At 43.2% G+C, this 71519-nt stretch overlaps 1 protein-coding gene, 1 long non-coding RNA gene and 1 pseudogene across 8 annotated transcripts; 2 read left to right on the top strand and 1 right to left on the bottom strand.

The window, feature by feature from the left end:
• Positions 1-10873: 10873 nt before the first annotated feature.
• On the top strand, positions 10874-12190 carry LOC101044017 (proliferation marker protein Ki-67 pseudogene; annotated as a pseudogene).
• Positions 12191-32840: 20650 nt separating this feature from the next.
• Positions 32841-36956, bottom strand: LOC104653111 (uncharacterized). The gene is made up of 2 exons (XR_746382.3): positions 36818-36956; positions 32841-35944 (listed from the first exon to the last, which is right to left on the bottom strand). It is a non-coding gene; the product is annotated as an uncharacterized LOC104653111 (long non-coding RNA).
• A 14-nt stretch (positions 36957-36970) lies between these two features.
• ZNF674 (zinc finger protein 674) lies at positions 36971-69568 on the top strand. Of its 7 annotated transcripts, none has more exons than XM_074391782.1 (7): positions 36971-37070; positions 37816-37926; positions 40261-40304; positions 45672-50465; positions 52162-52288; positions 52627-52722; positions 67886-69568. In XM_074391782.1, the coding sequence occupies exons 4-7, from the start codon at positions 50106-50108 to the stop codon at positions 69376-69378; spliced, it is 2076 nt and encodes a 691-aa protein (XP_074247883.1). In that variant the 5' UTR covers positions 36971-37070; positions 37816-37926; positions 40261-40304; positions 45672-50105; the 3' UTR covers positions 69379-69568. The 7 variants fall into 7 exon arrangements, with proteins under 7 accessions (XP_074247883.1, XP_074247882.1, XP_074247887.1 ...); XM_074391781.1 differs by having other exon boundaries at positions 45668-50465; XM_074391786.1 differs by lacking the exon at positions 45672-50465 and adding an exon at positions 41900-41962.
• Positions 69569-71519: the final 1951 nt, after the last annotated feature.

Here is a 71519-nt window from a genome sequence, read left to right as displayed (position 1 = left end):
CGCCAGACAGGCGAGAAAGGATATCCTCAACCACTGCTTCTCAAACTTCGACACTTGAAGGCTTTTGGCAAAATTCGGAAACTGGGCCAGGCCGAGTGTCTCATGCCTGTAATCTCAATACTTTGGGCAGCTGAGGCGGGTGGATATCCTAAGCCCAGGACTTCGAGACCAGGCTGGGCAACATGGTGAAACCCCCTCTCAACCAAACATACAAAAGAAATTAACCGAGCATGGTGGTGTGCGCCTGTAATTCCAACTACTTGGAAGGCTGAGTTCGGAGGATAGCTTGAGTCCAGGAGGTGGAAGTTGTAGTGAGCCTAGATCACGCCACTACACTCCAACTTGAGTGACAGTGAGACCCCATCTCAAAAAAAAAAAAAAAAATGCAGAAAATGATTCATCACACCTAGGGTGGGGCCAGAGAGACTACATTTCTTTTCCCCTTCCTCCTTCTTCTCTTCCCCCTCCTCCTCCCTCCCCCTCCCCCTTTCTTCTTCTTTCTTTTTTTGACAGACAGGGTCTCCCTCTGTCACCCAGGTTGGAGTGCAGTGGTGTGATCATAGCTCACTGCAGCTTCAACATCCTGGGCTCAAGCAATCCTCCTCATACCTGGCTAATTAAAAAAAATTTTTTAGGCCGGGTGTAGTGGCTCAGGCCTGTAATTCCAGTACTTCGGGAGGCTGAGGTGGGCGGATCATGAGGTCAGGTGTTCAAGACCAGCCTGGCCAATATGGTGAAACCCCGTCTCTACTAAAAATACAAAAATCAGCTGGGCGTGGTTGTGGGTGCCTATAGTCCCAGAACTTGGGAGGCTGAGGCAGAAGAATCACTTGAACCTGGGAGGCAGAGGTTGCAGTGAACCGAGATCACACCACTACACTCCAGCCTGGGTGACAGAGCGAGGCTCCGTCTCAAAAAAAAAATGCTGTAGGGTCTTGCTATGTTTCCCAGGCTGGTCTTGGACTCCTGGCCTCAGGCGATCCTCTTGCCTCAGTCTCTGAAATTGCTGGGATTACAGGCATGAACCACTGCACCAGGTACTGAGACTACATTTCCAATAAGCTCCTGGGTGCTTCTGATGCTCCCGATCCGAGGACCACACTTCGAGTAAAAAGATGCTGCACCTTCCAGCCCTAACTGAGCTGACCCACCAAATTGTGAGAAATGACAGATGTAAGTTTTGGGGGTTTGTTATGTAGCAAAAGCTAGCTGATATAAAGAAGGTGTGAGGGCCTAGACGAAATGTTTTGGAGAAGCAGAGGAAGGAGCAGCAGCACTCTCGTGCCCCCAACCTCACTGAGGCATTTTCCGTAGGCTAGGAGGGGTGGGCGAAGGGAGAGAGAAATCTATAGATCCTGCAGCCCAGAGCCCCTGAGCTCTTCTTCCTGGCAATGTGTCAGGGCAGAGCAGGAGTCAAAGAGAAGGGGCCACGTGGTTCAGCTTGACAGAGGTGATCGGGGCACTGTCCCAAACCTTCCGGGGACCCCGGCACAGCTTGGAAACAACAGAAGGGTCACAGTGACAGTGATGGAGACATCTCAGAGCAACTATGTGAAGCAAAACACATTGATTCTAAGACCCCAGATCAAGAGTACAATCTTTTTTTTTTTTTTTTTAAGATAGAGTAGTACAGTAGAGTAGGCCCTGTCCCTCTTATCAATCACCGTTTCTCCTCCCTATTCAACCACACTATCTCAACCAGATTATTCCCACTGATAGGAAAATTAAACAGTTTGGTCTCTTCCTCTCTCTCTTTAAATTCCCATTGATTCACATCTTCCTTTAGCATAGCTGCTGCTAACATATACAGTACCCTTGTGGGAATCGGAACGTGCCTCCTCCAAACAGATAAATTGCAAAGCGGCTGACTCCATTAAAATAAGTGCTCCTTTAGGCCCCAGCCCCAGCCCAAGGTTCACAGCTTGAAGGCAGAACCTGGCTAGATTCCAGCCTGCTGTTGCATCTTTCTGCCAGGTACCCTCACTCTGCCCTTCTCCTACCCTTGTCCTGTTGCTACTGTTTCTCTGTCCATTCCGCACAGCCCAGCTTCTTAGTAGAGCTGTCTACTTGTTCTCTCCACGCTCTCATCTCCTACTCATTCTGTGGCAGGCCAGGTCTCCCTGAGGGCTGAACAGGCAGGCCTTCCTAACAACTGTTTCAGCACTGACTGAGTGGTTAACTATTAAAAGCTGAGAGAGGCCGGGTGCGGTGGCTCACGCCTGTAATCCCAACACTTTGGGAGGCCAAGGTAGGTAGATCATGAGGTCAGGAGTTCAAGACCAGCCTGGCCAACATGGTGAAACCCCGTCTCTACTAAAAAATACAAAAATCAGCTGGGCGTGGTGGCTCATGACTGTAATCTCAGCTACTTGGGAGACTGAGGTAGGAGAATTGCTTGAACCAGGACCTGGGAGGCAGGAGGTTGCGGTGAGCCGAGATCATGCCACTGCACTCCAGCCTGGGCTACAGAGCTAGACTCCATCTCAAAAAAAGAAAAAAATGCTGAGAGAGACAGTGCCCTACAAAGGCTGGGAGATAACAAAAGCACACCAAGAGTTTTGCTGAGGTCTTTCCTGGACCTTGAAGCGTGACAAGAGAAAGAAGGAGTTCTTAACAGGATCCATTTAAGATTAAACAAGTTTCACTGGGCGTGGTAGTTCATGCCTGTAATCCCAACACTTTGGGAGGCCAAGGCGGGCAAATCACTTGAGGTCAGGAGTTTGAGACCAGCTTGGCCAATATGGTGAAACCCCATCTTTACTAAAAATACAAAAATTAGCCAGGCGTGTTGGTGGGTGCCTGTAATCCCAGCTACTCAGGAGGCTTGAGGCAGGAGAATCGCTTGAACCCAGGAGGTGGAGGTTGCAGTGAGTCAAGATCCCACCACTGCACTCCAGCCTGGGTGACAGAGCGAGACTCTGACTCAAAAAAATAAAATTAGGCAGGCACGGTGGCTCATGCCTGTAATCCCAGTGCTTTGGGAGGCCAAGGCAGGCAGATCACCTGAGGTCAGGAGTTTGAGACCAGCCTGACCACCATGGAGAAACCCCGACCCCACTAAAAATACAAAATGAGCCAGGTGTGTTGGCACACACCTGTAGTCCCAGCTGCTCAGGAGGTTGAGGCAGGAGAATCGCTTGAACCTGAAAGGCAGAGGTTGCCATGAGCTGATAGTGTGCCATTGCACTCCATCTTGAGCAACAAGAGTGAAACTCTGTCTCAAAAAAAATTTTAATTTAATTTAAAAAGATTAAACAGGTTTTATTAGGGATCTGAAGGAACTCCCCAAACCTCCATGATTTAGCAGGAGATAAGATAAGGGTAATCACCCCAGCACCTGGACCCATTTAGATTAAGTAAATTTACTGAGGCTCCTGAAGAAGGTCTTTGTCGGCAACCGGTCCGGGTAGGCACGTCTGTACCTGGTTACGGAAATAAACTCTCTTCTTTCCCAGTTCATCTGCATCTCGTTATTGGGCTGAGAGAATAAACAGCCTGACCCTCAGTTTGGTCCAGGAACAATTCCTCAGCACACTTCAATCTGAGTTCTGCCCCCATACTGCTAGTCAGCTCTTCCTAAGCTTATCAGTGGCTTCCGTGGTTTTGTTCGTGGTTTTGTTTTGTTTTATTTTTGTTTTTTTTTAGTTTAGCTAAGATCACAGATGCACACCACCACTCCCAGCTAACTTTGTAATTTGTAATTTGTGTAGATACGGGGTCTCCCTATGGATCCCAGGCTGGTTTCCAACTCCCGGGCTCAAGCAATCCTACCTTGGCCTCTCAAAGTGCTGGGATAACAAACGTGAGCCACCATGCCTGGTGCCATGTTACTGAATCCAGAAAACACGTTCATGGCTCACCTTATTTGGCCTTTCAATAACATTGTTAACTGACACATTGTAAGTATACATATGTATCAATGACTGTTGACAGCTCCCACCTTCAAACCCTCTCCTCTGCCAACTTCTATGACATCACATGTGCCCTGTTCCCCTCCTATCTCATAGCTGCACCTTCAAAGCACAGCATTTGGGAGACTGAGCTTTGGAGTGAGCCCACCCAAGTCCATAGGCCAGCTCTTCCGCTTCCAGCTCTATGGCCTGGGGCAAGTGAGTTAAATTCTCTGTGCCTCATTTATCAAACATTAGTTATTTTTTTTATTTTTTTGAGACAGAGTTTTGCTCTTGTTGCCCAGGCTGGAGTGCAATGGCATGATCTCGGCTCACTGCAACCTCTGCCTCCCAGGTTCAAGTGATTCTCCTGCCTCAGCCTCCCAGATAGCTGGGATTACAGGCATGCACCACCAAGCCCTGCTAATTTTGTTTTTAAGTAGAGACGGGGTTTCTCCATTTTGGTCAGGCTGGTCTCGAACTCCCGACCTCAGGTGATCCGCCTGCCTCGGCCTCCCAAAGTGCTGGGATTACAGGTGTGAGCCACTGCGCCTGGCCCAAACGTTAGTTCTAATAGTACCTATCCTGCCCTATCCTGCAGGGTTGTTGTAAGAATTAAATTTTATATATATATGCAGTCATGTGCCACCTGATATTATGTCAATGATAAGCTGCATGTACAAGGGCAGTCCCTTAAGATTCTAATACCTTATTTATTTATTTATTTATTTATTTATTTTTGTAAAGCAAAATGTTTATTTCTCTGGGTTCATCTTTTTCCTCCAGTAGAAGAAATATTTGCAAAGATTCAAAACATTAGAAATGTATTTGGTTCCTATCTCTGTCTTCATCTGAAATCCTGCAAGGAGAAAACCATTTAGGCCCTAGCATGCAGCAGACAGTCAATAAATATTTGCTGATAGAATAAATAAAAAGTAGTTTATTAATCTTTTAACTTTTTTCTTATGAAAATAATCATATGATGTAAAAACAGTAAGACATTTGTCGCTTTCTATAAGTCTCTGCATGTCTTCATGGCCCACAAAGGTGGGATAATTCTGACAAGAGACCATCAAAATCAGAGCTCCAAAAGGCCCATTACCTCACCTTAACTTACCTTGAGGTAAGGGTGAATGAGAAAAAAATCTTGTCCTGCAAAAGGCAGAAAAGAAATTTGCCCATCTTGACCTTGGAGAAGAATTAGAGTGGCCAGTGAGCAGAGGGAGGCTTTCTCCTAAAAATTATTATTATTTTTGTTAATTGTACTTTAGGTTCCGGGGTACACGTGCAGTTCATGCGGGGTTGTTGCATAGGTGCATACATAAGCCAGTGGTTTGCTACCTCCATTCCCCCTTCATCTATATCCCGCATTTCTCCCCACATTATCCCTCCCCACCCTCCCCACCCCCTGCTGTCCCTCCCCTAGCCCCCCACCAACTGACCACAGTGTGTGATGCTCCTCTCCCTGAGTCCACGTGTTCTCATTGTTCAACATCTGCCTATAAGTGAGAACATGCGGTGTTTGGTTTTCTGTTCCTGTGTCAGTTTGCTGAGAATGATGGATTCCAGATTTATCCATGTCCCTACAAAGGACATGAACTCTTCGTTTTTTATGGCTGCATAGTATTCCATGGTGTATATGTGCCACATTTTCTTTGTCCAGTCTATCATGGATGGGCATTTGGGTTGGTTACAGGTCTTTGCTATTGTAAACAGTGCCACAATGAACATACGTGTGCATGTGTCTTTATAATAGAACGATTTATAATCCTTTGGGTATATAGCCAGTAATGGGATTGCTGGGTCAAGTGGAATTTCTATTTCTAGATCCTTGAGGAATCGCCACACTGTCTTCCACAATGGTTGAACTAATTTACACTCCTACCAACAGTGTAAAAGTGTTCCTATTTCTCCACATCCTCTCCAGCATCTGTTGTCTCCAGATTTTTTCATGATCACCATTTTAACTGGCGTGAGTGAGATGATACCTCAATGTGGTTTTGATTTACATTTCTCTAATGACCAGTGATGATGAGCACTTTTTTAATATGTTTTTGGGCCTCATATATGTCTTCTTTTGAGAAGTGTCTGTTCATGTCCTTTGCCCACTTTTGAATGGGTTTGTTTGTTTTTTTCTTGTATGTCTGTTTTAGTTCTTTGTAGATTGTGGATATTAGCCCTTTGTCAGATGGGTAGATTGCAACAATTTTTTCCCATTCTGTTGGTTGCCAGTTCACTCTAATGATTGTTTCTTTTGCTGTGCAGAAGCTATGAATTTTAATTAGATCCCATTTGTCTATCTTGGCTTTTGTTGCCAATGCTTTTGGGGTTTTAGTCATGAAGTCCTTGCCTATGCCTATGTCCTGGATAGTTTTGCCTAGGTTTTCTTCTAGGGTTTTTATGGTGTTAGGTCTTATGTTTAAATCTTTCATCCATCTGGAGTTAATTTTAGTGTAAGGTGACAGGAAGGGGTCCAGTTTCTGCTTTCTGCACATTGCTAGCCAGTTTTCCCAACACCATTTATTAAACAGAGACTCCTTTTCCCATTGCTTGTTTTTGTCAGGTTTGTCAAAGATTAGATGGTTGTAGATGTGTGGTGTTGCTTCCAAGGCCTCTGTTCTGTTCCATTGGTCCATGTTTCTGTTTTGGTACCAGTACCATGCTGTTTTGCTTACTGTAGCCTTGTAGTATAGTTTGAAGTTGGGCAGTGTGATGCCTCTGGCTTTGTTCTTTTTGCTTAGGATTGTCTTGGCTATGTTGGATCTCTTTTGTTTCCACATGAAGTTTAAAGTGTTTTTTTCCAGTTCTGTGAAGAAGGTCATTGGTAGCTTGATGGAGATAGCATTGAATCTATAAATTACTTTGGTCAGTATGGCCATTTTCACAATGTTGATTCTTCCTAACCATGAGCATGGAGTGTTTTTCCCTCTGTTTGTGTCCTCTCTTATTTTGTTAAGCAGTGGTTTGTAGTTCTCCTTGAAGAGATCCTTTATATCCTTTGTTAGTTGTATTCCTAGGTATTTTATTCTCTTTGTAGCAATTGTGAATGGGAGTTCACTCTTGATTTGGTTCTCTGTTTATGTGTTATTGGTATATAGGAATGCTTGTGATTTCTGCACATTGATTTTGTATCCTGAGACTTTGCTGAACTTGCTTATCAGTTTCAGGAGATTTGGGGCTGAGACGATGGGGTCTTCTAGATGTACAATCATGTCATCTGCAAATAGAGACTATTTGACTTCCTCCTTTCCTATTTGAATACTCTTTATTTCTTTTTCTTGCCTGATTGCTCTGGCTAGAACTTCCAATACTATATTGAATAGGAGTGGTGAGATAGGGCACCCTTGTCTAGTGCCTGATTTCAAAGGGAATGCTTCCAGCTTTTGCCAGTTCAGTATGATATTGGCTGTGGGTTTGTCATAAATAGCTTTTATTATTTTTTGATATGTTCTGCTGATACCTAGTTTATAGAGAGTTTTTAGCATGAAGGGCTGTTGAATTTTGTCGCAGACCTTCTCTGCATCTATTCAGATAATCGTGTGGTTCTTGTCTTTGGTTCTGTTTGTGTGGTGGATTACGTTTATGGACTTGCATATGTTGAACCAGCCTTGCATCCTAGGATCAAGCCCACTTGATCGTGATGAATAAGCTTTTTGATGTACTGTTGCGGTCAGTTTGCCAGTATATTATTGAAGATTTTTGATATTTATCATGGATATTGGCCTGAAGTTTTCTTTTTTAGTTGAGTCTCTGCCAGGTTTTGGTATCAGGATGATGTTGATTTCATAAAATGAGTTAGGGAGGATTCCCTCTTTTTGTATTGTTTCGAATAGTTTCAGAAGGAATGCTACCAACTCCTCTTTGTACATCTGGTAGAATTCGGCTGTGAACCTGTCTGGACCTGGACTTTTTTTCATGATGTTTCCAACGTTATAAACAGGGGTGCTAAAATCACATCTTTACTGCTTTCAAAACACTGGACCTAGAGACCAAACTTTTTCTTATGTATTCAAATACTTTTTCAAAAGTATTTATCAAGTGCCAATCGTGTACCTGGGGTTGTGCTGGGCAGAAGAGGTACACAATGAGCAAAACAGTCCCTAACCCCGTTTTCCTTTCCAGCCTGAGAGGAGACCAACTTTAACCAAATCAATCTCCTAATGTGTGAATAACCCCAAATTGAACCAAGTGCTTGAAGGAGAGAAACACAGTTCTGTGAGAGTGTATAACAAAAAGGTCTGCCCCAGGGCCGGGCACAGTGGCTCACACCTGTAATCCCAGCACTCAGGAGGCTGAGGTGGGCAGCTCACTTGAAGTCAGGAGTTCAAGACCAGCCTGACCAACATGGTGAAACCCTGTCTCTACTAAAAAAATACAAATTAGCCAGGCTTGGTGGCGGGCACCTGTAGTCCCAGCTACTCAGGAGGCTGAAGCAGGAGAATTGATTTAACCTGGGAGGCAGAGGTTGCAGTGAGCCGAGATTGTGCCACTGCACTCCAGCTGGGCAACAGAGTGGAACTCCGTCTCAAAAAAAAATCTGCCCCAGATCTCTCTCTCTCTCTCTCTCTCTCTCTCTCTCTCTCTCTCTCTCTCCCCCTCCCTCTCCCTCTCTCTCTCTCTCTCTCTCTCTCTCTCTCTGTATGTGTGTGTGTGTGTGTGTGTGTGTGTGTGTGTGTGTAGTAAAGACTTCACATAGGGATGCTTGAGCAGACATTTGAAGGAGGACCTGATTAAATGAGGTGGAAATGGAACATAATGGGTTCAAGAAACTTAGACCATGTAGCTATTCTTGCATATTTATTTTTTCATATGAACTTTACTATTAACTTTTTTAGGTCCCGGATAAAAGCTTATTGGTATTCTTATTGAGAGTGTGGTAAGTTTATAACATAACACAGGAAGTAGAACTGACATCTTCATGATATTGCCTTGACCTAACTGATGGCCACCATTCAGCCCAGTACATCATGTAAGAACATAAACAGAGGTTCCAAGAATCAGGACATGGATATCTTTAGGGGTCGTTATTCTTCTCACCACAAGTCCTATTTAAAATAATACCAAAGAAGGCCAGGTGCGGTGGCTCATGCCTGTAATCCCAGCACTTTGGGAGGCCAAGGTGGGTGGATCACTTGTGGTCAGGAGTTTGAGACCAGGCTAGGCAACATGGTGAAACCCTGTCCCTACTAAAAATACAAAATTAGCCGGGTGTGGTGGTGGTGCGCACCTGTAATCCCAGCTACTCGGGAGGCTGAGGCAGGAGAATCCCTTAAACCTGGGAGGCAGAGGTTACAGTGAGCTGAGGTCGCACCACTGCACTCCAGCCTGGGTGATAGAGCGTAAGTCAATCTCAATAAAATAAAATTAAAAACAATACCAAAGAAATGAAATACTTAGGTGTAAGTTTAACAAATATGTCCTAGATCTATGTGCTGAAAACTACAAAACAATGATGAAGGAAGTAAAAGAGAGCTAAATATGTAGAGAGTTACAAATGTATGGAGAACTGTGTTTACGGATTGGAAGACTCAATATTGTTAAGATGTCAATACTCTGAACATTTATCTATAGATTCAAGACAATTCCAGTCCAAATCCTAGCAGGATTCTTTATAGATATCAGCATGGTGATTCTAAAATTTACATGGAGAGGCAAAGAAATGAGAATATTCCAAACATTTTTAAAAAATAAGAATAAAATTGGAAGATTCATGTTACTTAATTTTGAGACTTACTATAAAGCCACAGTAATCTATCTAGACAGTGTGGTATTGGTGCAAGGCTGGATACCTAGGTCAATGTAATAGAATAGGCAGTCCAGAAATTTACCCATACTTTTTACAAAAATTCACTTAAAATCAATAATAGACCTTGATGGGCATGGTGGCTTATACCTGTAATCCTAGCACTTTGGGAGGCCAAGGCAGGTGGATCGTTTGAGTTCAGGAGTTTGAGACCAGTCTGGTCTTTCAACATGGTGAAACTCCATCTCTACAAAAAACACATATCCACACAAAATTAGCCAGGCATGGTGTCATATGCCTGTGGTCCCAGCTACTTGGGAGGCGGAGGTTGCAGTGAGCAGCGATCGCACCACTACACTCCAGCCTGGGCGACAGAGCGACACCCTGCCTGAAAAAAAAAAAAAAATCAATGATAGACCTAAATGTAAGATGTATAACTCTTAGAAGAAAACAAAGAAGAAAATCTTTGTTTTCTGGGGTTAGGCCAATAATTCTTAGGTATGACATCAAAAGCACTATTCACAACAGAAAAATGTGGTAAGTTGGACTTCATGAAAATTATGAGCTGTTGCTCTGCAAAAGATGTTGTTAAAAGCTGGGCATGGTGGCTAACACCTGTAATCCCAGCGCTTTGGGAGGCCGAGGTGGGCAGATCACCTGAGGTTGAGGGTTCGAGACCAGCCTGATCAACATAGAGAAACCTAGTCTCTACTAAAAATACAAAATTAGCCCGGCATGGTGGTACATGCCTGTAATCCCAGCTACTTGGGAGGCTAAGACAGGGGAATCATTTGAACCCAGGAGGCAGAGATTGCGGTGAGCAAAGATTAAGCCATTGCACTCCAGCCTGGGCAACAAGAGCGAAACTCTATCTCAATAAAAAAAAAAGAAAAAAGATGCTGTTAAGAGGATGAAAATATGATATACCGATATACTGGGAGAAAATATTTGTAAATAACATGAATAACAAAGGACTTGTATCCAGAATATACAAAGAACTCTCCAAACAACAAGGAAACAATCCAATATAAAAATGGGCAAGAAACCGCAGAAGCGACAAAGAACCAGTAGGTGAAGATAAACGCATCAAAGCATTTAAGGAATCTGCAAAGCAGACACTGGCTCCAGCAGCAAGTGTAACCGGCAGCAGGAGATGGCCAAGAATACCCAGGGAAAAGGCCCAAGCCCTACAAGACCTGGCTGGTTTCAAAGATCCAGCTCCAAGTCACACTGAATAATCATAACCGATGACAAAACCACCAAAATACCCTGCAAATCACCACCAGAACTAGTGTACATGGGAACAAGCTCAAAGAGACGGCCCAGGACATGTGGCCAGAAAGTAGAAGTGAAAGAAGAGCGGATAGCAGTCAGCAAGCTCGCACAAACATCATGCACACTGACAAAATGCCAGTGGGTGAGGGCAAAGGCATGAAAGCATTTAAGCCACCTGCAAAGCGGAAGCTGGACCCAGAAAATGTAATTGGCAGCAGGAGATGGCCAAGAGCACCTAAGGAAAAGGCCCAACCTCTGGAAGATCAGGCTGGCTTCCAAGATCTCTCTCAAACACCAGGCCACGCTGAGAAACTGGTAAATGGTGTTGATAGCTTTACAAGCGCTCCAAAGCAAGCACCCGACGGTGGAAAACCTCTAAAAATATCCTGAAGAGTTCTTCGGGCCCCTAAAGTAGAACCCGTGGGAGACTTGGTAGGCACCAGAGACCCTGTAAAATCACAAAGCAAAAGCAACACTTCCCTGCCCCCCACTGCCCTCCAAGAGGGGATGTGGAAAAGATCGAAGTGTCACTGGAACCCAGAGGCCACGCTGCATGCCTGCACCAGAGTAAATCATAGAGGAGCTGCCAGCCAGCAAGAAGCAGATGGTTGCTCCCAGGGTGAGAGGCAGATCACCTGAACCTTTGGTCATCAAGAAGAGAAGTCTGAGGACTTCTGCAAGAAGAATTGAGCCTGTGGAAGATCTGAACAGCAACAACATGAAAACCAACAAAGAGGAACACAAATTACAAGACTCAGTCCCTGAAAATAAGGGAATGTCCCTGCACTCCAGATGCCAAAATAAGACTGATGTAGAACAGCAAATAACTGAGGTTCTTGTATTAGCAGAAAGAATTGAAATAAACAGAAATGAAAAGAAGCCCATGAAGACCTCCCAAGACATGGACATTCAAAATCCAGAGGATGAAGCCCAGAAACCCATACCTAGGGGCAAAGTCAGTGAAAACAAAAGGTGCTTGAAGTCTGTTAGACAGAATAAGAGCTCCCAGCCTAAGGTGGCAGAGGAGAGCAGAGGGCAGAAGGGTACCGGAGTTCTCATGCAGAATCAGGAAGGGAAAGGAGAAGCAGGAAATTCAGACTCCATGTGTTTGAGATCCACAAAGATGAAAAGCCAGTCTGCAACAAGCACTTTGGAGAGTGAATCTGCACAGAGAGTAACACAGAGTGTCAAGAGGCATGCAGAAAATCCAAAGAAGGCTGAGGACGCTGTGTGCATCAAGAAAATAAGAACCAGAAGTCACTGGGACAGTGAAGACATTTAACAAAGAAATCCAACTGGGAAAAATATAGTAAAGTTCGTTTTGTGAGAAACAAACAAAAAATGGGCAAAAGATTTAAACAGCCATTGCACCAAAGAAGATATGCAGATGTCTATAAAGAAATGAACAAGCTGCTCAATATCACCAGTAAAATGCAGATTAAAGCCACAATGAAATACCACTGATGCACCTATTACAATGGCTTAAAAAATGTGACAATCCCAACTGCTGGGTAGGCTGTAGAACCACTGGAACATTCATACATTGCTAGTGGGAATGCAAAAATGGTTCAGCCACTTTGGAAAAACAGTTTGGCAGGCTTTTAAAATAAAGTTAAAAATATACTTACCACATGTTCCACCAATTTCATGCCTACATATTTCCTTAAAAGAAATGAAAACTTATGTTCACACAAAATCCTATATGCAAATGTTGATAGCAGCTTTAGTTATAATTGCTAAAAATTGGAAGCAACTGGTGAATGGAGAAACAAATTGTGATGAACCATACAATGGAACGCTACTCAGCAATAAAAAGGAACAGACTATTGATACACACAATGACATGGCTGAATCTCAAATACGTTATTCTGTGCGAAAGAAGCCGGCTCAAAAGTCTACGTTCTGTATTATTCCATTTATATGACATTCTGGAAAATGCATAAGTATATTGACAGAGAACAGATTAGTTCTTGCCAGGGATTAAGCACAGAGTAGAGGAATTAACCACAAAGGGACAGCATTAGGTAGTTTTTCTGGGGAAATTGGAATTCTTCTGCATCTTGACTATGGTAGTAGTTACGTGACTTGGTGAGCTTGTCAAAACTCATAGAACTATACACCAAAATGAAATTTACTCAAGATAAATTTTAAAATAAAATAAAATACACCCCAGGTATTCATGGCTCTACTTCCAATGCTCAAACTGCCTTGAGATTCTGAGCTCTAATGGATGAAAAGGTGGATATAGGGTTTGCCTGCAAGCCATGTCCAAGCGTTGTGATTTCACCCTCATTATAGACTGAGTTCTCTGGGAAGCAGACTCTGAGATGGAGATTAGCACCCAGGAGATTTTTTTGTTTTGTTTTTTTGAGATGAAGTCTCACTCTGTCACCCAGGCTGGAGTGCAATGGCGCAGTCTCGGCTCACTGCAACCTCTGCCTCCTGGGCTCAAGCAATTCTCCTGCCTCAGTCTCCTAAGTATCTGGGATTACAGGCACCCACCACCACACCGGGCTAATTTTTGTATTTTTAGTACAGATGGGGTTTCACCATGTTGGCCAGGCTGGTTACGAACTCTGCACCCAGGAGATTTATTAAACAGGGCCCTTGGGATCCACATCTACTGAAAGGAAGGGAAGGATGTAGGATTGGGCAGAGCGGGGAGTCAGGTGGCAGCACAAGCCCAGCATCTCTCTTGGACTACCACATGGTGATCTTTGAAGATGAGGTGGTTATTCGGAGTTGTGTCTTGTTGAGGGGAGAGGGCTGGGTCCCCTGTTTTTCAGCTATTAGATGCAGGCTGACCCTTAGAAGGATGCAACTTTGGGTGAGGCAGCTCTTTTTAGCCAAGGCAATCATTGAAGTTGCTGACAGCTGAGGGTTTTCTGTGGGCACTGCTCCCAGCAGCTGGAGAAAACTTCCTTTATTCCAGAAGGAGAATCTGGACAGCATCCACCACACTTCCTGACCTCTTCAAAGGAGGAGGTATTCCAATCTTTTTACTGCCTCCCAGAGGGCAGAAATGGTGATTTCCTGTTGAAATCCAAACGGCAGAACACTTAGCAGATCCTTTTGAGTTTTCCAATAAAAACATACATCAATAAACAAACATATTTTCTGGGCAAAGAGTGGCTTCTCACAGGAATTTTTCCTCATTTTACACATTCTTCTTCCTTATGGTAATATGTATAATTTATCTTATGAGAAGGAAAACATAAATTGTAATAGAACTTAGTTTTAGTATTTTTTCTTTTTAGAGATGGGTACTAATTCTGATGCCCAGATTGGAGTGCAGTGGCGGCAATCACAGCTCACTGCAGCCCCAACCTCTGGGGCTCAAGCAAACCTCCCACTTCAGGCTCCCAAGTAGCTGGGACCACAGGCATGCGCCACCACACCCAGCTAATTTTGTTTATTTTTGCAGAGATGGCAGTCTCACTATGTTGCCCAGGCTGGTCTTGAACTCCTGGGCTCAAGCGATCCTCCTGTTTTAGCTTCCCAAAGTGCTAGGATTACAGGGATGAGCCATTGCAACTGGCCACGTTTGTTAATTTTAACTTTTTCTGAATAAAAAAGGAAAAATCAATTACATGGTGTAGGTCACGCATCTTTTATAACACGCATATTTCTTCACATTTTAAAAATGTTGACTTTCTGATGTGAAGACTGGACAGGCTTCTAAGCTCTGGTCAAAGTGGGGCAAGGATTATTCTAGAGAGATTTTTAGGATATCACTGTATACCACACCATTTTCCGTGAGTATATAGGTTTTGCTGTAAGAGGAGTTTCTCACCATCTTTCCTACTTAAACGTGGCTTCATTTCTTGCTCCTCCTTAATCCTCTTCATGGCTTCCACCTAACCTAATATATTGGGAATCCAAGTTTCCATGCTGGGCCCCCTCTTCTCGTTCTCAACCACTTGAGATTTTCAATTCCCATGGCTTGTGCCAATAAGTTTACATTATTCGCTCTTAAATATCATCTCCAGGCCGGGTGCGGTGGCTCGTAATCCCAGCACTTTGGGAGGCCAAGGTGGCTGGATCACCTGAGGTCAGGAATTTGAGACCAGCCTGGCTAACATGCTGAACCCCCGTTTCTACTAAAAATACAAAAATTAGCTGGGTGTGGTGATGCCCACCTGTAATCCCAGCTATTCAGAAGGCTGAGGCAGGAGAATCACTTGAACCCAGGAGGCAGAGGTTACAGTGAGCTGAGATCACACCATTGTACTCCACCCTGGGTGACAAGACTGAAATTCCATCCTTCCACTGCCCAAAGAAAAATAATTTCCAGATATTGTCTCCTGAACTCCACTTGGTCTCATGTTTCCAATTCTGTCTCAGTACCTCTACCTGATGTCTCCCCAACTCAAGTACCTGACATTCATCTTGTCCCCAAGCAAATCCTCTACAAATCCGCTATTCCTCATGAATTTTCTGTTTTGAGTGTTATTCTTACGCACCAAGATGCCAGAATTAGAAACCCTGCAGTCATCCTTGTGCCAGCCTCTCCATTTCTCAGGCACCACATCCAGTCAGTCACCCTAGCCTCATAAGTCTACCATGCAAATATCTTTTTATTTTTATTTTTATTTTTTTGAGATGGAATTTCACTCTTGTTGCCCAGGTTGGAGTACAATGGTGTGATCTTGGCTCACCACAACCTCCACCTCCCAGGTTCAAGCGATTCTCCTGCCTCAGCCTCCCAAGTAGCTGGGATTACAGGCATGCACCATGCCTGGCTAATTTTGTATTTTTAGTAGAGACGGGGTTTCTTCATGTTGATCAGGTTGTTCTTGAACTCCCGACCTCAGGTGATCCACTTGCCTTGGCCTCCCAAAGTGCTGGGATTACAGACAGGCATGAGCCACCATGCCCAGCCAAATATCTCTTAAATATGCCTCCATCATTAACTCTCCTCCAACAAGATGCCACCATTCATCAATCCACATTGTGCTTTTCCTCTCTAGCTTTGTGTGATCCATCAGCTCTTTTTTTTTTTTTTTTGAGATGGGGTCTTGCTCTGTCGCCCAAGCTGGAGTACAGTGGCATGATCTCTGCTCACTGCAACCTCTGCCTCCCAGGTTCAAGCAATTCTCCTGCCTCAGCCTCCCAAGTAGCTGGGATTACAGGCATGCACCACCACGCCTGGCTAATTTTTTTGTATTTTTAGTAGAGACGGGGTTTCACCATGTTGGCCAGCCTGGTCTTGAACTCCTGACCTTAGGCAATCCACCTGCCTCAGCCCCTCGAAGTGCTGAGATTATAGGCATGAGCCACTGTGCCTGGTTTCCATCAGCTCTTAATTAGTCTTTCTGCTTCTATCCTCTACCATCTCCACACCTTCTTAAGAAGGCTCTCTGGGGTGAGCAGAATCAAGTCCACACTCCTTAGGATACCTCATAAGGGTTTTTACAGTGCTGTTCTTATTCCTTGGCATGCCTTCTGAGGATTTTCCCAGTCTGGCTCTCATCTACCTCTGCAGTCACTTTCCACTGCTTCCTCTCTCTTCCTCCTCCATCCTGTATCCCAATTCTGTTGGCACGCTGACTGTTTAATACTGTTTAATACTCATGCCTGTAATGTCAGCACTTTGGGAGGCCAAAGTGGGTGGATCACTTGAGGTCAAGAGTTCGAAACCAGCCTGGTCAACATGGTGAAATCCCCTCTCTACTAAAAGTAAAAATTAGCTGCGTATGGTGGTACCCCTCTGTAACCTCAGCTACTCAGGAGGCTGAGGCAGGAGAATCACTTGAACCCAGGAGGCAGAAGTTGTAGTGAGCTGAGATTGCACCACTGCACTCCAGCTTGGGTGACAGAGCAAGATCTTTTCTCAAAAAACAAACCAAAAAAAAAAAAAAAAAAAAAAAAAAAAAAAAAAAAAGGCCAAGCGCAGTGACTCAGGCCTGCAATCCCAGCACTTTGGGATGCCGAGGTGGGCGGATCACTTATGGTCAGAAGTTTGAGACCAGCCTGGCCAATATGGCGAAACCCCATCTCCATTAGAAATACAAAAAATTAGCTGCGTGCGGTGGTGGGCACCTGTAATCTCAGCTACGTGGAGAGTGAGGCAGGAGAATCACTTGAACCTGGGAGGCGGAGGTTGCAGTAGCCGAGATCACACCATTGCACTCCAGCCTGGGTGACAGAATGAGACTCTGTCTCAAAAAAAAAAAATTAAACCTCTAACATTAGTGTTAGGAATTTGTTTCCCTTTCTGGATGGACTGTGAGCTCGTCAAGAATATCTGAAAGATGAGAGATGTCCAACTGATGTTCCGTTTGAACTAGTGAATGAAATATCCCTGGTATAATTGGCACATTAAGCTGGGAATACTAAGGAAGGAAGAAATAATACTAGAGAATGAATTTGAGAAATAAAGAGGAGTGAAGGCCCGGCATGGAAAAGAGGAGTGAAGAGAAACCAAAGGTGGACATTTTCTTAGAGACAGGGTCTCACTATGCTGTCCAGGATGGTCTTGAACTCCTGGGCTCAAGCTACTTTCCTACCTCAGCCTCCCAAAGTGCTGGGATTACAGGTGTAAGCCACCACACCTGGCCTGAGGTGGACATTAATTAAAGACAGATTTGCCCACTTTAGCATTTTGTCCTTACCGTTCTATTTTTGTAAATAGGTAGGCTTATGTGACCTGATGAGAAAATATCTAGTAAAAACACTGCGCAAACTAAGAATTGAAGACGTTGAAAAATTATTATTATTATTTTTTTTTGAGACAGAGTCTTGCTCTGTTGCCCAGGCTGGAGTGCAGTGGTGCGATCTCAGCTCACTGCAACGTGTGCCTCCCAGGTTCAAGTGATTCTCCTGCCTCAGCCTCCCAAGTAGCTGGGATTACAGGTGCCTGCCACCATGCCTCGCTAATTTTTTTTTTTGTTTTTTAGTAGATATAAGATTTCACCATGTTGGCCAGGCTGACCTCGAACTCCTGACCTCAAGTGATTTGCCCACCTAGACCTCTAAAGTGCTGGGATTACAGGCATACAGTGCTGGGATTACATGCCTAGCCTGAAAAAATTCTACTTTCTATATTAGTTATCTAGTCTTCTTTTGATAAATGTTACTTTTTTAAAAACATGCTCTACATGTTCAGAGAAACTTCCCTAGGAAGGAACTATAGAAATGATCCCTTACTGGGTATGAGGACCCACACCTGTAATCCCAGCACTTTGGGAAGCTGAGGCAGGAGGACTGCTTGAGCCCAGGAGTTCGAGAACAGCCTGGGCAAGACAGTGAGATCCTATCTTTAAAAAATTTTTAAACATTAGCCAAGTGTGATGCTGCGTGCCTGTAGTCTCAGCTACTCAGGAGGCTGAGGTGGGAAGATTGCCTGAACCTGGGATGTTAAGGCTGCAGTGAGCCATGATGGCACCACTGCACTCCAGCCTGGATGACAGAGTGAGGCCCTGTCTAAAAAAGAAGAAAAAAGAAAAGAAATGACCCCTAAAAGCATAGTCTTTAAATGTTACTTCCTGATGAATGCCTTTTTGTAAATGAATTCAAGATGTAGATAAATGAGAAATGAAATAGAGACAATTATGTTTTAGTTATTATAGCTCACTCATCCATTTGGATAATTTTTCCATATTCTATAAAATGTCACCATCTGCTGGGGGAAGAAAAGATGTACAATTCAACTCTGTTGCAAAAGTGGTATTTCGAATCGACATGATTACTTAGAACTATAGAACTTCTCTTTAGCAAGATGATTATACTAGCTCAACTGGTAAAATATGACCAGAACACTTGGGAAATACCATTCACCACTGTGCTTTGTTTGAGGTTATTCTTTCTCTGACAGGAAATTCAGATCAATTATCCTTTAAAATGTTTGTTGCTATTGTCGTTTTGACGGAGTTTCACTCTTGTTGCCCAGGCTGGAGGGCAGTGGCACGATCTCGGCTCACTACAACCTCTGTCTCCCAGGTTAAAGCAATTCTCCTGCCTCAGCCTCCTGAGTAGCTGGGATTACAGGAGCCCTCCACCACCTTTGGTTAATTTTTTGTATTTTTAGTAGAGACACAGTTTTACCATGTTGACCATGGCTGGTCTTGAACTCCCAACCTTAGGGGATCCACCTGCCTCAGACTCCCAAGGTGTTGAGATTACGGGCATGAGCTACAGCGCCCAGCCTAATTTTTTTTTTTTTTTTTTTTTTTTTTTTTTTTTTAGGCTGAGTTTTGCTCTTGTCACCCAGGCTGGAGTACAATGGTGCAATCTCAGCTCACTGCAACATCCGCCTCCCAGGTTCAAGCGATTCTCCTGACTCAGCCTCTTGAGTAGCTGGGATTACAGGTGTGAGCTACCACACCCAGCTAATTTTTTTGTATTATTAGTAGAGACAGGATTTCACCATGTTGGCCAGGCTAGTCTCGAATTCCTGACCTCAGGTGATTCACCCATTTCAGCCTCCCAAAGTGCTGGGACCGCGCCTGGACTTAAAATGTTTTAACAAGTTGCTTTTTTTTTTTTTTTTTTTTTTTTTTGAGATGGAGTTTCACTCTTGTCGCCCAGGCTAAAGTGCAATGTTGCATTCTCGGCTTACTGCAACCTCCACCTCTCAGGTTCAAGCGATTCTCCTGCCTCAGCCTCCTAAGTAGCTGGGATTACAGGCACCTGCCATCACACCCGGCTGTTTTGCATTTTTAGTAGAGACGGGATTTCACATGTTGGCTAGGCTGGTCTCAAACTCCTGTCCTTAGGTGCTCTGCCTACCTTGGCCTCCTAAAGTGTTGGGATTATAGGCGTGAGCCACCTCGCCTGGCTACAAGTAGCTATTTCTCAGGACCATTCATCCTCTGTTTTCAGCCCTCTGCAGTTAGCATTTGATATGGAAGTATTAGATATTAAAATTGACTACAGTGGAGATGGGACTGAGTTAGTGAGGAGAATGGAATGGCTTAGTGAGAAGCTCAACGAATCTCTTCCTGAAAAAGCACTGATTAAACTGACAAGATTGCAAAAACAACCACTTTAGGACTCTGGAAACTGACCAGAAGGAGAGGAAAGAAAGGGGCAGAAAAAAACATTTCAGCAATAACAGGTGAAAACATCCCAAATTTGATGAAATACCTTAATCCATACATACACTTCTTTAACTTCTCATAATGTTTTCAAGGTTCATCCATGTTGTAGTATGCATTATTTTATTTTGTTGTTGTTGTTGTTGTTTTCCAGACAGAGTCTCACTCTGTCGCCCAGGCTGGAGTGCAGTGGTGCAATCTCAACTCACTGCAACCTCTACCTCCCAGGTTCAAGCAATTCTCCTGTGTCAGCCTCCTGAGAAGCTGGGACTACAGGAACACGCCACCACACCTGGCTAAATTTTGTATTTTTAGTAGAGATGGGTTTCACCATATTGGTCAGGCTAGTCTCGAACTCCTGACCTCAGGTGATCCACCCACCTTGGCCTCCCAAAGTGCTGTGATTACAGGCGTGAGCCACTGCACTTGGCCGCATGCATCATTTTATTCCTTTTGGTTAAGTGATGTTCTGTTACACAGACTGAGAAAATAAAAATAGCTCAGAGCAGTCTGAGCTCTGTGAAGTATGCAGACTCAGAGACATAAGTACAGGACTTCGGTCATCCCCCAACACCCAGGGGTGGTGGCAATTGTTTAAAGTCATTTTTTTCCTGACTAGCTGCTTCACCCATGAACTCCCTTTTCCTGGAGGAAGAACAATGTATAGCCAATCAATAGCTTGTATTATTTTAATGTAAATCTTGGTAAACAATTTAGGAACCGTCTCTTCCTTTAAAAATGTACTTATAACTGCTGCTAATTGAAGTGTATATTCAGGGCAGCTTGAATCTATGCTCCCGGGTGGCTACCCTCGAGCTTGGCCCAAATAAACTCATTCATCAGTTAATAGATGTTTGGTTTGTTCTACTCTTGGGCTATTAGAAATAATGCTACTATGAGGGCTTATGTATAAGTTTTTGTGTGAACATATGTTTTCAATTCTCTTGGTTATTCAGAGAAAGGAAAACTCCAAGTGTTTTTTTCTTCTCTCTCTTACACAGTCACTCAACACAATACTTCTGACACTAGATGTGTAGGGGTTTTGTAACCAACTCAAGATCAATTGCTTGCTGCTTGGAGACCAGAACATAAGCGAGGTGTGGTGAAAGGAAAGCAGCTTTATTGATCAATGCCAGCAAGTGAGGAAATGGTTGGGCTAGTGCTTCTAAGAAACTATTTCAAATTTTCAGCAAGGTAAGGGGAAATTTGGTATGAGAAACATGCTGGAGTTGTGCAGGTAGAGGCTCTATACGTGTCTTGTCTCCATGGCTATATTGAGTTATTTTCTACCAGGAGAGTGGACTGGCATCATGTTGACCTTGGCTGGGCTAAAGATTAACTACTTTGGGATAATCTCTAAGTGGGGAAAGGATTCTGCATTTGGGTCTTCTTGCCTGGTCATTTTCAAGATTAGCCCCTGGAATTTCTAAACAAGCACATATATAAGCCGGCACAGTGCAAGGGCTGTCTGGTGGGAAAGGAGACAAACAAAGAGTTTCAGAGTACATTTCAAGGCTAAGGTTAGAGAAAAGAAAAAAAAAAAAAACTTAAAATACATTTTGAAGCTGATATACCCAGTTATGGCTTCTCCCCACATACCAAGCAATGAGTTTTCCAGTAGATACTCTAGTGGATACCAGCCAGGTGTCTTCTAATTCAATTCAATTCAATTCAATTCAATTCAATTCAATGTTGACACTACCTACATGAAGATAGCATCAGACCCCGAGCCTACAGGTTGAGCTGTCAGTCCTACCAGACTGTCTTCCACTTCAGATGCTAGTCTCAGGCACAGGTTGTGACCTGTGCTTCTGACCTACTGTAGGCTATAAGTTGGGGTTTCCCACAACTCCTTCCTTGAAACTGTCTTCACAGGGTTAACCAGCGTTCTGGACAGAAATATAGTTAGAATTAAGCATTCATCAGGCTGCACTTTGACCCATTTCCTTGTAACCAAAAGTCAAGTAGCACTAGATATTAACCATTGGCATCCCCATTGTTCCTATAGATAGGATCTCTGACATGAGAATCATAAGGCTTTTTAAAAAATTGTTTGATTTGTTTTTCAGCTTCCGAATTCCAGCAAAACAGCTGATGCCAACCAGTTTGAAGATTCCCACAGAGGAATAGAATCAGCATGAGAATACAGTTTCTTCATCTCCCTGTAACATGACTTAACCCTGCCCTTTTCAACTGACAATCTCCATACTTCGGTCCTCCCAAAAACCCTTAAAAACTCTAGCCCCAATCTCCTCAGAGAGACGGATTTGAGATTTCTTCCCATCTCCTTGTTCTGAGAAGGGAGACCCAGGCATTTGGAATTCTCTCCCCCTCTGTCATCCACTGTGTATCTCAATAGAAGAGAGAGCAGGTCAGCTGGCACCTCCTGAATCTCCTTCCTGAAAACAGCAGGCTAGGCCTTGGGAGAACTCTCCAGAAGGCACTATGGAGAAGGCACTATTTTTACTTAAAACAAGATCAAACCAGAAACCTTTTCACATGTGAGTCCTAAAACTGTAAACCGGAACCCTTTCATATGTGATTCCTGAGACTGTAAACAGAAACCTTTTCACATGTGAGTCCTAAAACTATGAACCTAAGATTCTTCCATGTGTAACATCTAAAGTACAAGCCTATATAAAGGCTGAACCTCCCTTTGTTAGACGAGCTTGGCTGTTAGGCACCTATGCCACCTGGGTCCCAGCTGAAATAAATTCCTTCCTCCTGTATTCAGTGTCCGAGGGATCCTTTCCCTCAGCCGCTCCTGCTACAGTTCAGCAGCCCTCTTTTTCAGCTGCAACCTGGTGTCTTGGCATATTGACTTGCTGTGTGTATCAGCAATGAACATATTTCAGTTATATCCTCAGGTTCAACTAGTTTGCTGGTGTGGCTTACAGAACTCGGGGGACTTTTACTTATGTTTACCATTTATTATAATGGCTATTACAAAGGACACAGTTGAACAATCAGATGGAAGAATTGAATAGGGCAAGGTATGGGAGAAGGGGTATAGAACTTCCATGCTCTCTCCAGGTGCCTCCATGTGTTCAGCTATCTGGAAGCACTGTGAACCCTGTCCTTTTGGGTTTTTATGGAGGCTTCATTACATAGGCATAATTGATTAATTATTGGCCACTGGGGATCAACTCAACCTAGAGCCCCTCTACCTTCTCTGTAAGTTGTGGAGTGGGGATGAAAGTTCCAACCTACTAATCAAGCCTTGGTCTTTGCACTGACCAGCCTCATCGTGGAGTTACTAAGGAGTCCCCAGCCACCAGTCATTTCATTAGCATACAAAAGACACTCTTATCACTCTAGAAGAGATTCCAAGGGTGTTGGGAGCTTTTTGTCAGGAAAGAGGGAGGGTGGATGAAAAAGCCCAAATACATATCTCACAATATCACCCAGTGTTTACCTAGGAGTGGAATTTCTGGGTCAAATGGTAACTCTATATTTAACTCTTTGAGAAACTTACAAACTGTTTTCCTAAGCTGCTGTACCACTTTATATTCCTAACAGCAAAGTAGAAGAGTTTTAGTTTCTCCTCATTTTAATACAATGATTGTGTGTTACTGTGTGATTAAAAATGTCATTGTTAGGTGTGCTCTGAAGGAAGAGAACACCTAAACAGGCTTTGTGTGAGCAACAAGGCTGTTTATTCACCTGGGTGCAGGTGGGCTGAGTCCAAAAAGAGAGTCAGCAGAAGGTGGTGGGGCAGGAGTTGGTTTTACAGGTTTGGGGTAGGCAGTAGAAAGTTACAGAAGTTACAGTTCAGGGTGGTTTTTGCAAGCAGTGAGGGGTGTTTCTGGGGTGGTCACAAGGTCCAAGGTCCAGAGTCACAACATTCGCTTATCAGTTGAGGCAGGCACAGTTGAGGCAGGAACAATGGCAGAATGTTGCAAGGTTGGTTAATTAGGCCACAGGGTCGGTCCAGTATCACAAGGTTGACTCTAACTTTCTGGCTCCAGGTGTCCATCTGGAGGTGTATGTGTAGGTGACAGGGGTCACCATGGCTTGACTTATGCAGTCAGTTCAAAGGACCTTGCATTCCTGTCTTTTTATATTAATCATATAAAAGAAATAAAAAAGTGGGGGGCAGTGAAATTTTGGGGGCAGTACAGAGGGGTGATGGGTGACGTTTCTCAGGGCTTCTTCAAGCAGAATTGCAGGCAGAGTGGAAACCTAAAAATGGGAAAGAATTTAGACTGCCAAGAGTCTAATGGGGCTAAGGGATGATATTGTGGGGTTGTTAGAAGGAGCATTTGCCGTATTGACTGGCTATAGCTTAGATGTGATTTTGTAGGAATTGAGAGATTAGTCAGAAAAGGCAAGGTCCAAATAAGAGAAGGAGAAAAATGGGTATAAAGGGTCCTGCTAATGGGAGGAGCCATGATACCCAGTTAGAGAGTGGCCAGCTAGGTCCAGAATAATTATTTGCCCAATTAGTGAGCTTTTGTGCCCTGTCTTGAAGTCTTTTGATTGTGTTATATACAAGGCCGGATTGGTTTAGATAAAAGCAGCATTCTTCATTTAGGAATAGGCAGTGTTCTCCTTTTTCCACAGTAGGTAGATCAAGGCATCAGCGATTTTGGAAGACAACTGTCGCCAAGGAATTAACTTGGGCTTGAAGGACAGGTAGTGTTTGAGTTATGTCTGTAATGCTGGTGGATAAATCATTAGCGAGACTACAGAATGTGGTGATGGAAGTAGTAAGGCCTGCTATACCTATCTCAATTGTAGCAGTGGAGACTCCTAATCCTAAAAGCAAGGGGATTAATGAAGTGACTCTTTTTTGTAGTATAGGAGTTACAAGGGGGATGGAGAGGGGTTCATTTCTGTTGGCAAACTGGATTTTGGGAGTAAGGAAAATTAAGGTATAGGTGCCTGTCCAGCTGGTAGGAAGGCAGAGGTAGATGGAAGAGCCACCGAGGAAGAAAAGTCCTTAGCTGAGGCAGAACTGGAAGTGTAGACTGAAGAGATGAGAGAGTGTTCTATGGGGGGGCTGGGGTCTTGTGCCCGGCTATCAAGGGAACCAGCAAGGGCCGTGGCTGCTAAATGTTGTAGTGGGGTTGGATAGGGTAATTGTGTGGAAGGAGAGGTCTTGTTTTCATGGTGTATGAGGAAGCGTTTGGTATCTATGAGTAACATTCACTTACGTTAACAAGGTTAGGTATGAGCGGGCAGGAAGAGGGGGCTGGAGGAGAGTCTGATGAACAAGGGGAGGAGTGGTAAATGCCCACCTAGGCAAAACTTGCTATTGACATGAGGGAGGACCTTTCTTGGTTAATGTGGGTGACAGGGCCTTGGAGGTGAAGTGTAAGGGGACACAAAGAGGTTGGGAGGTTTCCTAGGGGAATTCCATTAGGTGGTTGCCAGGAAAGGCATAAGGGAGTGGCAATAGACGTAGTTGTTTGTGTGGTTAGTGGTCCAAAACTAGGGGGTGTGGAGTTGCCGAAAAGGGAAAGATTACGTAGGTAGGTGCAAAGAGCAGCAGCCTATTAGTATGAGATATCTGGGTGTTCTTGTTGAATCTTCCTAGGAAGTAGAGGAGTTCTTCCGGGGCTTAGAGGTGGGAGTTGCTGAAGGAAGCCTGGAGGTATAAAGAGATGGGAGAGTTTGCCCAGTCCGCTGGTAGGGCGGGGACGGCTGTGTAGGAGGAAGAGGAGAGGGATATGCGTAGCCAACGATCGCTGGCTAAGGAAGGGTTTGAAATAGGAGAGAATGGGTTATGTTGATGGGTTGGGTGGTATGTTAGGTAGGGGTAGAGAGTAGCAGGAGAACGGGAGTAAGGTTAAGAGTGAGTATAAAAGAAAAAAAAGAACTTCATTGGGGTGGAAGAGTTAGGGAGTTCCCTGACACTGAAGGTTATCTATCCACTGTAAGAGAGAGTCGAGGGTGGCAGCTTGAGGGTAAAACCATGAAATATTAGCTGTAATTGCCCGGAGGAAAAGTGTAAACTGGCAATGTAAACAAGAGCAGGGCATGTAAAAGTAAATTAGAGTGAATTTGAGCACAGTTAGACAGAAAATAATAGAAACAGAGACTTTCTGAGGTGTGCTTTAAGCAGTGGGGGCAACTGTGTAAAGGCCTTTTGCAAATAGTAGTGTTAGGAAAAAGATGATTCCACTTTGGGGATGTGGATGAGTTTAAGTGGGAACTGTGTTACAATGGGTCCAGGGATGAATAGTCATGCAAGGGGTATGTCTGCCAACACAAAACACGGATTGTTAAGCAAAGACGTGGTACTGACTTTTTGGGGTCCTGTAAAGCAGACAGGTCAGCTAAATGAAATGGTTGGGGTGACTAGAAAGTTTTGACAGTCGGTTGGGCCTTGGAGTTATAAAGTTGCATTGATGGGGCAGTTGGTGGCCAAGAGGTAGGCTGGAGGATAGATTGCGTTGGAAGCATAAAGAGGCCTGAAAAGTTACAACAGTATTTATGGTTACAGAATCATGTATGGGTTTGTTATTACCTGTATGTGGAGTGAAGTTGGAAATGTAGGAGTGCACGTCCTGTTAGGGTATGTTTGATCATGGTCGTAACGGATGACTGCATATTTAAGAGTTGGAAGGGGCTTTTTCCTTCTGAGCGAGGGTGATAGGTGAGTAAGAATCCACGTTTTTGCAGAAACGGGAGTGGCAGTGTAAGTTGTAGCTGACAGGGAGATGCAAAGCCAGCAACCTTTCGTTAGAGTTGGGTTGGATTGGTTTAGCAAAGAATGAATTAAATTAATGGTTTTGTAGAGGTCACTGGGAATAATAGGAAGGGGAGGTGCAATTATGTGGGGCAGCCAAGGGAGCAGGAGGAATAGATAAGACTAAGAATGAGAAGGAAAGTAAACAGTTGTACTTTATTGGGGGAGAAGTCACAAAGGGTACCTTGGAAAAGAAGGTCATTTATTCTTTCTAGAAGAGAGTTAAGGGTGGCAGCCAAGGGGTGGAACCAGGAAATGTCTTGGCAAACAGAATGGAGGAAGAGGGTAAAGCAGCAAGATAGACAAGAGCAGGGCATTTAAGTTTCCTCAGGAATTCGGGGGAGTTTCAGAAAAGTTGCTGAGGGTATAGGGGTTTGGCAATACAGGACGGATGGGGAGCACTATCTGATTAATAAGGCAAAGGTTTTGGACTAACCTGTAGGACTTGCCCGGTTTTTGGACAGGTAGGATGGGGGTGTTGTAGGGAGAGTTAGTGGGAACTAAAAGGCCATGGTGTAGTGAGTAATAACAGGCTTTAGGCCCTTTAAGGCTTGTGCTGGGATGGGGTGCTGGGAAGGGGTGCTGGTGCTGGGCAGGATAAGGGTGGTTAGGTTTTAAGGTGATGACGAGGGGTGAATGAGCAAGGGATGGGGAGGTGGTGTCCCATACCCTAGGGTTAAGGTAGGGGTCATAAGGGGAGCTATTGAGGGAGGTACGGGTTTGGGGAAGGAGGGCAGCAATGAGGTGTGGCTGTATCCCAGGAATAGTTAAGGAGGCAGACAATTTTGTTAGGATATCTCGGCCTCAGAGGCCAACTGGACAAGTGGGGATGATTAGGAAACAGTGTGGAAAGGAGTGCTGGCCTAATTGACACCAGACTTGTGGAGTTTTGAGAGGCCTGAAGGCCTTGCGGTCAATTCCCACAATGGTTATGGAGGCAGAGACAGGTCCTTGCAAAGAAGGCAGCCAGGAGTGGGTGGCCCCCATGTTGATTAAGAAGGGGATGGACTTACCCTCCACCATAATAGCTACCTGAAGCTCAGTGTCTGTGATGGTCCAGGGGGCCTCTGAGATGCTCAGGCAGCATCAGTCTTCAGCCACCGAGCCGAGGAGGTTTGGGAAGGAGCAGCCACATGAGTCAGACGGTCCAACTTCCAGTGGGGGCCCGCACAGATGGGGCCGGGCTTAGGAGGAATCCCGGACTGCGGGCAATCCTTGGCCCAGTGGCCAGGCTTCTGACACTTGGAGCAAGGTCCAGGAGGGGCAGCTGGACGCTGCAGTCTGGGCGCTTTGAAGTCTTTGTGAGCCAGTGGGGTTTTTGCAGCCACAGGCTTTGCGCCTGGGGGTTGTCTCATGGCAGAGACAAGCATCTGTTCTGAGACGTGCTGCCAGTGGGCAGCTTCTTCCCCATTACTGAACACCTTGAAGGTGAGGTTGATTAATTCCTGTTGTGGGGTTTAAGGGCCAGATTCTAATTTCTGTAGCTTTTTTGTAATGTCAGGAGCAGACTGGGTGATAAAATGCAGATTAAGCATTTTTTTAGGGGTGAGAATAGAAGTAAGGGTAACACTGAAGTTACTCAGGTGAGATTATAAGACTGGGTTAAGTACTGACATTTTTGTATATATTTGGTGGGGTCTGATGGGAAAGAGCCTAGATGCTGACTGATTTGGGAGAGGTCAGACAGAGAAAAAGGAATGTGTACCCAGACTATTCCTTCAGCTCCAGCCACTTCACGAAGGGGAATTTGTTGGACAAGGGTGGGAGAGGTAGCCGTGGGACTAAACTGTAAGCCAGACTGGGTATGAGGTAGGGAGGTGTTATGAGGGGCATAAGGAGGTGGGTTGTGTTTTGAGTAGAGGCAAGGTTTCACCATGTTGGCCAGGCTGGTCTCCAACTCCTGACCTCAAGTGATCTGCCCACCTCTGCCTCCCAAAGTGCTGGGATTACAGGTGTGAGCCACCATGCCCAGCCCTGTTTGAATCTTAAGATTTGAAGTGTGAATCAGATTTCTAAACATTAAAGTGCAGTAGTCCATTGGAAATGTAGGATTCGAGCTTAGAAGAAACTCAAGGTTGGAGATGTGGGTACGGGATTCATCACACTTTCCCCTCACAGAAATGGACTTTCTACTGCTTTGAAATGATAGTCTCATGTTATACCACTATTCAAAAGAAAAAGTTAATTTAAAAAGTTACAACTTTTTCCTTGTTCTATGACTTGCCTTTTGACATTCCTTCTTTTTTTTGAAATGGAGTCTCACTTTGTCGCCCAGGCAAAGTGCAATGGTGCGATCTCGGCTCACTGCAACCTCCAGCTCAGCCTCCTGAGTACCTGGGTTTACAGGCACCCACCATCACGCCCAGCTAATTTTTGTATTTTTGTAGAGAGGAGGTTTCACCATGTTGGCCAGGCTGATCTGGAACTCCTGACCTCAAGTGATCCTCCTGCCTAGGCCTCCCAAAGTGCTGGAATTACAGACATGAGCCACCGCGCCCAACCTCCTTCTCCATTTTCTATTCATATGTTCACTTTTACATATGTACACCTTTACATATTTTACAAATAAATTATGGGTAATTTTTTTTTCTTTTTTTTTGAGATGAAGTCTTGCTCTGTTGCCCAGACCAGAGTGCAGTGGCATCATCTTGGCTCACTGCAACTTCTGCCTCCAGGGTTTGAGCCATTCTTTTGTCTTAGCCTCCCAAGTAGGTGGGACTACAGGTGCACACCACCACGCCCGGCTATTTTTTATAATTTTAGTAGAAACCGGGTTTCACCATATTGGTCACACTGGTCTTGAACTCCTGACCTCAGGTGATTCACCCACCTTGGCCTCCCAGAGTGCTGGGATTACAGGTGTGAGCCACTGCCCTGGCCTCATTAGTTTTACAAAGGTCGTTTAGTTTTGGGGAAGGGCTATTATCATTTAAACTGTAAACCACATTTCTCCCAAAGTTAGCTTGGCCCATGCCCAGGGATGACCAAGGGCAGGTTAGATTTTAAAGGCAAGATGGGGGTTGGTTAGATCAGATCTCTTTCATTGTCATAATTTTCTCACTGTCACAATTTTTCCACAGGGATTTTCAATATTACCTTTCTTCTTAAGTGTTGCAAATATTTTTCCCAGTCTATAACTTGTCTTTTTATTTCCTATGGCATATGAAGACTAAACTCTGATCCTGAAATTCCTATCTAAGGGGTCTGGGGAGTCATGCCCTACAAACCATAAAAATCTAATTAGATTTTAAAAACTAACATGACACAATGTGGCTTACTTTCCAACCTGACTCTGGTGTAGCATCACATGATAGATAGCGGGCACTGAAGGAAACCAAATTATTTTATCCCAAAATATATTTCTTTGACATATTTTGAGATGGCTGCCACAGGGCCAACACATTGAAATGGCTCTACAAAGCTGCCTTTTGCAGGGAAATTTTGCATCAGTAGAGAATCTCCACTAATGCACCCAGGCCTTCCCTTTCTAGGCCTTTCTCAGATCTAGGAGAAATTAACTGTGAGTCTGACATCTTTAAGGTCCGAGACGTTTACCATCTATTCTCTCTGAGGGTTGCTACCTATGAGCCTTCATCTACATAACCAGGTCCTCAGCCCCCATAACCCCCTTATCTTAACTCAAGCATTCCTTTCTACTGACTTCAGATCTCCAGACAACAGCTTAACTCTCTCAACCAACTGTCATCTAAAAAATACCTAAAACCAGCACAGTGGCTCACGCTTGTAATCTCAGCACTTTGGGAGGCCAAGCGTTGTGGGGGGATCACCTGAGGTCAGGAGTTTGAGACCAGCCTGACCAACATGGAGAAACCCTGCCTCTACTAAAAATACAAAAGTAGCCAGGTGTGATGGCGGATGCCTGTAATCCCAGCTACTCGGGGGGCTGAAGCAGGAGAATCGCTTGAACCCCAGAGATGAAGGATGCAGTGAGCCAAGATTGGGCCATTGCACTCCAGCCTGGGCAAAAAAACAAAACTCCAACTCAAAAAAAAAAAAAACAAAACCTAAAACCCACCTATGGCTTCCAAACTCCCCCTTCAAGATGTTCCACCTTTTCAGACTGAACAAATGTATACCTTCCATGCACTGATTTATTATTTTACCTGCAATTCCTACGTTCTTGAAATTCATAAAACCAAACTGTAACCTGACTGCTGGGGCACACTTTCTCATCACCTCTGAGATTCATATTGGCTCAGAATAAACATCTTCAAATATATTTTGGCAGAATTTGTTTTTTCCATTGTCACATATATTATCTTGTGGATTCAAAAAATTTTCTAATGGGCCGGGTGCAGTGGCTCATGCCTGTAATCCTAGCACTTTGAGAGGCCGAGGTGGGTGAATTGCCTGAGCTCAGGAGTTCAAAACAAGCCTGGGCAACATGGTAAAATCCCGTCTCTACAAAAAAAAAAAAAAAATAGCTGGGTGTGGTGGCACGCACCTGTGGTCCCAGCTACTCTGGAGGCTGAGGCACGAGAATTGCTTGAACCTGGGAGGTGGAGGTTGCAGTGAGCTGAGTTCATGCCACTGCAATCCAACCTGGGTGACAGAGTGACACTCTGTCTCCAAAAAGAAAATACATAGTACACACACACACACACACACACACACACATCCACCTTTTTTTAAAATGAGGTCTAGGATTTACTTTATGGCTTCAGGGTTGTCCTTTTGGTTTATGCTCCACTATGATGTTATATAATATTCATGTGTGTGTGTGTGTATATATAATACATATATATGTATATGTATATATATATGTGTGTATATATATATATATATATATATATATATAAATTTTTTTTTTTTTTTTTTGAGACGGAGTCTTGTCTTGCTCTGTTGCCAGGCTGGAATGCAGTGGCATGATCTTAGCTCATTGAAAACTCCACCTCCCAAGTTCAAGCGATTCTCTTGCCTCAGCCTCCTGAGTAGCTGGGACTACAGGTGCATGCCACCATGGTCAGCTAATTTTTGTATTTTTAGTAGAGACAGGGTTTCACCATATTGGTGAGGATGGTCTTGATCTCCTGACCTCGTGATCCACCTGCCTCAGCCTTCCAAAATGCTGGGATTACAGGCATGAGCCACCATGCCCAGCCCCTGTATTTTTTATTTTATTCTCCTATTTAATTTTAATCCACTTGGAGTTTGTCATTATACATAATATGTAGGTGTCCAGGATTTTTTTCCTTATATCACATCAACCCTATCAGTTTTCACAAACTTAAAACAACAGTTTTATATTATTTTCCATATATACATGGAAATACATTGGAACTTAGCCTTCTACTGACATTTTTGTCAACCATTATAACTTAGCATTAAGTAGGTTTATAATTTTTTTTTTGCAGCAGGGTCTCACCCTATTTCCCAGGCTGGAGTGCAATGGCATGATCATGCCTCACTGCAGCCTCAACTTCTGGGGCTCAAGTGACTCTCCCACCTCAGCTTCCCAAGTAGCTGGGACTACAGGCACACACCAAGATGCCCAGATTTTTTTTTTTTTTTTTTTTTTTTTGATTGAGATGAGGTCTTCGTATGTTGCCCAGGCTGGTCTTAAATTCCTAGGTTCAAGCCATCCTCCCACCTCAGCCTCCCAAAGTGTTGGGATTATAGGCGTGAACCACCGTGCCTGGCCCCTCTCAACTTATTTTTTCACACTTTTTAAGCTAAACTTCAGACCTTTAGTCTTCCATGTCCTGGGTGCGACTGGGTGGGGATGGTGTGGACAGTAAAGGAATTTTACCAAAACAGTCATAGGTGAAGAAAGGCAGATTTATCAGGGAAAGTATGAAGATACATTGCAAGGGTTCAATGGGTAGCACAGCAGAGAAAGGGCTATCTGCACAGAGGCAGGGACTGGTGGGAAGTTTTATAAGGTTGTCCTGGAGAGGCTACTGCAGAAGGAGGTATTCAGGAACAGGATATTTGCCAGCAGGTTTGCGATTAGCCATCTGTAGAACAATTGTTCTCTCTCACCTGGGACCCCTTCCTTCTGGTTGCTTGATTATCGGGACTCCACATTCCATATATTCCGATTCTGGATTTTTTTTAGTTTCAGTGATCTCTTTAATTCTGCTCTATGCCACAGGATTTACTTTAGTTTATAATGCCCTCTAGTATCTTGTAAGATGAGTTTTCCCATGTTACCTCTATCCACCAAATACTCTTCATGGTTCATGTATTTTTTTTTTTTTTTTTTTTTTTTGCCAATTAAAATGAATCATTGTACTATAGGCCCCTGATCCCATTTAGCATACTGGTTAAATTGCCTTAAATCTATGGATTAGGTTTAGGGACAATCTGGGTTTTACAGTATTAAGTCTTCACTAAGGAGTACAGTTTATTTTCCTTTATATAGATGATGTCCAACTTTCTTAGGCTTATTTGTAGTTGTGTTATTGCTTTTTGAAGTGCATCAATTTTCCTACTATATATATTTCAGTAGTCATCATTCACATGTACATTACAGCTAATCCAGATACTATAAAGCCCATAGTTGGTATCTAGCTAGGATATTCATACATAGTAGCCACAATACCATTTTCATTTCAGAAAATAAAGTGATAATGCAAAGGTGGACTCGAGACACTGAGGGAAAAAGGAACGTGGAAGATAGTATGCTAAATGAAATAAACTAGACACAGAATGACAAATACTGCATGAGCTCACTTAAAGGTGAAATCTAAAGAAGTTGAACTCATAGAAACAGAGAGTAGAACAGTGGTTACCAAGAAATGGGGATGCAGGGGTGTGAGGCAGGAAATGGGAAGATGTTGGTCAAAAAGTAAAAACATTCTTTTTTGTTGTTCTTGTTAGAGACAGAGTCTTGCTCTGTTGCCCAGGCTGGAGGGCAGTGGTGCAATCTCAGCTCACTGCAACCTCTGCCTCTTGGGTTCAAATGATTCTTGTGCCTCAGCCTCCCAAGTAGCTGGGACTACAGGTATGTGCCAGCACGCCCAGCTAATTTTTTGTATTTTTAGTGGAGACAGGGTTTCACCATGTTGCCCAGGCTGGTCTTGAACTCCTGAGCTCTGCCAATCCACTGGCCTTGGCCTCCCAAAGTGCTAGGATTACAGGCGTGAGCCACTATGTCCGACCTAAAAGGTAAAAACACCTCTAAGACTAACAAGTTCTGCAGATCTAAGGTACGGTATGGGTGGTGACGGATGTATTAGTCAATTGCGGTAATCATTACACAATGCATACACATATCACATTTTTAAAACCCACTGTTTTAGGTATAAAAAAATAAAGACATGTTTTTTAAAAAATGAAAGAAAAACATGGAGAAAAGAGGAGGCACATTTAGCAAACCTAATGGCTTTCATTTGAAGGCAGTGGTTTTTAAACAAGAGCATTTTCACAAAAGGAATTAGAACATCTCAGTATTATATATATGATAAAATTCCCAAATAAATTTAGTCACAATAAAACAAGGTTGCTTATGCAGAATAAAAACCCTTGAAATACAATGTACGTAAAAATATTTTTGCTATAGAGATTTTGAGGATAATTCCTACATATTTAAGAAAAAGGGAAAACTTTGGTTAATATTCAGACTTTCTTCAACATCAGAAAATACACAATGAAGAGAAAATCTACAATTTAAATCAGCTTGCAGATACATTTACTTCTGGATCACAACTTACTCAGCATTAGAAAATTCACACTGGCTGGGTGTGTGGGTCACCCTGTAATCCTGACACTGGAAGGCTGAAGACAGGAAGAGGACTTGAGTCCAGGAATTCTAGACCAGCATGGGCAACATAGCCAGACTCTATCGCTACAAAAAATTTAAAAATTAGCCAGGCATGGTGGTGCACACTTGTCCCAGCTACTCAGGAGGTGAAGGCGGCAGGGTTCTCTGAGCCCAGGCTATGGTATGCTATGATCACACCTGTAAATAGCCACCGCATTCCAGTCTGGGCAACAAAATGGCATCCTGTCTCTAAAATAAATAAATAAAGACAATATTTGGCTGGGCACGGTGGCTCACACCTGTAATCCCAGCACTTTGGGAGGCTGAGGCAGGCGGATCACCTGAGGTCAGGAGTTCGAGACCAGCCTGGCCAACACATAGTAAAACCCTGTCTCTACCAAAAATACAAACAAATTAGACTGGCGTGGTGGTGTGTGCCTGTAATTCCAGCCACTTGGGAGGCTGAGGCAGGAGAATCACTTGAACCCGGGAGGCAGAGGTTGCAGTGAGCCAAGATCACACCACTGCACTCCAGCCTGGGCAACAAGAGAAAAAACTCCTCAAAAAATTATATATTTGGCTACGTGCAATGTTCTTATCACATTAACTGGTATTATGGTAACATTACCTTTTGAAAAGTCATCTGGCAAAAACAACTGTTAACATTAGATAACAGTGACTTTGACAAAGCACTATACTACTAAGATAAAAATGACTGAAGAGATTGGCACAAAATGAGGAAAGGGGCTTTGTTTCTGAGGATACCAGCTCCACTCAACACTGGATACTCTCCTGCCTGTGGAAATCCACAAGGGCAGTAGCAGAGAGTGCTGCACGTTTCAGTGTTAGGAGAGGACAGTGAAAACCAACATTTACCAGGTGCCTGCCATGGGCTATTCCTGGGCTGAGGCTCTAAAGACGTTTCTTTGAACAATAACAGCAGCCATCTAGGATAGGTGGTCCTCAGCTATGGCAGAAAAGAGGGGACTGAGACCTAAGAAGCTAGTAAATGGTGGATTCCAGTCGTCTCTTCCAATGGATTAGTAGACACCAATGGCCCAGGCAGAGTGTTTCTTGATTTTTGAATACTAACATCATGAATAGCAAATGCTGGCATGGCAATAAGAGTGTGCCCTACATCTGGTCACATCTAAAACACCAGTCCCTTCTCTTTCTGCAGAAACACTTGGGTCTTACAGAATCAGGATATGGAGAGATGCTGGCCAGGGCCACCGACCAGGTGCTTCTGCAGTTTGCAGTTTCTCTGCTGTCCTCAGGACACTGTCATACCATTAACCCTTTCCTGCCTAGTGATAGTGATGTCTCAAGAGGTTATCAGATCACCTCTCCTCTAGAAATAAATAGGTTGGTATCTCTAAACCTGGCCTTGAGTAACAGATGCACATGAAATTCTGAATGAGTGGTAATTCACTGCTCACATGTCCAAGGGACAACAAGCTCTTTTCCTGGGACTTGTACAGGATGCTTGGACAGGGTTACTTCCCAGGATTTGGCTGTATTGAGTTTGCAGATTTGGGCTGTAACTCATCCAAACTTATCTGGGGAATGCGAGTTAACCTGAGAAGACAAAGAGGAAAAAGACCCATGTTTAAATGGAAATTAAGTATGTATCTGACAGATTCCACAAACGTCTTGGACACATCTATGAACAGTGTCTGGCACCAGCTGGCTCCAGCACAGAAAGGCCTGCTGTGTACCTGAGGGAGACTCGGCCATACTTGACCCAAGGAGGCCTGCTTGGTGACCAGGCAGGCATAGTAAGCATGGAGAACACACTTGGTCTCTTTCTCCCAGACCCAGACAGGGAACAGAACTTTCCTCAAGGCCACTACAGGCCTTTTCAGCAGACCATGTTGCCACTGACTGGCATTCCCAGAGAAAGCACCTCTCCGCTAAAAAGTAAAAAACAGGTGTCTAAGATCCTAGGAATCGGACCCACTCCACTGGGTAGATTCTCCCAGGGTGTCTAAGATCCTAGCAACCGGATCCCCTCCACTGGGTAGAGAACAATCAAAATGAGGCTTTCTTCCCTCACTCCGGGAGGTTGCTGGCTCTGAAGCCCGGCTCCAATTCCCTTCTTCCAGGTCACTTCCCCGACTGTGCCAGACCCCTTGTTCTTAGGACACTGTGAGCCAGGCCGAGGGCCCCGCTCCGTGTGGCCTGCCTGGACCCTACAGGGCCGCGCTCAGGAGACGCCACTGATGCCAGAGGCGCAACTCTTTTTCCTATTCCCAGGAGCGGAAGGCAGAAACAGTGGCCTTGGGGACAGAGGGGTGGGAACACCCCGCGTCCACCGCAAGAGATTGAAGTGGAAGAAGGGATTGCGGCTTCCGAGCCACCAGGAGCCTGGCCACTGAAACGCCCGCGAGGAGTTCGCTCGCCTCTCGCCGCCCTGTCTCCCAGGTACGCCGCCCCTTTTGTACGACTCACCGCTGGAAATGGTCACACGCTCCTTCTCCCCTTAGAGCGCACACTGTCATAAATACTGAAGCTCGGGCCCTGAGGAGCGCCCTATTGGCCAAAGGCCGTGTTGTCCCGCCTCCAAGCCACTGCGCCTGCGCATTGTTTTGAGATTCCCAGGGAGCGGTGGGAAGCGGAAGTGCTCGGCTGACCCGGAGACCGGCGCTTCGTTGACACTGGCTGCTGTCGTCTGTCTCTGAGGTGTCAACCTCTTGGCGGTGAAGTAAGCGGGACGGGGAGATAGTGATGGTTTTGATCGCCGGGCGGAAGCAATGACGGGTTTACGGGGCCGCGGGGTTATGGGGCCACGGGTGAGCGCCCTTGTGGGGGTTGAGTGACACTGGCGGTGGGCGTGAGTGTTGGGGGCGAGGTTCAGGGCCAGCGACTAATTGACTGAGTCACTCAGCGCTTGTATTCTCACCGCCTAGTAACTGCCAGGCGCTCCTGCAGATGTTTCACATTAACCTTCACAGGAACCCTGTGAGGTGTTACGATGATTATTTTAATGTTATAGAGAGAAAACGACACGGTGTAGCTCGGCAACCTGTCCGAAGTCACGTAGGTAGCAAACACTAGGGATCCTTTCTCTTTTTCTTTTCCTGTACTTTGTTTATCATGTTTATTGTTTCCTGTGTGTCTCTTCTGCCAGACTAGAAATCTGGAGCTGGGATTTTGAGATTTTGTTCATTGATGGATTTCCAACACGGAGAACAGGCAAATGGAAGGCACTCATTTCTTCAATGAATAAAAGTGGCACAGCAGGCAATCAGTTGGTTGCAAAGCCCGGACTCAGGAAGGCAGGGTTTCGCTCACTGAGGATAATTGAGCTGTGCATGAATATTAACCCTTAAAGCTAGAATGAGACATTGTCCCTCCGTTGCGTAAAAATCTGTGTTTTACCCAACTTCACTGCATGAAGGGAGCATAAGTGTTGCTAATTGAATCTCCTGTGGTCATTGTGTTTTCAGGGTCAGAGTGCAGACCTGAAACTACTGCTCACGGACTTCAAACTCCAGTTTATCTGTGCTCCGGCTTCCTGACTTAGTCTCAGAAGACTTAAGCTGAGGCCCCAGGAGGAGGTGAGTTCGCTGGGTCACAGGCAGAGATCCAGTGCTACAGTGATGGTCCCAGCTGGGACGGGTTTGTCTCTGAATCCCTTGGTCCTGAGAGGTATGCTGAGCTGAGGCAAGTTGGAGGAGAAGCCTCAGTCAGAGCCCAGACCTAGATCCTCAGGGCAGAGAAAGGAGGCTCACAATACAGCAGGTCCTAGAAGAGCAGGACCCATAGCAGCCTTGTCCCTCCCTTCAGCTGAGACAGAGCAAAGCTGGCTCAGGTTCCAGGTGCCATTGAGGACCATGTGACCATGCAGTTTGATTCCTGCTGGAGGAGGGACAGGTGAAAATCACAGGTGGATGGAGGCATGGATGCCCTCCATGGGGCAGGTGCCCTGCTGTGGTACCTGCAAAGGCAGGATGAGGCTGGGAAGGATCACAGCCAGCCACAGAGGACTTGGCCTCTCCTAGCACACCCATTCTCTTGCCATTGGCTGTTTCTCAATTTGAGTTGGCCCCACACCATCAACCAGGCACCTGCTTCCACCTGCTTGCTGAGTCTCCCTCCATCCTGACCAAAGTGCAGAAAATATATTTTTAGTTTATAGAATTTCAGAGTAGTCTCTAGGTATGCTGTCATCCAGCTCTGCTGCCTTATTTCGATCCTTAATGAAACTGGATCTGAAGACATGACCTGTTAACCTACACGGATGAACCCTGTTGTCCTGATGCTGTCACAGTGATTGCTGCAGAATGAAACGGTTACTCTGCACAGAAGCTCCTTCCTGGAACTTTCTTTTGAAAAACTGCCAAAGAAGGGGCCTGGCAATCAAAACGCAGATTATGAGAAAGGAGGAAGTGGTGGGGTGGGAACAGAGTAGGTGGCCAGTTAGAGAGGCGGATGCAGGGGAGCAGGCACAGTGGTTTTCAGCCCCTCACAGAACTGACGCTGCTGGGCTGCTACCCACCCACCTGCACACCGCACCTCCCTTGCAGCCCTCTGAGCCGTGGTTGGGCTCCTTTCTCCAAACCACATCCAGAGATCCTACTCATACATACTTGCAGAGGGTCTTTTCACCTCTAGGGTTCTGTTTGATAAGAGGTGATTTTTAATACTTTTTAATTTTTGTTTCATTAGTAATTGATATTTGTTATCAAAAATGCAAATAAGCAAGAAAATTGAAATCGATCAAGGTAACCAATGTCATCAGTATTTGAGTAAATGCTGTTTTGAGGCCAGATGAGGTGGCTCTGGCCTGAAATCCCAGCACTTTGGGAGGCTGAGGTTGGTGGATCACCTGAGGTCAGGAGTTCGAGACCAGCCTGACCAACATGGTAAAACCCCATTTCTACTAAAAGTACAAAAAAATTAGTTGGGCGCAGCGGTGCATGCCTGTAATCCCAGCTACTTGGGAGGCTGAGGTAGGAGAATTGCTTGAACCTGGGAGGCGGAGGTTGTAGTGAACGGAGATCCTGCCACTGTACTCCAGCCTGGGCAACAAGAGCAAAACTGCATCTCCAAAAAAAAAAAAAAGAATAAATCTGTTTGAAACATCGTATTTGTACATATTGCTTAACAAAAATGAGATCCCAATGCTGCTGCTTTCTTGGAACCTCCTGTTAAACACCTAGGAACTGAAAACAGAGTTCAGAAAGCATCTTTAAAGCCCGTGTAGTATGCTTGTTGGCATGTGTCATATTTTATACTGAGTCCCCTTTGTTGCACATTTAGTTGCTTCCAAGTGTTTTTTTACTTTTTGTTTATTTTTGAGCTGGGCTTTGACATCATCACACAGGGTGGAGTGCAGGGATGTGATCATGGCTCACTGTAACCTCGCACTCCTGGGCTCAAGAGACCCTCCTACCTCAGCCTTCTGAGTAGCTGGGACTACAGGCATGCACCACCATGCCAGCTAATATTTTAATTTAATTTTTAGTTTTGTAACGACAAGGCCTTGCTGTGTTGCCCAGGCTGGTCTTGAACTCCTGGTCTCAATCAGTCCTCCTTCAGCCTCCCAGTATGCAGGGATTATAGGTGGATTTTTCATAGTGGAAATGACAACAGTGAACATTTGGCATCTTTGTGCTAGGAATGGAATTCTTGAGATAAAGGAGATGTTAAGTTGTTACTGGTTTCCGACATGGCTTTGGATACAAGTCATACATCTGTCCAGTAAGGGAGACAAAATTTTATGTGCAAAACCCACATGATCTTAGTAGCATCCCATGGGAATAGGTGGAAGCTACCAGGCCTTATTTTTAGATCATTCTTCCCAGGGTGCAAAGGTAATTATTAGGGTGGTGGTGATGGTCTTAAGTCTATACCCACTGAACTCAACACTTTGAATTCTGCCTTTGTAGATCTCCATCCTTTGGAGGAGCACAACAGAATGGCCACATCCCAGGTGAGTTCTAATGTACCCCTAGTTTTTTTCCAGTGAAATTGAGGCAGGGTTTGGAATCTGTATAATAAACTTGAAAATACCAATTATCCCCTCTTCTCTGGCTGTTTTCTGTTCAGCTTCTCCTCAGCCTCTGGTTTCTCTAATCCTTCCCCTTACCAGGAGAGAGGAAAAACAGAAAAAGATACCTCTCTCTACTTGTTCTTCCGGGAACTGTACCTCATCTTTTCTTCTTCCCCTCAGAGAAGATTGTTTAAATACATAGATTCATCTTGCTTTTTCCCCTTTCTTCACTTCTAGATCACTTGGTCTTTTTTTTACTATGTTTAAGAGAGTAAGTTTATGTATAATGTTTTAATGTGCATAGAAGAAGCTAGTAGCCAATAAAGTTTCTATTTCTTCTCCCCGCAATGCCATGTTCCTCCTGAGAGATGCCCACTATTAACAGTTGGGTGAAACTGTGGGGGTAGATGTATTTATGTCAGTTTAATGAACTAAAAATATACACATATGCATTATTTTTTATGCTTTTACACAAATGGCATCGTACTCGCATACTCATCTTGCTTTTTGCACCTGATTATATCCTTGGTGGTGTTCCTCGTCAATATATAAAGACTGTTTTAATTCCTATTTCATGATATGGATGTTAACCATGTAACTTTCTTTCTTTCTTTCTTTCTTTCTTTCTTTCTTTCTTTCTTTCTTTCTTTCTTTCCTTCTTTCCTTCTTTCCTTCTTTCCTTCTTTCCTTCTTTCCTTCTTTCTTTCTTTCTTTCTTTCTTTCTTTCTTTCTTTCTTCTTTCTTTCTTTCTTCTTTTTTTCTTTTTTTTTTTTTGAGACAGAGTTTTGCTCTTGTTGCCCAGGCTGGAGTGCAGTGGTGTGATCTCGGCTCACTGCAACCTCTGCCTCCCGGGTTCAAATGATTCTCCTTCTCAGCCTCCCAAGTAGCTGAGATTACAGGCAGATGCCACCACACCCGGCTAATTTTTGTATTTTTAGTAGAGACAGGATTTCACCATGTTGGCCAGGTTGGTCTCAAATTTCTGACCTCAGGTGATCCACCCACCTCGGCCTCCCAAACTGCTGGGATTACAGGTGTGAGCCACCACACCCGGCCTAATTTCTTTTTACTATTGTAAACCATGCCTCATGAACAACTTTCTCTGTATCTGCTTGCTCTGTAGTACCAGTGTTTATGGAGGTTATACCTGGAAGTCAGATTTTGACTAAAAGGTACTGACACTTAAATTTGCCCTCTGAAATCCTTCATAATTACTCCTTTCACTAAACGTAAAGACCAGATAATTTCTATGTTCCACTTTTCCAGTCTATTAAAGATGAAAAGGCACCTAATTCATTTTGGGAAGCCACTTAACCTGAAGTTTGAGGAAGATACTACAAAAAAGAAAATTATAGACCAGTTTCCCTTAAGAATATGGATGTCAAAAATTAAAAAATAGTCTGAATAGAGCACTAATAAATTGAACATTTAAAAGTAATGCATACACATGGTAAAAAATCAAATGAAAGCTTTGTTCAAGAAAAGACAAAAAATAATTCTCCCATCCTCAAGACACCTTCATTTTTTTGGTACAGTTTTTCAGAGAATATATATGCTTATCTGTCTGGATGTATGAATCTCTTTTTCTGCTCACTCCGGTAAGTGCTAGCTCTCACTCTCACACTCCTTCTCTAACAAATTCGAGCTCATTCTGGTCCTTTTGGTCTTGTCTTCATGATCATTCCACTTTACTTGTATTTAGTTGTCCCTCGGGTTTCTCAGTGCGGCACTATTGTCATTGTGATTCCGACCATAACTTGTTGTTGCTGCTTTTCTGTGCATTGTATGTGTAGTAGGGTCCCTCGCCTCTATCTCTACTAGGTGCTGGTAGAATCCCTCCCTCAGTTTTGGCAACCAAAGTGTTTCTAGTCATTGGCAAATATCCCCTAGGGGACAGAATTATCCAGTGTTTAAACCAGTGGTCTACCTTGTTTGCAAAAGCAGGTGCTCGGTATTTCATTGCATGGAGACACCAATATTTATTTACCTTTCTCCTAGTGATGAACATTTCAGTGATCACCAGTGGTCAATGAAAAAAACATTTAAGGTATTTCTAGTCTTTTCCTGCTATAAACAGCATAGCAATGTACAGTACATTCTGTTGCCTACATGTGAGTATGCCAGATATGAGATTTCTAGGTCAGCTTTATGTACATCATGAATTTTGATTCAGAACTGTCAAATTGCCCTCCAAATAGAATATACTGATGTGTACTCCTAGCAGCACTATATGCCTTTTCCCATAAATAGGCAATCAGAGTGCATTATCCAGTGCTTTGATTTTTGCCATGATGCATGAGAAGAGTGGTGCATTTTAATTCACATTTGCTGAATTTGGTGTCTTTTGATATTTTTTGTTTGTTTGTTTTTTGGAGATAGGGTCTCACTCTGTCACCCAGGCTACAGTACAGTGGCATGATCACAGCTCACTGCAGCTTCGACTACCTAGGCTCAGGTGATCCTCCTGCCTCAGCCTCCTGAGCAGCTGGGACCACAAGTGTGCGCCACCACACCTGGCTAATTTTCGTATTTTTTGTAGAGATGGGGTTTCGCCATGTTGCTCAGGCTGGTCTCTTAACTCCTGAGCTCAAGCAATCTACCTGCCTTAGCCTCCCAAAGTGCTGGGATTACAGGTGGGAGCCATTGCACTGGGCTATTTGTTTGTTTTTTGAGACAGAGTCTTGCTGTGTTGCCCAGGCTGGAGTGCAGTGGTGTGATGATGGCTCACTGCAGCCTCAACCTCCCAGGCTCAAGCAGTCCTCCTACCTCAGCCTCCCAAGTAGCTGGGAATACAGGTGCATACCACCATACCTGGCTAATTTTACAATTTTTGTAGAGCTGAAATCTTACTGTGTGGGCCAGGCAGTTCTCCAGTGCCTGAGTTCAAGCAGTTCTCCCACCTTAGCCTTCCAGTGTGGTGAGATTACAGGTGTAAGCCACTGTGCCTGGTCTTCTTTTCATTTTTTTAAATCACCATTTGTACTTCTTTATTTCAATTATTTATTCTAGTCATTTGTCCCCTTTTCTCTTGGGCGTGGAATTAATTTGATTGCAGGATATTGGCTCTTTATGTTAACACAAGTAAATAAGATCTCTGTCATATATGTTACAGATATTTTTTCTACGTCATTTGATTTGACTTGTCTTATTATTCATTTTGGGGCATGGACACTTACATTTTGTTAATGTGGTCTAATTTCACAATCTTTTGTGGCTTCTAGATTTTTTGTATTGCTTCTATAGGATTCTGTGAGCCAAGATTATAAAAATGGCATTTCAGTTATGTGGAAAAAGTGGTTACTGAATGATGGTGGCACAGTTGAATCTCTGTATGGAAACAAAGACTCGCCTAGTGAATTCTAGATTGGATGAAGACCTAAATATCTATTTGAAAAATTGGGTAAAAATTTAGGAGGATATATGTATAACTTTCTGCAGTGCAAGAAACATTTTTTTTTTTTTTTTTGAGGTGGAGTCTCCCTCTGTGGCCCAGGCTGGAGTGCAGTGGTGCAATCTTGGCTCACTGCAACCTCCACCTCCCGGGTTCAACCAATTCTCCCACCTCAGCCTCCCAGGTAGCTCAGACTACAGGTGTGCGCCACCATGCTTGACTAATTTTTGTATTTTTAGTAGAGATGGGGTTTCACCCTATTGACCAGGCTGGTCTTGAACTCCTGACCTCAACTGAACTGCCTGCCTCAGCCTCCCGAAGTGCTGGGATTACAGGCATGAGCCACCACACCCAGCCCTGGAAAAAACATTTTTAATAAAGAAGGAAAACTCAGAAGTCATAAAGATTGTCAGATTAGACTATATTAAAATGTTAAAAACTGCAGAGTCAGAAGACATATTTGAGGCCAAGAGAAAATACATGCAAGGCAAATAATACGCAGAGGATGTAATATGAACAATGATTTTAAAAAGACCCAAAAATGTGGTAGAAAGGAGTCAAAAAGATGAGGCAGGCTATTTATTTATTTATTTATTTATTCTTGAATTAATGAATGACGGCGTTTTACTCTGTCGCCCAGGCTGGAGTGCAATAGCATGATCTTGGCTCACTGCAACCTCTGTCTCCCGGGTTCAAGCGATTCTCCTGCCTCAGCCTCCTGAGTAGCTGGGATTACAGGTTCTGCCACCACACCCAGCTAATTTTTTGTATTTCTAGTAGAGACAGGGTATTATCATGTTGGCCAGGCTATTCTTGAACTCCTGACCTTAGGCGATCCGCCTGCCTTGGCCTCCCAAAGTGCTGGGATTATAGGCGTGAGCCACTGCGCCTGGCCAAGGCTGGTAATTCATACAGAAAAAATATGATGCCATTCAAAACTATGTTTACTTTCCCAGTTTTCAAGCCAGGAAAAACAGGACTGATTTTCATTCCTCCCTTTCTGCTGCACTCCAACAAATGCGCCCAGTGTCAGCCCTTCTACTAACTGTTTGCCTTTGAGAAATGTTTTGTTTTACATATATACAAAGCCACAGAATTTTGCATGGGTTGTTTTTAATGAAAATATGCTGCTACTATGCTTTTCTGAAATTGGCTTTTTTTTTTCATTTAGACAAAAGTGTCCCAGGTATCCTTATGTGTGAGTCCATTTTTATCATGACAGTTCCAGAGTAGAGATGTAGCAATTTATTTAACCACGCTCTAGTCCCAGCCCACATGCAGATTATTTACCAATCGGGTCATTTTTATCATAAGCAGTATCACCTGGTAATACAGCTGTCCTACCATTTTTGGGTTCCCAGGAACACAGGACATTTAGCGCTTTCTTTTCTTTATTTGTGTGTGTGTGTGTGTGTGTGTGTGTGTGTGTGTGTGTGTGTGTGTGTGACAGGATCTTGCTCTGTTGCCCAGGCTGAAGTACAGTGGCATGATCTCGGTTCACTGCAACCTTTGCCTCCTGGGCTCATGTAGTCCTTCCACTTCAGCCTCCTGAGTAGCTGGGACTATAGGCATGAACTACCATGCCTGGCTAACTTTTTTATTTCTATAGAGATGGAGTTTCACCATGTTGCCCATGCTGTTCTCAAATGCCTGAGCTCAAGCGACCCACCTGCCTTGGCCTCCCAAAGTGCTGAGATTATAGGCATTAGCCAGTGTGCTGGGCCTTTTAGGGCTTTCTTCTGCTTTTTGCTACTACGAATAGGACTGCCTTGGACATCCTTATGTACACATAAATATTTCACTAGGATAGAGTCCTGTAAATGCAGCTGCTGGTTAAAGTAAGAAACAAATACCTTTAATAGGTACAGCCAAATTATGTATCAACCCGCTTCTTTTTTTTTTTTTTTTTTAGACAGAGTTTCGCTCTTCTTGCCCAGGCTGGAGTCCAATGGCGCAATCTTGGCTCACTACAACCTCCGCCTCGTGGATTCAAGCGATTCTCCTGCCTCAGCCTACCAAGTGGCTGGGATTACAGGCATATGCCACCACACCTGCCTAATTTTGTATTTTTAGTAGAAACAGGGTTTCTCCATGTTGGTCAGGCTGTCAACCAGCCTTTATATGAGAGTATATAATTTCGAATACTCTTCATCAGCAGTGACTCTTAGGGATAAAAGACAATATCTTACTGTTTAATGAGCATATGTGTGAATTTTAGTGAGGTTTATAATCTTTGTGTATTTCTAGGCCTCTAACATGTCTGTTGCTATGAGTATTTTATTCATACTGTTGGGCTGTCTTTTCTTACTGATATATTACAGGTGTAGGGTAAAATCTAGAAAGGTCATTGTTTTGTTAAATGGAATTTGCAATGTAAAATTTGATATATATTAACCAACTGTCCCCCCAAAAATGCTGTAAACAGTTTATAACTTCCTTTTTTTTTTTTTTTGAGATAGAGTCTTGCTCTGTCGTCCAGGCTGGAGTGCAGTGGTGTGATCTCGGCTCACTGCAACCTCTGTTTCCCAGATTCAAGCGATTCTCCTGCCTAAGCCTCCCGACTAATTGGGATTACAGGCATGAGCCACCATGCCCAGTGAATTTTTGTATTTTTAGTAGAGACGGGGTTTCACCATGTTGGTCAGGCCGGCCTCGAACTTCTGACCTCATGATCTGCCTGCCTTGGCCTCCCAAAGTGCTGGGATTGCAGGCGTTAGCCACTGCACCTGGCAATAGTTTATAACTTCTTTGGCTTTTTTTCTACATACTTGACTGTACTAAGTATTAACAGCCTTTTTAGTGTTTAAGAATATGAAAGGGATACATGGTAAGTTATATATTTATTTTATATTCATTCAGTTATTTATTAAGTTGTAGTCGTTTTTATAATGATATGTTAAAATTTTAGTGTATAAAGGAAATTAGCCCATTGGTTTCTATATTTCAAATACTTTCCTCACTTTGATATTGATGTTTCATAATATTATAATTTTTGGACTGGTGCTGTGGTTGATGCCTGTAATCCCAGCACTTGGGAGGCTGGGGCAGAAGGATTGCTTGAGCTCAGGAGTTCAAGACCAGCCTGGGCAACATGGTGAAACCTTGTCTCTACAAAAAATACAAAAATTAGCTGCACATGGTGGTACATACCTATAGTTCCAGCTACTAGGGAGGTTGAGGTGGGAGGATCACTTGAGCCCAGGCGGTTGAGGCTGCAGTGATCTGTGAGCATGCCACTGCATTCTAGCCTGGGCAACAGAGTGAGACCCCGTCTCAAAAAAAATTCATTCTGCTATTTAGCAATTTCTAATGTATAGGCAGTCATGTTGATCAATCTGTGACTGTATGTCCTCTGAATTTGGGGATTGCTTAGAAAGGCTCTTAGCCGGCTGGGCACAGTGGCTCATGCCTGTAATTCTAGGACTTTGGGAGGATGAGACAGGTGGATCACTTGAGGCTAGGAGTTCAAGACCAGCCTGGCCAACATGGTAAAACCTCATCTCTACTAAAAATACAAAAAATAGCTGGATGTGGTGGTGGGCACCTGTAGTCCCAGCTCCTCGGGAGACCGAGGCAGGAGAATCGCTTGAATCTGGGAGGCAGAGGTTGCAGTGACCTGAGATCTCCCACGCACTCCAGTCTGGACAACAGAGTGAGACTCTGTCTCAAAAAGAAAGGCTTTTATCCACTACAAAGTTATAAAAACTTTGATATATTTCATAGCTTTCTTGTACACATTTAAATCACTAAGGCTGGGTGTGGTGGCTCACACCAGTAATTCCAGCACTTTGGGAGGCTGACATGGGTTGATCACTTGAGCTCAGGAGTTCAATACTAGCCTGGGCAACATGGTGAAACCCCATTTCTACAAAAAATCCAACATTTAGCTGGGTAAGGTGGCATGTGCCTATAGTCCCAGCTACTTTGTGGGGCTGAGGCAGAAGGATCACTTGAGTCCAGGATAATGGCTTGAGCCCAGGAAGATCACTTGAGCTGGGAGGTTGAGGCTGCAGTGAGCCATAATCATGCCACTTCACTCTGGCCTGTATGACACAGGGAGACCTTGTCTTAAAACAAACAAACAAACAAACAAACAAACAAACAAACAAACAAAAAAAAACTCTCATCCCCGAGTTGTTTCCTCCATAAATACCTCACCAGAAAATATGGTTTGGCTGTGTCTTCTCCCAAAATCTCATCTTGAATTGTAATCCGCACATGTCAAGGGTGGGACCAGGTGAAGGTAATCGGGTCATGGAGGCCGTTTCCCCATGCTGTTCTCATGATAGTGAGTGAGTCTCCTAAGATCTGATGGTTTTATTAGCTTCTGGCATTTCCCCTGCTTGCACATCTCCTTCCTGCTGCCTTGTGAAGAGAGTGTCTTGCTTCCCCTTCCCCTTCTGCCATGATTATACATATACATTTTCTGAGGCCTCCCCAGCTATGCTGAACTGAGTAAATTAAACCTCTTTCCTTTATAAATTAGCCAGTCTCAGGTATGTCTTTATTAGCAGTGTTGAGAATGGACTAATCCATCAGATTTTCCTAATGTCATTTTTTTCTGCATAGATTTAAGATATATATATATATTTAGACAAAGTCTTGCTCTGTCACCCAGGCTGGAGGGCTAGAGTGCAATGGCATGATCTCGGCTCACTGCAACCTCTGCCTCCTGGGTTCAAGCAATTCTCCTGCCTCAGCCTTCCAAGTAGCTGGGATTATAGGCGATTCTCCTGCCTCAACCTACCAAGTAGCTGGGATTACAGGTGTGCACCACGACACCTGGCTAATTTTTGTAGTTTTAGTAGGGACAGGGTTTCACCAAGTTGGCCAGGCTGGTCTCGAACTCCTCACCTCAAGTTATTTGCCCGTCTCAGCCTCCCAAGTGCTAGGATTACAAGTGTGAGCCACCACACTTGGCTGATTTGACTTACTTTTACTGTAACCAGCCAGTGGGTTCTTTCTGCCCACTGCACAGTCAAAAGAAATTTACTGAGACCACGGCATTGCAATAGAGTTTAACTGATACAAGTCTGAGAGATGAAGTTATTATTCAAATCAGTCTCCCCGAAAATTTGGAGGGTAGGGTTTTTCAAGGATAGTTTGGTGGGCCATGGATTCAGCTTCTGGATGGGGCCATAGGACCAGTTGGTGGAGGTTGACTGGCCCTGGTGGAGCCACTGGTCATCAGAAATGCAAACACTTAAAAAAATGCCTCAAAAGGTCAATCTTAGGTTCTATAATAGTGATATTATCTGTGGGAGTAATTAGGGAGTTCCAAATCTTGTGACCTCTGGAATGATGGCTGGAAATCTTTTAGTCTACACATTAGCAGATTTCAGGCTCCTCATATCCTCCTAACCTGGTAGCCTCTCAGCTTTACAAAGGTGGTTGAGTTTTGCCGAAGGCTATTACAAGCTTGTCCAACCCATGGCCCATGAGCTGCATGTGGCCCAGGATGGTTTTGAATGCGGCCTAATACAAATTTGTAAAGTTTCTTAAAGCATTATGAGACTTATTGTGAATTCTTTTTGCGACTTTTTTTTTTTTTTTTTAAGCTCATCAGCTATCTTTAGTGTTAGTGTATTTTATATGTGGCCCAAGACAGTTCTTCCAGTGTGGCCCAGGAAAGCCGAAAGATTGGACACCCATGGTCTATTATTGTTTAAACTATAAAATAAAGGTCTTTCAAAGTTTGCTTGGCCTAGCCCCAGCAATGATTAACAGCAGTTTGGAGGTTAAAGGCAGAATGGGGGGTTGGTTAGATCAGATCTCTTTCACTATCATAATTTTCTCACTGTTAATTTTTGTAAAGGCAGTTTCATTTTTAAGAAGTAACCTCTGACACTCAGAGGATCTGTTGTTATTAACTCTCATCATCATTGTCATATTTAGCTCTGTGTTACTGGAAACGCGATAATGGGATGACGGCTATTTTACTGGGTCTGAGAGATAAGGAAGGAATCCTACATTTTTCCTACTGTCTACTCTCACTTGACACAACACTTCCCACACCAGATGTGATCCCAGGCCGCAGGCTGTTTCCCCACATACTAAGCAGTTCTGCAGTGGACACCAGCTTGGTATCCTCTAAATCAATTCCCTTCTGACACCATCTACCCGAAGTTACTGTCAGCTCTGACAGGTTGGGGCTTAGTCCCACAAGACTGCCCCGACTTGAGATGCCAGTCACAAGTAGAGTGTGGCCTATACATCTGACAGATGGGCCACAAAACCAGGGGTTCTCTTGACTCCATCCTGGTGTTTGATTAATTTGCTAGAGTGCGTCACAGAACTCAGGGAAACTGAATTTCCCCTATTTGTTATAAAGGATATTACAGGGGCTACAGATGAACAGCCAGATAGAAGAGATGCATAAGGGAAGGGATGTGGGAAGGTCCACGGACCTTTCATGCCTTCTCTGGACTCACTACCATCTGGGAATCACAAAGTGTTCAGCTGTCTGGAAGCCGTCCGAACCCACCCAGTCCTGTGGTGGTGGTGGTGGGGTGGTGGTTGTTGTTTTTGAGAGACAGGGTCTTGCTCTATCCCCCAGGCTGGAGTACAGTGGTGCAATCTTGTCTTGCTGCGGCCCCAACCTCCTGGCCTCAAGTGATCCTCCCTCCTCAGCCACCCATAGTGCTGGGATCACAGGGATGAGCCACCACCCCTGGCCACATCGGGGTGTTTATGGAGGCTTCATCACACAGGTATGATTATTATTGGCCCTTGGTGATCAACTCAGCCTTCATCTTCTTTCCCCTCCCAGGAGTTTTGAGGATGGAGATGAAATTCCCAACCCTCTAATACTGCCTTGATTTTCTGGTGACCAGACCCCATCTGAAAGTTACCTAAAGGCAGCCAGCCACCAGTCATCTCATTAGCATATAAAAGACACTTTGATCACTTCAGAGGCTATTTTAAGGGTTGCAGGAGCATTTTGCTAGGAGACAGCACAAAAAGCAAATATATATTTCACAATATCAAACTAGGTGACATCACTCCTGATAAAAATGAATCCAAATTGGTAAACAAACTGCATTTGGACTGGGAGGACTGAATAAACTATGACTGGCTGGTAGGAAGCCATGGATTGGGATTTTCTGAGTACATTGTCACTCAGTGACACGTAACTGGGCACATCTTTTACTGGGACCCTGGAAGCTGTGCTACTGGGGCCGTTACAAGAGATATTGGTCTATAGAACAGGTTCAGGCTTCCAAGCAATGTCACCCTAGCACTCAGCAGTGTGGTTTTGTTCCCAGGCACTGGAGCTATCACAAGGGAGGGGCAGATTGGGCTAATAGCTCCTGGATTGCTCTGAGAAGCCCTCCTGCTGGAGAAACCTGCCTGTCACCACCCTCTGGCACCCTGGCTTTCCTGTCTCCTCTCCTTCTGCACAGCTGGGTAAACTGGTGTCTACTATGGCCGGTTTGGGCCTTATGGGTGCAACAAGTGGCTTGAATTGAAGGCCACCAAAGTGAGAACATGACAGGATGGGATCCGGAGCAGAAACAGGGGGTATTGGTCTTTGCGAGGAATTGGAGCACTTGCAGAAGTGAGTTTTTGTTTGGTGGTGACAAGGCCAAGCGCAGATCCTTCCCCTTTTGCCTTGGTCAGCTGCCCAGGCCACAGACCTCTGGCTTCCTGTTCTTTGTCTCATGATTGATGAATGAAGGTTAGAATGGTTTGTCATGATTGGCTAGCTATGTTTAGAACTGTTTGTTGTAGCTCTGTGTCTCCTGCGAATCCTGGTCTGACAGCCCCAAGCAGAATTGACTTCCTCCTCTGTGGGCCACCCGGACCCTGTCCTACATCTGTCCATGTCCCTGTGAGGCAGGCTTCCTCCCTTCCTTTGTTTCTCGTCTGTGAGTGTCTAAGTGTTGCTTTTCTCCCTCTACCAAACCGAAGCTCCTTGAGTTCAAGATGTATCGTTTTGTATTAATCTTTGCTTCACAGGACTTACCAGCCTGGCCTCTGTTCAGTAAACATGTGTTGAATGAATGAATTTCCAGGGTGAGATATTTCTCATACCCTATATGTTTCTCCTATAAAGTTCAAAATGATTTTAGTCATGTAGATACTCTATGTAATATACGGTGCCGAACTGACTAGTGACTGTCATAAGAACAATTACATGAGAAAGGCTGACGTGGCTGCGGGAGCCAGATTGTGTGGATTCGAATCCCTCATTCCTGGCTGTGTGACCTGAGCTAGTTACTTAGGCTCCGTGCACCTCCCGCTCTTCATCTGTCAAGTTTCTCCTAGGGTGGCGGCGAGGATCGAAATCTTTAGTACGTGTGAGCACTTCAGAGAGCACAGAGTAAGCCCTCCATGTACGTGAGGTGCCATGTCCCAGTGCCCCAGGCTGGTCCCGGGGTGCTAAAGAGGAATGTGCCATTACAGGAATCATTGACCTTCAAGGACGTGTTCGTGGACTTCACCCTCGAGGAGTGGCAGCAACTGGACTCTGCCCAGAAGAACCTCTACAGGGACGTCATGCTTGAGAACTACAGCCACCTGGTGTCCGTGGGTGAGGGACCGCGTCACAGTGTGATGCAGAATGCCCCCAGCACTGTCTTTCTTTCTCAGCCGCTCCACGCTGCGGGGCCTGGGAACAATGAGTGTGGGTTACAAGCCTCCGTGGGTTTGGGTTACAGCCCTCTGTATAGTATTCGTAGTCCCGTTTGGACGCTGGACAGCATATTGGTGCCATTGCTTGCTTTGTGAATGTTCTGTACTGAGGGGCAGATAAGCTGGATGCATGGGGCCGTCACCGAGGCCGTGCCACCTTCAGCCTGCAGGGGTGGGCGTAGGTTCTGGAATTCCTCAGCATTAATAACGAAGTCCTGTGTCATTTCCCCTGAACAGGGTATCTGCTTGCCAAGCCAGATATGATCTTCAGGTTGGGACCAGGAGAAGAGTCCTGGAGGGCAGATGGAGGGACCCCGGTGCGCACCTGTGCAGGTGAGGACAGGCCAGGTGTGTCAGGCCGGGGAAAGGGGACAAGGTTGGTTGGCGAGAGCTTGGCTTCTGGGATGCGCTCGGGAGCCCTTCTAAGAGCCCCGGACTTGTGGACACGCCTAGGCTCTGATGAACGGAGCTGCTGTCGTGTGCACAAGAGTCCTCTGCCTGGCAGCCAGTTACGGTCTCTGTGTTCTTTGCTTGGCGTTCACATAGGTTGTGGCCACTCTTATTCTGAGATCCCATTTCTACCTTCCAGCCTCCTGGCTTGCTGGTGAGAAGTGCCAAGCCCCTTCTCATTCCTCTCCCACCACCTTTATGGAAATTGTTAAGACTTATTCTCCTACCTTCTTGGCCTTTTGTATTTTCACCATAGTAGATGTATTAATAGATGTCAGCATTTCCTCTTTACGGAAAATGCTGTGGGTGTACCGTGGGCCCTTTCAGGCTGAAAAGGTAGAGGCTTTTTTTTTTTTAGCCTCAAGGAAATTATCATACATGGTATTTTGGAGTTGGTATAGGCAGCAAAGCTTTGCTAGTGACCTTCACTCTACCCAGCCTCGTACCCACCATGGTCTTGCCTGCTCTCATTTTGTGGTAAACACTGAAACCTCACACCGTTTTCTATTTTCTCTTCGTATTCCTTCTCAGACTCTTACAAATCTGACTTGATACCACCTGTTTTCAGAGTCCTCCTCTTTTCAGTACCTTCCTCCCACTCTACTCTTATTTTTTGTATTCTCTCTTTATTTACTAAAAAATAAACTTGAGAGAACATCGTTCCCATGGTGGAATACTTCATAAAACACTGCTAAACTGTTTTGCAACGTGGCTCTACCACTTTTTCTTCCACCAGCCATGTATGAGACTGCCACGTGTTTCTGATCCTTGCCAGCACTTGCTATTTTTAGTGTTCATCTTTTTTTCTAGTAGGTGTGTAGGGGGATCTCATTGTGATTTAATCGTGCATTTCTCTAATCATGAATATTATTGAGCCCTTATTTGCCATCTTTATATCTTCTCTAGGAAGTATTTGTTGTAGTCTTTCGCCATTTTTCTTTGCTATTAAATTGTAAGGTTACACACACACACACACACACACACACACACACACACACACATTTTTTAAAAAAATTTTTGAGATGGAGTCCTGCTCTGCTGTCCAGGCTGGAGTGCAGTGGTGCAATCTCGGCTCACTGCAACCTTCACCTCCCGGGTTCAAATGATTCTCCTGCCTCAGCCTCCCCAGTAGCTGGGATTACAAATGCATGCCATCATGACCAGCTAACTTTTGTATTTTTACTAGAGATGGGGTTTCACTGTGTTGGCCAGGCTGGTCTCAAACTGACCTGAAGTGATCCACCTTCTTCAGCCTCCCAGAGTATTGAGATTATAGGCGTGAGCCACCACACCTGGCTGGTTCTTTATATATTCTTGATGCAAGTCTTTTAAGTACATACTCCTAGGTCGTGGCTTCTTTTTTTTCTTAACTGTGCTTTGTAGAATAGATGTTTTTAATTTTGATAAAATTATCAAGTTTATCAAGTTCTTTTATGGTTCATGCTTTTTGTATCCTATCTAACAAATCTCTGACTCAGAGAATGGACATTTTTCTCCTGTGTCTTCTTTTAGAAGATTTATAATTTTAGCTCTTAATTTTAGACCGATGACAAAGAATGAGTTAAGTTTGTAAATCTGACATGAAGTGAGGGTCAGGGTTTCTTTTTTCCATTCCACAATCACATCCTTTATTCTTATTTTCAAGGTAGTATTAAGTGTCCATATTTCTTAAGCCACATTCAAGGAAATCATGTCTTAACTATTTTGGATGTTTCCTCTCCTTCATCTTGTGCATGAAACTCCAGCAGATTTAATACTCACATCCATCATCTAGTCAAACCTCTTACATGTTCTTCAAACCAATCAAATTTGGGCTTCTCAACATTTTCTGTGTCGATAAAAGGTGTGGAATTAGTAGATTGGATGAAGACCTGTATTTTCTTGCCATATTGGACTTTAGACACCATTTGGATTTGGTTTAGAAGATGGAGAAGTACGGATGTTTCTTGGCCTGAGTCTCTTAACAGTAGAGATGTAGAAGAGAGAGTGAGACCATGAAGAGACTGGCTGTTGACTGCAGGGCACCACCTTGGTGGTGGCATTAGCTGGATTTGGGGCAGCCAAAGTACTCTGCGAGGAGTTACTTGAAACTATTACAACAGCTGTTTGATTGGAATAAATCTGTATGGGTAAGAGCAATGCCAGCAGCAGCAGCCCCAGCCTGAGCCTGGCCACCATTGCTCTGCTCTTGTCCCCTCCATCGGTGTGCGGCGTGTCTCTCTGGATGCTGGGTGCTTGGAGAACCGCTGGCTCAGGCGGGCACAGACAAGGTCAAGGGTCAGGGTATTTTTTTTCATATGTATATCCAATTTTTTTCGGCAGCATTTTTGAAAATACTCTTTTTGTTGTTGTTGACTTAAGTTTGCCATTGTTGCTGAAAACTTTTGAATGGCCAGGCACAGTGGCTCACACTTGTAATCCCAGCACTTCGGAGGCTCAGGCGGGAGGATCAGTTGAGCCTAGGAGCTTGAGACTAGCCTAGGCAACATAGTGAACCCCTGTCTCTACAAAATATTTTTAAAATTTGCCAAGCATGATGGCATGCACTTGTAATCCCCGCTACTTGGGAGGTTGAGGCGGGAGGATTGCTTGAGCATGAGAGGACGTGGCTGCAGTGAGCCATAATCACGCCAGTGCCACTCTAGCCTGGGTGACAGAAGAAAACCCTGTCTCAAAAAACAAAACAAAACAAAACAAAACAAAACAAAAAAACACCAAACAGTTGAACAGAGATTCATCTGTCTATACATCAGTAATGTACTGTTTAATCACTGTAGCCTTATGTTAAATGTTCAGATCAGGTAGTGTGAATCTTCCAACTTTGTTCTTCCTTTCCTAATGTTTTACCTATTCTAGGTCCTTGGTATTTTTATATAAATCTTAGAATCAGCTTGTGAATTTGTACACAAAATCCACAGAGATTTTTATATGGAATTACACTGAATCTGTGGATTATTGATACACTGACAATATTGAGTCTTCCAGTTAATGAATAGCATGTATCTCTATTTAGATTTTCTTAAATTTTATCTCAATATTTTGTAGTTTTGAATGCACAAGTCTTTCACATTTTGTTTAATTCATCCCTGCATTTTATGTTCTTTTTTGTTTGTTTGTTTTTGAGATGGAGTTTTGCTCTTGTTGCCCAAAATGGAGTGCAATGGCGCAATCTTGGCTCACTGCAACCTCCACCTCCCAGGTTCAAGCGATTCTCCTGCCTCAGCCTCCCAAGTAGCTGGAATTACAGGCATGCACCACCACGCTTGGCTAATTTTGTATCTTTTAGTAGAGACAGGGTTTCTTCATGTTGGTTGGCTGGTCTTAAACTCCTGACCTCAGGTGATCTGCCCGCCTTGGCCTCCCAAAGTGCTGGGATTACAGGTGTGAGCCACTGCGCCTAGCCAATTTGCAGATACTGAATCAGCCTCTCATTACTTGTGTAAACCCCACTTGATAATGACCTGTCATTCCTTTGATATGCTCTTAGTTTGCTCATATTTTGTTATTTTGCATCTATGTTTATGTGTCATAATTGTAGTTTTCTTCACTTATACTGTTTGTGTCTGGTTTTGACATCAGGGTTGTGATGGCCTTATAAAATGAGTTGGAAAGTGTTTCCTTCTCTTCTGTTTTCTGAAATTTATATAAGACTAGCATTATTTCTTAAATGTTTTGTAGACTTCATCAGTGAAGGCATCTGGGCCTAGAATTTTCTTTGAGGGTAAGTTTTGAACTACAAATTAATTTTTTTTTTTTTTTGAGACAGAGTCTCGCTCTTGTTACCCAGGCTGGAGTGCAATGGCGCGATCTCGGCTCACCGCAACCTCCGCCTCCTGGGTTCAGGCAATTCTCCTGCCTCAGCCTCCTGAGTAGCTGGGATTAGAGGCACGCGCCACCATGCCCAGCTAAGTTTTTGTATTGTTAGTAGAGACGGGGTTTCACCATGTTGACCAGGATGGTCTCGATCTCTTGACCTCGTGATCCACCTGCCTCGGCCTCCCAAAGTGCTGGGATTACAGGCTTGAGCCACCGTGCCTGGCCCCAAATTAATTTTTTTTTGAGATGGAGTTTTGCTCTTGTTGCCCAGGCTGGAGTGCAATGGTGTGATCTTGGCTCACTGCATCCTCCATCTCCTGGGTTCAAGCAATTCTGCCTCAGCCTCCTGAGTAGCTGGGATTACAGTCACCTGCCACCATGCCTGGCTAATTTTTTGTGTTTTTAGTAGAGATGGGATTTCACCATGTTGGCCAGGGTGGTCTTGAACTCTTGACGTCAATGATCTACCCGCCTCGGCCTCCCAAAGTGCTAGGATTACAGGCGTGAGCCACTGCCCGGCTACAAAATCTTTTTTTTTTTTTTTTAAATAATTGCAGGTATATTCAGATAACTCTTTTCTTGAGTAAGCTTTGGTGATTTGTGGCCTTGAAGGAATTTGTCTCATTGGAACTACCAAGTTTTTGATACAAAGTTTTTTTTCGGCCAGGTGTGGTGGCTCACACCTGTAATCCCAGCACTTTTGGAGACCAAGGTGTAGGCAGATCACAAGGTCAGGATTTCAAGACCAGCCTGGCCAACATGGTAAAACCCTGCCTTTACTAAAAATACAAAAATCAACCAAGCATGGTGGTGCGTGCCTGTAGTCCTAGCTACTCAGGAGGCTGAGGCAGGACAATCGCTTGAACCTGGGAGGCGAAGGTTGCAGTGAGCTGAGATCATACCACTGCACTCCAGCTTTGGCAACAGAATGAGACTTTGTCTTAAAAAAAAAAAAAAGTAAATTAAAGTTTTTTTCGTAAGAGTTCCTTATTATGTTTAATATTTGTAGGATCTGTAATGTTGTCCTCCTGATATTGATAACGTATATTTTTTCTTTTCTTGATCAGTCTAAGATGTATCAATTGTATTGATCTTTTCACAGAACCAGCTCTGAATTGTGTTTATTTTTGTGTTTTTCATTTTCTATTTCTTTGAGATAGAAAGAAGTCCTTAGCATACAGAAGAGCATTTAGAACACGTGCATACTTTTCAGAAGAAACATATAGCTAACACCTGTATAATCACCACTCATTTTTTTTCTTATGGTATGTGCCTTCCTCCTACTTATTCGTAACACTATTTTCTTTTCTTTGTTTTTTGTTTTTTTGTTTTTTGAGACAGCTCTGTCACCCAGGCTGGAGTGCAGTGGGGCAATCTCAGCTCACTGCAACCTCTGCCTTCCGGGTTCAAGCAATTCTCCTGCCTCAGCCTCCTGAGTAGCTGGGATTGCAGGCATGTGCCACCATACCCAGCAAATGTTTCTATTTTTGGTAAAGATGGGATTTCGCCATGTCAGCCAGGCTGGTCTTGAACTCCTGACCTCAGGTGATCCGCCCCTCTTGGCCTTCCAAAGTACTGGGATTACAGGTATAAACTACCATGCTTAGCCCATAGTACTTCTTTCTTCCTTTCTTCCTTTCTTTCCTTTCTTTCTTTTCTTTTGTTTCTTTCTCTAATTTATTTCTTTGACAGGGTCTCACTCTGTTGCCCAGGCTAGAGGCGATTCTACTTCCTTAGTGTCCTGAGTAGCTGGTACTACAGGCATGTACCATCACACCCAGCTAATATTTGTATTTTTTTGTAGAGATGGGATTTTGCCATGTTGCCCAGACTGGTCTCAAACTCCTGGGCTCATGTGATCCACCTGCCTCAGTCTCCCAAAGTGTTAAGATTACAGGTGCGAGCCACCATGCCTGGCTGCACTATTTTTAGTAGAGTACATATTAATGCTTTATTACAAGTATACTGTCCATTTGTTAGATTGTCTTTTTCCTTTTTTTTTTTTTTTGAGACAGAGTCTTGCTCTGTCAACCAGACTAGAGTGCAGTAGTGTGATCTCGGCTCACTGCAACTTCTACCTCCTGGGTTCAAGTGATTCTCCTGCCTTAGGCTCCCAAGTAGCTGGGATTACAGGCGTGCACCACTACGTCTGGCGAATTTTTTGTATTTTAGTAGAGATGGGTTTTCACCGTGTTGCCCAGGCTGGTCTCAAACTCTTGAACTCAGGCAATCTGTCCATCTCGGCCTCCTAAAGTGCTAAGATTAGAGACGTGAGCCACCGCGCCCGGCTGAACTGTTGTACCACTCTTTTTTTTTTTTTTTTTTTGAGAAGGAGTTTTACTCTTATTACCCAGGCTGGAGTGCAGCAATGTGATCTTGGCTCATTGTAATCTCTGCCTTCCAAGTTCAAGCGATTCTTCTGCCTCAGCCTCCTGAATAGCTGGGATTACAGGCACCTGCCATCACGCCTGGCTAATTTTTTGTATTTTTAGTAGAGACAGGGGTTCACCATGTTGGCCAGGCTGGTCTCAAACGCCTGACCTCAGGTGATCCATCCACCTCAGCCTCCTAAAGTGCTGGGATTACAGGTGTGAGCCACCGTGGCACCCGGCCAAAACCCAGTTGTTCTGCTATGCCCAGGGGAGCACCTTTTTTTTTTTTTTTTTTTTTTTTTTGACATGGCGTTTTATTCTTGTTGCCCAGGCTGGAGTGTAATGGTGAGATTTTGGCTTACTGCAACCTCCAACTCCTGGGTTCAAGCGATTCTCCTGCCTCAGCCTCCCAAGTAGGTGGGATTCCAGATGCCTACCACCAGGCCCATCTAATTTTTTTGTATTTTTAGTAGAGATGGGGTTTCACCATCTTGGCCAGGCTGGTCTTGAACTCATGACCTCAGGTGTTCCACCCACCTCAGTCTCCCAAAGTGCTGGGATTACAGGCATGAACCATTGTGCCTGGCCCGTTGAACCATTCTTATGAATTGATGTTGTTAAGAGCTAATAGGATTTAGTCCCTTTATCTCTTTTGATCCTTTGGTCTTCCATAGGAATTTTAGGATTTGTTTGTTGAGTTCCAAGGAAAACTCTGGGATTCCAATTGCAATTGCACGTGTTTAGAAATGAGTTGGGAGTGGGTTGGGAATTGGCATCTTTATACTATCAAATTTTCCTTTTGGTAGACTCTTACTCAGTTTTCCTTTTATGGCATTTACTGATGTGTCAAATTTTTTGTCAGGAAGATCTTGTGCATTTTTTGTTGAATTTCTTCCTAGATAACTCTTAGTTATTGTTGCAGTTGTGATTAGGATCTTCTTTCCTATCCCATCTTCTAATTGGTTAATATTAGTGTATGAGAATGCTAGTGATATTCATAAAGTCATTATGTACACAGAAGTCTTTCTGAATGCTTTTATTAATACTAATCATTTTTTGATTCTCTTGGGTTTTCTATGTGAATAATTATCTTTATAAAGGCAATTGTCTTTTCCAATTATACATTTTATTTCTTTTTCTTCTCAATGAATTAGGACCTGTACTACAGTGTTTAAGAGATACTGTGATATTGCGTTCTTTGTTCCTGATTTTAGTGGAAATAATCATGAAGATAAAGATTGTAATAAAATGATAGTCAGTATTTGCATGCTTGCCGTGTGTCACAAATACACTGTTCTGTATGTTTTGCACACATTAAATAGTTGAATCCTCCCAATGACCATGTAAAGTAGGCTGGTTGTTGTCCCTGTTTTATATATGAAAAAACTGAGGCACAGAAATGATGTAACTTTCATAGCTTTCACTATTAAATATGATATTTGCTGTGATATTTTGAAAGATACCTTTCATCAAGAACCCCTTTGATTAGTCCTAGTTTGTTAATAAGACTTTTGTTTTGTTTTGTTTTTGTTTTCGTTTGAGACAGAGTCTCACTCTGTCACCCAGACTGGAGTGCAATGGCGCGATCTTGGCCTACTGCAACCTCCGCCTCCTGGGTTCAAGCAGTTCTCCTGCCTCAGCCTCCTAAGTAGCTGGGATTACAGGCACGTGCCACCACACTCAGCTAATTTTTTGTATTTTTAGTAGAGATGAAGTTTCACCATTGTTGGCCAGGCTGGTCTGAAACTCCTAACCTTGGGTGATCCACCCGCCTCAGCCTCCCAAAGTGCTGGGATTATAGCTGTGAGCCAATGCACACAGCCTAATTTAAAATCATGCATGAGTGTTTTATTTTCTTGAATGCTTATTTTCTGCATATGTTGAGAAGACAGTTTTTCCTCCTTAATGTACTGATGTGGTAGATTACATGAATAGATTTTTGATGTTGAAGTGTTCTTGTGTTCCTATGCTAAACTTTACTTAATTATGAAGCATTAAAAAAATTAATTTAGAATTAACTTTACTAGTATTTAACCTATGAATTTTGCATTAATGTTTAGAAGTAAAATAGATCTTAGATTTTTTTTTTTTGTACTGTCCTCTTATTCTGGTATCCAAGGTTATACTAGCTGCATAAAATAAACTGAGTACTTTTCCTTCTTGTAATTTTTGAAACTGTGACTGAAATTTCATTTCCTGAGAGTTTGATACCAATCACTTACAAAACCATCTGGATATGGCACAACTTGATTATGGAATCAGTTTTTATAATTTAAAAACCAATTATTCATTTATTCAAGCGTCTTGTATTTTCTGTCAATTCTGGTCATTTTTCTAGACCATTATGTTTCATCTGAGATGTCAGATTTACCAACCTAAGGCAGTATTCTCTTGATTTTAAAAAAAGGTTTCAGTTTTATCAAAGTAGGTCATGTCTGAGGTTTAAAGAATAAAATAATGTGGTGAAATCATAAAGAAAGTGAAGGGCATGATAAACATAAAATTCAAGATATTGATTATCTGAAAAGAAAGAAAATTAAATGGGCATAGGAAGAACTTCAAGGATAACTATAATTTGTTTTTAATGGGTGGTAGATATACAGGTATTATTTTTAGTGTTGCTATTCTTTATAATTTACGTATATTTTACAAAACTTATTTACAGTGTTTCACTATGGAAGGTTAAGATTGAACTCATCATGCTGCTCCTGTCACCCACCCAAAGGCATGCGTGTGTACATAGACTTCTTGTTTCCCCATAGTCCCAATGTGATTAGACCATAAATCTGTTTTCTATCAGTACTATTGTTTACAATATGACTATACAGTTAGCTCTCTGTATCTGCAGGGGATTGGTTCCAGAACCTCCATGGATACTAGAATCCATTGATACTCAAGTCCCTGATATAAAATGGAATGGTACAATCGGCCCTCCATGTGTGGGTTTTGATCCTTGGTTGGTTGAATCCACAGATGTAAAACCCATGGATACAGAGGGCTGACTGTATATATAAATACTATCCACAGCCAAGACACATAGTAACCTATGATTAATTTACCTTCCCTGCATAACTGTATTCCTTATGGTTAATAATTTTTTTTGAGACAGAATCTTGCTGTGTCACCCAGGCTAGAGTACAGTGGTACAGTCTTGGCTCACTGCAGCCTACAGCCACAAACTCCTGGGCTCAAGCAATTCTCCTGCTTCAGGCTCCTGAGTAGCTGGGACTACAACTGTGTACCACTACACCCAGCTAATTTTTTTGTTCATTTTTTGTAGAGATAGGGTCTCACTATGTTGTCCAGGCTGGTCTCAAACTCCTGGACTCAAGTCATCCTCTCGCCTTGCCCTCCCAAAGTACTGGGATTACAGGAGTGAACCACTGCTCCTGGCTTGTTTTGTTTCTTTCTCCATGTACTTATCACCAGTTGTCTAGAGTGACTCTGAGTGCTTCTGGAGATATCAAGGGTTTCCTTAGTGTCATATCCCTGAGTTTTTCTGAAGCCTCTGACCTGCTGTCATCTGAATGAATTACCCTCATTCCTTCTTGTGCAGCTACCATCCTGACATTGCTCTTCAGTGTCATTCTGGGGATTCCCTTCACCTTCTACATTGTTGGGTTCCATATATTCTATATGCCATGCCACCTTCCTCATTTGGTTGGAACACATTCTTTAAGTACTTTCCTAAGAAAGGATGTAAGCGCATGGGAGATGAAGTTTTGAGATTTTGGGATGTCTACAGGTGTTTGACTCCTGATGGAGAGTTTGGCTTGGAGTAGAGTTCTAGGATGGAAATGTCTTTCCCTTAGACTTTGAAGGCATTGCTCCATTATCATCTCATTTTCAAGGTAAAGCCATTCTGATTATTGATACTTGATATCATTTTTTTTTCTCTGTTTCAGCTTATAAGATTTTATCCCCTTTATGGTGCTCTGACATATCCCCATATGAGATCATTGTCACCAGTATTTCTGGGTGCGTGATAGGAAATAAATCTTCACAGGGATAGTTTACCCACCTCCATGCAAAGCCAAGATGCTATAGGGCCAGAGAGCTGCATTGCATATCCAAGTGGCATGCTAGGCCTTTTTTGTTAAGCCCCTTTCACTTTGCCTGTGGGCAAGTCCAGTTTGACTCATTAAAAATAGGCACATCATACCAGAAAATTATCAGCCTCTACTGTTCGGGCATCCAGACTCCCAGAATCAAAACAGGTGTTCAGTGCCCTAGGCAGGCAAAGCCATCATATCAACATAGAAAATATTCCACAAGCCAAGTTCCCAGTCTTTACCTAGGAGGGAGCTGTGTGAGCAGGCACTTCTAAAGATCAGTTCTGCTGTGTTAACACTTTCCTACATGTTACCTTTACTGGTGCTCTTTATTTCTTTGTGTGGATTTGAGTTACCAGAGTGTCCTTTATTTTCTTGGAGCTGAGCTTCAAGTTAGATCAAATAGCAGCAGCAGTCTGGGGATAGGGCTTTTGGTAGAGCTCCAAAACAGGTCATCCCCTTGGGTAGCTGTTAGGCTGCCAGTTTTCTTGGAGCTGGGGAGCCAGTGGAAGAGCGTGAAGAGTAGTAGTAGTGCCAAGTGAACCATCACCTGGCTGTTCTTAGTGAGGTTTACTAATTTTTCTTGTTTTTTTTTTCTTGTTTTTTTTTTGTTTGTTTGTTTGTTTCATTGGTTTTTTTGTTTGTTTGTTTGTTTGTTTGTTTGTTTTTTGAGATGGAGTTTTGCTTTTGTCACCCAGGCTGGAGTGCAATGGGGCAATCTCGGCTCACTGCAACTTCTGTGTCCCAGGTTCAAGCAGTTCTCCTGCCTCAGCCTCCCAAGTAGCTGGGATTACAGGTGCCCGCCATCATGCTCTGCTGATTTTTGTATTTTTAGTAGAGATAGGGTTTCACCATGTTGGCCAGGCTGATCCTGAACACCTGACCTCATGTGATCAACCTGCCTCAGCCTCCTAAAGTGCTGGGATTACAGACGTGAGCCACCGTGTCCAGCCTAGTTTTTCTTGAATAAATTATTTTTAATTGCTTGTCTGCCTTTGATTAATTTCTAAAGTCCTGAAATGATTGATTTTGATAATTTTTTATTTTGCCAGTATTTTCATTACTTTTTTGGGGGAGAGGATTTACCAAGGTCTTTCCTCTCACTCGGTCATTTCAGAAGTCCAGCCTAAAAGCCTTCTTTTAAAACTGCAAAAAAGCACAGAAAATCGTAATTATTACAAACACCCTTGTACTTCCTTCCCAGAATTAGCAAATGCTAACATTTTGTCATTTTTTTAAATAAAAGAAACAGAGGTTGACAAATAAAGTTGAAGTCCCATTTTTCCCCTCCTGAGTCCTATTCCTCTTATCTCCTCCTCAGGTAAACAGTATAATGAATTTTGTGAGTATCCTTTTAATCTCTGTTTTTATACTTTTGCTACATATATTTGTGCCTGTAATCAATATAGAATTCTTCTTGTAAAATTACCAAATTAGTACACGCAAATTATAGGGATCTTGGCCAGGCATGGTGGCTCACGCCTGTAATCCTAGCACTTTGGGAGGCCAAGTTGGGTGGATCACCTGAGGTTAGGTGTTTGAGACAAGCTGGCCAATGTGGTGAAACCCTGTCTCTACTAAAGATACAAAAATTAGCAGGGCATGGTGGTTAATGCCTGTAATCCCAGCTACTCAGGAGGCTGAGGCAGGAGAATTGTTTGAACATGGGAGATGGAGGTTGCAGTGAGACAAGAGTGCACCACTGCACTCCAACCTGGGCTAAAGCACAAGACTCCATCTCAAAAAAAAAAAAAAAAAAAAAAAGGGCTGGGCACAGTGGCTCACACCTGTAATCCCAGCACTTTAGGAGGCTGAGGCAGATGGACCATGAGGTCAGGAGTTCAAGACCAGCCTGGCCAGGATGGTGAAATCCCATCTCTACTAAAAATACGAAAATTAGGTGCGGTGGTGGGTGCCTATAATCCCAGCTACTTCGGAGGCTGAGCTAGGAGAATCACTTGAACCTGGGAGGCGGAGGTTGCAGTGAGCTGAGATCATGCCACTGCACTCTAGCCTAGGGAACAGAGCAAGACTCCACCTCAAAAAAAAAAAATTAAAATTAAAATAATAGAGATCTTTCTGCAACTTGCTTTCTGTGTTCAGTATTACCTTTTGAGCTTTGTCTATGCTGATACGTTAGATTTAGGTCATTTATTTTAACTGTTGCAGTAGCATTCCAACATATGAGTGTCATCGTTCATTTACCATACTTCTATTGGTGGATATTTGGTAATTTCTAATATTTTGTTGCCATTCTTGTACATGTTAAAATTTGCCCTGATTTCTCTGTGGTATAAGTGGAATAGGTAGTAAGGGGTGTGTGTGTGTGTGTGTGTGTGTGTGTGTGTGTGTGTATGCATGCACATGTGTTTATTGTTTTTGAGACAAGGTCTTACTTTGTTACCTAGGCTAGAGTGCAGTGTTGTGTACATGGCTCACTGCAACCCTAACCTCCTAGGCTCAAGCAGTCCTCCTGCCTCAGTCCCTGAAGTAGCTGGGACTGTAGGTGTGTGCCACCACGCCTGGCTAATTTTTTGTATTATTTTGTGGAGATGGGGTTTTGCCATGTTGCCCAGGCTGTATATTTTCAATATTACTAGATGTATTACCTCTTATCTGTCACAAGTGGAATCAATTTGCCATGTATAAGAGTTTCACAGCCATGTAAGTGAAAATTGCTTTATAATATTCTCGTGTTTTATCCTTCTTTGCTTTTGGCATCAAGGTCATATAGGCTTTCTCTTGCCGATTTTATTTTGGTTACTAAGTGCCAGGTATAGCTTTTCCCATAATTTTATTTTCAAATTTCTCTCTCATTTTGCCCTAATTGTCTTTTCAAAACATGGAGCTGATTTTTCTAAAATGCAATTTAATATGGCTGGCATTTAACTAATATGGTTAATATATATTTTTTGTGAAATTGCTATATTTGTATTTCTTCTTTTAGTGTATTTCCTACATAGCCTGCTTTTTCACTATCTCTTTTTACCTGCCTTTGCTGGATTTTCTTTACCCCCAGTCTTTTTCCCCTTTAGTCATTATCCTTCTGAATAACTGAAGTATCAAGCATTTTTCTTAGCCAGGTTTTGTGTATGGCAAAATCTTTGTCTTTTCTTGTCCAAAAATGTCTTTATTTTGTCATCTTTCTTTATGATAATTTATCTAGGTATAGAGTTCTAAGATGAAAGCTTGTCTCAGGACATTGAAGATACTGTTCTTTAATCGTCTAGCTTTTTTGAAGAAGTCTGGTATTGATATAATTATTTCTTTATGGGGATATTTTTATTTATTCATTGTAGTTTACAATATTTTCTTTCTGACTTGAAAGTCTTGTGGTTGCACTGAACTTTGTCTAAGTGCAGACTTGCTTTTATATAGGGGATATTTTTATTCATGGTACCTTACAATATTTTCTTTCTGACTTGAAAGTCTTGTGGTTATTCTGAACCTTGTCTAAGTGCAGACTTGCTTTTATTTACCATACTCAAGGACTTTGGACATTCAGTGGTAGGATACATGCCTTTCTTCCATTTGAGAAAAGAATCGGTTTTTGTCTCTTTAAATATTGCTTAGATAAAGGTCCCCAAGACCGCTCCCATACTCATATATTCTCTAGAGAAACTCATGGGACTCAGCATATAGTTGTAATCATGGGTAAGATTTATTACAGTGATGTAATGATAAACAATTGGATTATAATGGAAAAGGGCACAGACAGAATCTGGAGGCATCCATGTGCAGACTTCCTTATGCTGTCTGCCTATCATGAACACAGAGCACACTCTAACTCCAGTATCAAAGATGCACCAACATATGTGATGTTTATGCCAAGGGAAGCCTATTAGATGACTCAGTGATTTCCCAAGATCTGTCATCTAATTTATTAAATCTGTCTTATCTGTGGCTAGTCTACTGTTCAGCCTATTTAGAATTTTGTTGTTTTTTTTTTAATAATGCCTACTTTAAAAATACTCATCTGTCTTTTTTCAAAATTTCCTGCTATTTCCTTCGTAGTCTAGTTCTTATCTTTGTACATTTGAAATATACTTATTTTAAAACCCACATTGTTCTATTATCTACAGTTCTAAGAATGGGAGTATATTTAAATGTATCTGTCAATTCTCTCTAATAATGGATCAGTTCCTTGTAAGGTTTTAAATTTTCTACTGTGAACTCTTCAGTGAGAGTTGGTTTTCTGTAGAAGTTCTGTGATGTCCTCAACTATAAAAACATGAGAGAGAGAGAAAGAGAGAGAGAGAGAGAGAGAGAGAGAGAGAGAGAGAGAGAGAGAGAGAGTGGGGGGGTCTTTTGGAAAGGTTGCCACTGCTATGAACCTACCAGAGAGAAGACCAACTTTTATGTTAATTTTTCAGTTTATAGGCTCTGTACTAATAATCATTTGGACTGAGTTACAGAATTAGGCTTTTGATGTCTTGTATATAACATCCTCCTTGCCAGTTTCTTTGGCTAGTAGGGAATCTTTCTAGTTCCTGTTGAACAAGCATGGAAGCCCTTGTAATTCTAGCTTTAAGCCAAAATTACACTCTGACTTTCCTGGATACCTAAACATTTGTGCCCTATGGTCCCCTCCAAATCCTCAAGCTGTTCTGTTCACCCTGTCACTTTAAATTTCCACTTCATTTTGACACCCAATACATTTCTTTTCTTGATTTTGAGCTTGGGACATGGGGAGGGTCCTCCATCCATATCCAGCAGGAGTCCACTGCTTTGGCATTTAGGGATTAAAGTTATTTCATAAATTATAGTGGGAAGACAAGTTTGATGATTCATCACATTTTCTTTTAGAAGTCTGGCAAGTTGACAAGCAGATAGATGACTACAAGGAAAGCCAAGACAAACTTCCATGGCAAGCTGCATTCACAGGCAAAGAAACACTGAAGGATGAAAGTGGTCAAGTATGTAAAATATGTAGAAAAAGCATTTATCTCAGCACAGACTTTGCTTCTGTAAAACAAAGACTCCCTAAATATTACTCATGGGGAGGGTGTTCAAAACATAATTTAATCTTTCTTAGTCAAAATAGTAGCTATGTAAGAAAGAAAGATGATGGATGTAAGGCATATTGGAAAGTACGCCTCCATTCTAACCTTCATAAAGCTCAACCTGCGGAGAAATTTTTTGACCCTAATCAACGAGGGAAAGCCCTCCACCAAAAGCAAGTGCTTCAGAAAAGTCAGAGAAGTCAAACTGGGGAGACACTCTACAGATGTACTCAATGTGGAAAAGGTTTTATCCAGAAAGCAAACTTAGTTGTACATCAAAGAACTCACACCGGAGAGAAACCTTATGAATGCTGTGAATGTGCAAAAGCCTTCAGCCAGAAGTCAACCCTCATAGCACACCAGAGAACTCACACAGGGGAGAAGCCCTATGAATGTAATGAATGTGGGAAAACCTTTATTCAGAAGTCAACTCTGATTAAACATCAACGAACTCATACGGGAGAGAAACCATTTGTATGTGCCAAATGTCCAAAAGCCTTTAAAAGTTCATATCATCTTATTAGACATGAAAAAACACACATTAGACAAGCATTTTATAAAGGTATTAAATGTACTACATCCGGCCTTATATATCAAAGGATTCACCCAAGTGAGAAACCTGAGTGCAGTGAACATGGGAAAACCTCTGATGAGAAGCCTAGTCCCACTAAACATCAGATAACTCATACAAAAGAGAAAATTTACGAGTGTAGTAAATGTGGGAAAAGCTTCAGAGGTAAGTCACACCTCTCTGTTCATCAGAGAATTCATACAGGAGAGAAACCCTATGAATGTAGTATATGTGGGAAGACTTTCAGAGGGAAGTCACACCTCTCTGTCCATCATAGAACTCATACAGGAGAGAAACCTTATGAATGCAGAAGATGTGGGAAAGCCTTTGGGGAGAAGTCAACCCTTACTGTACATCAGAGAATCCATACAGGAGAGAAACCCTACAAATGCAACGAATGTGGGAAAGCCTTCAGTGAGAAGTCACCACTGACTAAACATCAGAGAACTCATACAGGGGAGAGACCGTATGAATGCAGTGACTGTGAAAAAGCCTTCAGTAGGAAGTCAACTCTCATAAAACATCAGAGAATTCATACGGGAGAAAAACCTTACAAATGTAGTGAATGTGGGAAGGCCTTCAGTGTGAAATCAACTCTCATTGTGCATCACAGAACTCATACAGGAGAGAAACCTTATGACTGCAGAGACTGTGGGAAAGCATTCAGTGGGAAGTCAACTCTCATTAAACATCAGAGAAGTCACACAGGTGATAAAAACCTATGAATATACTTGAGAGTGGGACAATTATACTAGTAATTATACCTCATTACATGTCAAATAATTCGTCATGGGGAGTAATCTTATAAGTATCAAGAATGTTGGAAACCCTTCATATGTTAATATTCATTTAACTTAGTAAAAGGTACAGAAGTATAATTCCAGAGGTGTCAATAAATGTGATCAATTTTTTTCACCCAGAATTCTTCACCCAGGAGTGAAAATCTGTATCTCAAATAATTCAAAAGGGCCAAAACTGAGTGTAGTGATGTGGGAAAGCCTTCAGAAAGAATGTAAATGGCACTGTTTATCAGAGTATTTATACTGAGAAAAACTAAGAATTTAGTGAGCCATGGTGTGGTAGGTAGCTCACACCTGTAATTCCAGCACTTTTGGGAGGCCAAGGTGGGCAGATCACTTGAGCTCACAAGTTTGAGACCAGCCTGGGCAACATGGTAAAACTCTCTACAAAAAATACAAAAGTTATCTGGGTGTGGTGGTGTATGCCTGTAGTCCCAGCTACTTGGGAGGTTGAGGTAGGATGGCTTGAGGCCAGGAGGTGGAGGTTGCAGTGAGCTGAGATCACGCCACTGTACTCCAGCCTGGGTGTTACAGCCAGACCTTGTCAAATAAATAGACAAACACAAACTCTTGTTATAAATGAGAGGAATCATGCTCTATATTCTTTTTTTAATAGAGACAGAGTTTTGCTATGTTGCCCAGGCTGGTCTTGAACTCCTAGCTTCAATTGATCCTCCCACCTTTGCCTCCCACAGCACTCAGATTATAGATATGAGCCACCACACTTAGCATATTCTTTACCAAACATTTTGTGGAAAAGGTATAGAGGTGGCAAGCAAACACTCAATTATAAATTTAAGATATGTTCACTGTGGAGTAGATTATGACGATTTTTTTTTTGAGACGGAGTTTCACTCTCATTGCCCAAGTTGGAGTGCAATGGTGCAATCTCAGCTCACTCCAACCTCTGCCTCCCAGGTTCAAGCGATTCTCCTGCCTCAGCCTCCTAAGTAGGCTGGGATTTCAGGCATGCACCACCATGTCCTGCTAATTTTTTGTAGTTTTAATAGCAACAGGGTTTCACCATGTTAGCCAGGCTGGTCTCGAACTCCTGACCTCAGGTGATCTGTCCGTCTTAGCCTCTCAAAGCACTGGGAATACAAGTGTGAGCCATGGCGCCCAGCCTACTATGACATTTTTAAAAGAATAGTATAAAGCATAAAATATCCTATGTGGGTTAAACTCCCAGATTATTTTCCTAAACAAATAAAAAAATTGCTTCCTTAAATAGGGTAAGAGAGGATGAGTCATCAGGATCCCTGAAACAAAGATCTCAAACAGGAGACCTTACATATATTATTCATCAATATCTTCAGTGCAAAAACAAAGCCATTACAGAAAGGGTGTATAGTAAGTTTTTACATACTTTCCTTAGGAACAGTACTTACAACTTAAAATTCTCCATGTTTTAAGAAAGAGTAATTTTGTGGTGAAGCAATAGAAGATTTAAAAATTTCAGAGCATCTTCCATAAGAGCAGTATTATTTAAAGTAGTGAAAAAATAAGACAATTTAATATCCAGTGATAGCTGATTAAAAATTGATATGTCAATTAGGTGAAATAATATGCACCAATTAAGACTATTTGCAAATTTGGGAAAATGTTCATGGTAAATCATTACATAAAAAATATACAAAAATATACCATATGATTGATATTGTAAAAACATAGAGAAAGTATATGAACCATTATATCAGTGATTCTGGGTGGTTGGCTTGTAAAAATTTTGAGATGAGTTAAGTTATATGCACATGTATGTATAAGTATAAATTTGTATTTCATCTATTTTAGGTGAGTATATGTGTGTGTATAAACACATGGAACGAAAAGCTAGGTACATCTGTGTAGTGTGGGTGGGGGGAGCTAGGAAAGAAATACACCTAATTCTTAAGTAAATTGGCATTTGAGTGTGGAGATTATTGATGCATAAAAAAGTTTTTGGATGTAGTCCCCAGAAATCACCAATAAAGCATATCATCTAAAGTGTATATTATGCATGTTTATTTTCTTTTCCCATCCATTTTCCCACTCAGCTTTGTCTTTAATATGTATCATCATTCTCTTCT

The sequence above is a fragment of the Saimiri boliviensis genome, chromosome X (assembly GCF_048565385.1).
Source record: "Saimiri boliviensis isolate mSaiBol1 chromosome X, mSaiBol1.pri, whole genome shotgun sequence".
NCBI classification, from domain to species: Eukaryota; Metazoa; Chordata; class Mammalia; order Primates; family Cebidae; genus Saimiri; species Saimiri boliviensis.
Note: the sequence above shows the minus strand (reverse complement) of the source record. Positions and strands in the feature narration are given on the sequence as shown.

Bases quoted from the DNA above. Each gene is read 5' to 3' on its own strand.
- ZNF674 (XM_074391782.1), top strand. From the start codon at position 50,106: ATGAACAGCCAGATAGAAGAGATGCATAAGGGAAGGGATGTGGGAAGG. The intron at 52,289-52,626 runs GTGAGGGACCGC...TCCCCTGAACAG, and splicing joins CAGCCACCTGGTGTCCGTGG to GGTATCTGCTTGCCAAGCCA. The intron at 52,723-67,885 runs GTGAGGACAGGC...ATTTTCTTTTAG, and splicing joins CCCGGTGCGCACCTGTGCAG to AAGTCTGGCAAGTTGACAAG.